This window comes from Danio rerio, chromosome 20 (assembly GCF_049306965.1).
Source record: "Danio rerio strain Tuebingen ecotype United States chromosome 20, GRCz12tu, whole genome shotgun sequence".
In the NCBI taxonomy this organism is placed as follows: domain Eukaryota; kingdom Metazoa; phylum Chordata; class Actinopteri; order Cypriniformes; family Danionidae; genus Danio; species Danio rerio.
The window spans coordinates 18,099,242-18,171,330 of record NC_133195.1 but is presented as its reverse complement, the minus strand read 5'-3'; the positions used below and the strand labels follow the sequence as shown (position 1 = coordinate 18,171,330).

The window sequence follows — 72,089 nt, the reverse complement described above, 5'->3', positions numbered from 1 at the left end:
TAGCAACTTGATAGCAACCGTATTTTTGAAAAAGAGTCGGAGGCGGCGCAAGATGGTGGCTTGATTAGACGCACATGCTTTGGCTCTGAAAATAAAAGCGGGTATCTTACAGATTTCGATGTAATTAATCAGTCACACTTTTTTTTAAGTTTTATATCAGTGGTTAGAACGTGTTTCAGTTGAGTAGTCATTTTTACATGTTTTTTTACTCGTATTGAAAACTCCTGAAAGTTACCATGGACTTGTCTGACTCCGTAAAGATGGACATTGAACTTCAGCGATCGACGGAAAAAAGGCTCATTAGTGAAACTCATTCATATAGTTGTCATGGCAAAGAAGGAGAAGAAAATGATTCTGCTCCGAGTACCCCATCCAAAGCACCTCCAACGAAAAGGGTGGCAAAAGGTGATGCAACGGATGACCTCACATTAAGCCAGGTACAGCAAAGTATCATTCAAATAATTCGACAGTCATCTGAAGAAATAAAAGACATGGTTAAAGAAAATTCGAATAGCATCAACTTATTGAAAGAAGCCCTAGAGGCGGTGCATTCAGAAATATTCGACATTCGGAAGGAGAACGAAGAGTTAAAAAACAAAAAATGAAGCTAATCTGAAGCGCATCTCTGAATTGGAGTACAGAATGAATGAGCAGGATCGTTACGGCCGGAGATGGAATCTTCGTTTGGAAGGGATGCCTGAGCGTCCAGATGAGAATGTCAAGGCGCGAATAATGGAAATTTGCAAAGAGGTGGTCGTCGAGCAAGAGCGTGATTTTGTAGCAAGTAATGTGGACATTGCTCATCGAGTTGGAAGATCCAGTGCAGACGGCGGCAAAGGAAAGAAACCAAGGCCAGTGATAATAAGATTCACTTCCAGAACAGCGCGAGACCTCACATGGAAAGGAGCCAAGGGAAATGACTTTCTCAAGAAGAACAAGATGTACTTCAAAGAAGACTTCACGATTAAAAACAGGGCTACGCGGAATCTCCTTTGGCCGTCAATCGACAAAGCCAGGAAAGAGGGAAAAAAGGCCTTCTTTGTTGGACTCAAGGCAATAGTTGATGGCAAAGAAATTAAGATATAAATTGCTCTAAATATAGGTTTTGGACACTGATTTTTTTGTAACACAAAAAGTTCTAGCTACATTAGAATGTAATTTTGTTAATGATGTGACCTCTTTATATAATTTATTTTCGTTTCTCTCTTTATATGTATACATATTTGCTACTGATAATTTCAATAACATTTTCCATAAAAAATAGTTACTTTGTTTTGTGGTACACAGAAGAAAAAAAAAAACAAAACAAAGGAGGTCATTTATTATTATTTTTTTTTAATCAAAGCGAAAAGGATTTCAGGACTAAGTTAACGTGACTGATTTTTCAAAAACGGAGGGAATTTTTTACCCGTTATACACTCTCAACACTCTTAAACCTTATTCGGTTGTTGTTCACTTGTTCACTTGATTGTTTTTTTTATAATTAAGGATTGTTTATTTTGTTTGAGTTATGTCAATAACATTATTTTCTGTTAATGCCAGGGGTATACGAGATTTGCTAAAAAGAAAGGCTTTGTTTCTGTTTTGTAAAAGTAAAAAGGCTGACTTTTGCTTTATTCAAGAAATTTATGCCTGCAAAGAAGATGTGTCTTTTTGGAAGAGTCAATGGGGTTGTGACATTTGGTTTTCTTTTGGCGCTTCAAATGGATCAGCAGGTGTCGCTGTTTTAAAGGATAAGTTTTTAGGGAAGACAATAACTCAAAAATCGGATGATAATGGCCATTGAGTCATTCTACTTGTTGAAATAAACCAGGTACAATTTATTATTGTAAATATTTATGCCACCAACAATAAAAAAATGGATTAATTTTTCAATATATTAAAGGTCATATTAATAACTTGCAATTAAAATCCCCTTCAGCTGAAGTTATTTGGGGTGGTGACTTTAACACTATTTTTGATGGACAACAAGATAGATTGCCCCCGAAAATTGACTATAATGCAAATGAATTAAGCAACATATGTTTAAGGTTAAATATAGTTGACATTTGGAGGTATAAGAATACAAATTCCTTAGCATATACTTGGTCTAATAAGGATGGATCTCTCCAATCGCGTATTGACTTTTGGCTTATATCAGAAAGTATGAAAGAAAAAGTAGAATATGTGAATATTGAACCATCTGTTTTAACTGATCACAAGGGCATATCAATAAAAATTTGTATTTCAGGCCATCAGTCAGACGTTAGGAGGGGATACTGGAAATTAAACAATAATTTGCTGAAAAGTAAAGAGTCAAATTAAAACCTTAATTATGAAATATTGGAAACAGGCATGTATGACCCAAATGTATGGAAAATACTGGGAACAAACTAAATTTGAAATAAGAAAACTCGCTATATCCTATGGAAAGTCTATTGCAAAGATAAAAAATGAAAATGAAAACAAGATAATTAGTGAAATTTATTCTATTATGGGCAGAAGTAACCAAGATATGTCAAGCAATGATGTATTAAAACTTACAGCATTGCAGAAAGATCTAGACAATATTTATGAAGAAAAAGCAAAAGGTGCATTTTTTAGGTCAAGAAAACAATGGATGGAAGCCGGAGAAAAGAATACTAAATATTTTTTTAGCTTAGAAAAAGGAATCGGGAAATTTCATCTGTTAACAAATTAATAATAAATAATTTTATCAATGAAAATCCTAAGGAGATTTTTGACTATGTATCTCAATTTTATAGTAAATTATATAGTTCCTTTAATCAACCCACTAATATAGAACTTTTCTTTAGCAGTTTATCAGAAAATACTAATAAAATTGACTCTGATTTTAGAAATTCATGTGATGAAGATTTAAATTTAGTAGAAGTAATAGATTGTATAAATAGTCTTAAAGAAAATAAATCTCCTGGTAGTGATGAGTTGACAGGGGAATTTTATAATACTTTTGGTAATATTCTTGCACCTTTTTTACTTGCTGTTTATAAAGAATCAGTTATAATTGGAGAGCTTCCAGCTTCAATAAAGCAAGGAGTAATTACACTAATACCAAAATCTAATAAAGACAAATTGTACTTAGAAAATTGGAGACCAATTAGTTTGTTAAACAATGATAACAAAATTTACTCTCTGATATTGGCCAAAAGAATTAAAAAATCTTTAAATATGATAATTGATCAAGAACAATCAGGCTTTCTGAAGGGACGGTTTATTGGAAATGACATTAGATTAATTCTTGATCTAATTGACTATAACCATTTTATACTAGAGGACAGTTTAATATTATTTATTGACTTTTATAAAGCGTTTGATACTATTGAACACTCTTTTATATTCAAAGTTATTGAATTTTTTGGCTTTGGCTTTTTTTTTCAAAATGCAATTCAAACTCTTTATAATGGTTGTAATAGCTCAGTCCAATTATCTCATGGGACTTGTCCAAGATTTAAAATGAGCCGTGGGATAAGGCAAGGTTGCCCTATATTGCCTTTTCCTTTTTTATTAGTTGCACAAGTAATGGCTACTCATATTAAAAAAGCAAATTTTCAAGGAATTTCAGTGTTTGACAAAGAAATAAAACTCAGTCAATTAGCTGATGACACTACAATTTTTGGAAAAAAATAGTAAAGAAGTGAAGAGTGTTATTAATTGTATTGAGGAATTTTCTGAAGTCTCTGGATTAAGGATGAATAAGATTAAATTTATTTTGTTTGCTCTTAAAGACTGTCCCTTAAAAGAAGTTAGTGGTATTCCAATAAAAGACACTGTCACATACCTCGGCGTAATAATAAGCAAGGATTTGAAACAAAGAAATGAATTAAATTTTAAACCCACCATTGAAAAGATCAAAAACAGATATAATATGTGTTTAATGAGAGATCTGTCCTTATATGGTCGTGTGTTGCTGTCTAAGGCAGAAGGAATTTCAAGGTCTGTATATATATTATTGTCAATGGAAACTTCAAAAAATGTTGTTAAGGAATTGGATAAAATTCTTTATGACTTTATTTGGCGTAAAAAGGCTCACTATTTAAAAAAAGATATTTTAAATAACAGCAAAGACTTTGGAGGCCTTGAAGTGTTAAATTTTACAGATCTCAATGAGGTATTTAAGATAAAATGGATAATTGAATACATTAAAAATAAAGAAACTTTGTGGCATATCTTTCCGAATTTTATATTTAACTCTTTGGGTGGCATAAATTTTCTTTTAAAATGTAATTTCTCTATTGATAAAATCCCTATTAAATTGGCAAGTTTTCATAAGCAGGCATTGTTGGCTTGGCAGTTGGTCTATAAACATATTTTTACACTTCATCTGTATTTTCTGTGGAATAATAAAGATATCTTGTACAAAAGGAAGTCTATATTTATTCAGTCATGGTATGACAATGGAATATGTACAGTCAGTCAATTACATGACGAACATGGATTGCTTTTTTCATACTCGGAATTCCTTAAAAAAATTAAAGTTCCTGTAAAACCAAAAGAATATGCTGTTATTTTTGATGCAATACCAAATAAAGTTGTATCACTGTTACGTAATTCAATATACAATGTGGACCAACAGCCAAAGACAAGTGATGATGTTTTATATATTGGTGATATTAACATTCTTAAAGATAAATGTAGTAATAGATATATTAGAAGTGTATTAAAAAAGAATCAAATACCATCTTCAACAGTCTTCTGGTCATCAAAATTTCGAAACATTGAGTGGAAAAAAGTATGGTTACTAACAAATAAGTTTTTTATAAGTAATAAAGTAAGACAGGTATCATTTAAAATTTTACACCAAATTTATCCTGTAAAAGAATTATTTGAACGATTTGGAGTTGATAGAGAAAACTTTTGCGATTTTTGTGGAATTATTAAAGAATCTGTTACTCATCTTTTTTTTCAATGTGTATACTCAAGATTATTTTGGATTGATGTTTCTAACTTTATTTCAAGGACATTTGGTACACTAATACAAATTGGGTTATATGATGTCATACTTGCTTTTGTACAAGATGGAATTGATTCAAAAACATGTTTTCTTATACAACTAATAATATTACTTGGAAAATACCATATCCATGTGAAGAAATGGGCCAAAGCTAAGCCAAATTGTGTTCATTTTATTAAGGAGATTAAACAATATGGTACTACATTATGTAACATAAAAAACAGAAAAGCTAAAAAAACATATGAGGCATTATGTAAATTTTATTTGAGTGAATAAGTTTTTTTTATATAATTATCATTATCTTACCTATTCTTTTTTCTACCCCTGGCATATTTATACATTGTATAACTGAAAGAATTTATTTCATTTTATTTTATTTATTTTTATTATGTTCATAACTGTTGTGAGATGTATTCTATTGTACTATGTTAGTAAATACTACAATAAAAAAATTTAAAAAAAATTAAAAACCAACCGTATTTTTAAGGAAGCATAACCGATTTAATAAAGCAAGAGTGTGCTGTAGCTGATGTGTTTTATGTCGTAGAATAAAACTTGAAAGTGTCTTGAGTTTGTAAGCCACGAACCTTATTTAAGTGATTTTACTGAAACCCCATTCAAAAAAGCCATTGACTTTCAAGAAATTGGCGTCATAGTTCCTCCACTCTATTGGAATTCCGCTGTGTTCTATTCATGGCAAGTTCTTCTCAACTTATTGGCTGAAAGGCTCTGTAATGACTCCATTAGAAAAAAAACAGGAAATGGCAGAGAAAAAAGATTTTTCTTCCTGCAACGATACCAAAGATATCATTGTTTCTGAAGTTCATTCACTTTATTACAGTCTATGAGCCAAAACAGATGAAATTGGGTGCATTTACCGTTATATACAAATGTTTCTCCAAAGAGCCAGCAGATGGCAACGTTAACTGTGTTTACTGTGTGGTGTCAGAAAGAGGCCAGCATAATAAATGCCGCTTAGCTTCACCTTTTTTTATGTTTTATATATGTATAAAATGTATAAAATACAGTATTAAGTCATTTTCAGAAACTGTCAAATTTAAAATTCCAACAACAGATTTGTCAGGGCAGAGATCAAAGTACATTAATGCTGTTGGTTTGCCAGAATGTTTTTTTTTTTTTTTTTTTTTTAATAGTAAAAAATATAAATTAATTCAATAAACCTGCAACCCATCACTGTCTGTGATGTTTAGTGATGATTAATATTGAATAAGTTTCTTTTATTGATTTATTGTTTTTAAAATGTACATTTCAAGCTATTTCTCATAAAACACTATAAGGGCCCAGGGGACTTTTAATTTAAAGCATAAGATTTCTATATACTTTGTGTGGTCATTTTGAGCTATTCTACATTTTTGAGCTATCATGTTCTACAACCCTCTACAATCCTCACCCTCTGTGTTTTTGTGTGGTTTGCTGTTTTCTCTATTTGTGTGGGGAACATGATTGGTGAGTCTTGCAGCATGCTGTCTTTAAAAGGGTAACATTCCTCTAGGTTAGTGAGCTCATCTTGCATCTGTTATGGCCTAATCTAAATAAGAAGAAAATATGTTCGAAAAAATGTTAAACTGATGTTAAAACGATCATAAAAGACAAATGTTTTACTGATGTTAACATTCACTTATGAACTAATGCAGGGATTTAGAAAGGCAAAATACGTAATAATGAAATTGATGCACAGAATATATGCAAATATACAGACCTTAATAAACAGATTTAATTTATCATTTAATTGGTCCTAATGTTAGGACAGTTGGGAACTACAGAGGAGAAATGTGATTAGACACATGATGTGTTGATGTTCTTCCTAAAAACACACACTCACACACATTTAAAGAACAACACTCATCATTGTCAAACATTATTTCACAAAGACAATCTAATCTCCAACAATTCACAAAATGTGTAAAAATGTAAATAAAAAATGTGTATTGTGAGATAAAATTTTTTTTAAAAATGTGGAAATTCATAACATAATATTTCTAAATTGGCCCCAAACAGAACTAAATTATGACTAAAAATTACTAAATTTAGTTCATGTAAACCACATACTCTCAGACATTACATAAGATGTAAAAGTTTCTGTTCAAGATGAAAGTAAAATAAAACACATTTCTTTTTCAGACATGTCTGAAAATCTATTCAGAAATGTATGCCGAAATCATGTCGCGCATACACAAAGTAAACCTCGGCAAACACTGCAATGAAGTCACAGTATCTGTGTGCGCTCAAGCGAACTAGTGAGCGCTTTGAGTATAAATCAGCCTTAAACTGAAAGCTGTTAATGCAAGCAGCAGAGCTTTTATTATGCCACAGTCCACCGTTTTTCTGCTCATGATCACATGCTGAAGTATCAGCGATGTTTGATTACAGTGAACACATTATACAGTTCTGTTTTAATGCTGCTCTGTGCAGTCTAATAAAACACAAAATATTAAAGCATTTGTGTGTGTTTCTCTGCTAAAACACACACAAAAAATTAAAATACAAAATAAAAGTCAAAAATGTGTCACTAGTAAAAATTGCCTATTTCTAAAACTATGGACTTGGACAATCTTTGAAACATTTGGATCAATATAAGTACGTAATCAGCAAATATAGATCCGTGTTCTAGTGGTTTTGGATATTTTCATGAAAACAAAATCGGCTTTAATGCCACAGATGAATTGGAGCTCACCATTTTTTTCAGTAAACACAAATGCATTTAATCCCCAGAATGCATCACATACCACAGTTCAGTAACTTCTAAAAATAGGTCACACACCACATCCTTGTGCCCTTTGCAAAACATTTGTTTCTAAACTAGCAGAGGGATTCTGGGTTATTTTTTACATCCGTCTAGACTCGTCACACACTAAATTGTTCACCTTTTCTGCCACAGCTTTGCGTCAGACAGCTGCAAAAAAGTGTGTGATACTGGGATTTTTTATTTTTTTTTTAAATAGACATGAATGAACGGTGCAGAGACTCCATGGCTTAAAATAGCTGTACACAAACATTAGCCCCAGCTGTGTGATTAGGAAAACTTCCTTTTATTACAATCCTGATCCTACACACACACTGATGTTTGGATTTTGTCCACATGATGCTGTAGGGTCCAGCCAGTTGGTCCAATGCCGGTGTCCACTGGTGGATGAAGGTTCAATGCCTGTTCGGTCTTTCCAGTGCACAATGTTAATTCATCTTTAAATATAACTCATATCTGACTCCAATTTTAGTATGAGGTGGTTTAGAATATTAATATATTTATCTTTGGTTTTATCTGACTCCAATCATAAAACATTAAGAAGATTATATAACTATATAATTTAGATAAATGTTTGAACCTTTTGTCTTCACTAGTAACTATCACATCCGTTCATTCGGGTGTTCATGTCGCTCAGAGTAATCGCCCCGGATGAAGGCGTCCCTCACGATTACACTCTGGTCAGTCTTGAATATTAAACAGAGGTAATTGACTAATACTTTTAGATGGCCGCTACTAGCATGCTCGTTCTAAAGTACTCTTAGTTAGTCCCGCTTAGATGTACACCCTTGAGTTAAGACAATATCATTACTAATTAGAGGTTAGGGCATTATTATAAATGTAAATGACTACTGTACTCTATAATAACTTTGGTTTTCACCAAGCCATGGTTTCCCATATTAACTTAATTTAGAATATGTAGAATATGTGGTGTGAGTGTGGGCCGTCGGGGGAGACTGGAGGGGGGACAAGCGTGCTTTGGCCCGGTTCGAGGCAACTGTACCTAGTGTGAGTACGGCCTTAGAACATTCAGACTTTGAAATGACCATATTGTGTGAGTTGGGGTGGTTGAAGATGAGTCATTATTGTTAGACGTTATTGTATAATGATGGTTTGTTCTGTAGACTATCGAAAAAAAATATAGCTTAAAGGGGCTTATAATTTTGACCTTTAAATGTTTTTTATTTTATTAAAAACTGCTTTTATTCTAGCCAAAATAAAAAATAAGACTTTCTCCAGAAGAAGAAAAGTATTACCAGACATACTGTGAACATTTCCTTGCTTTGTTAAACATCATTTGGGGGGCTAATAATTCTGACTTCAACTGTTTATATAATATATAATGTATCATTGCTAAAATCATTTTACACTAAACTTGTATTGTTAGGTTTTGTTTTGCTTTATTTGGATCATATAGTAATAAAAAAAGCTGTTTTATTTATTGTATGGCATACATACAATTAAATTCTTTCTACAAAGTGTGACTGAGTGCCATAATACTGTAAAAACATTCAGTGACTAGGAACATGTCTTAGACAAGAATATGTCTTAAGAGGCGCATTTGGTCCAACATGACACGCCTGTTACACTTGCTTAAGCAACAACTATTTCGTTTATTATTATTAACTATTTTGTTAAAATTGCTGATCATGATACATAACATGTTTTTTATTTTTTTACTTCTGCAAAACCTAATATTATTTTCACATGTGAAGTTTTATAATGAACTAATGTATTATGAACAAAAATTAGAATGTTTATAAACAAGCTAGATTGAAAATGTAGATTATTCCCCAATATCTATAACATAATTAAACGCTGGAAAAATTAGCTGTTTACAATACGTTTCTGTTATTTTACAGAATTATTTCTTTATATATTATTTCTTACACATTATATTATTTTAAACTACTAAAATGTCAATAAAATACTTTTATTAGTTTGTATTGTTGAGTTTGTAACATTATGAGTTGTAAGCAGAGATCAAGGTCCTGTAAAGCAGTGCACAAACAGAAACACATGTGAATCATAAAATACAGAACCTGTTAATTAACAGATAATTTTTACAGTGAAACATATTTTTAAAAAGTCTTGTGCTTATTTAAGCAAAGCCCATTAACCTTAATAACAATACTGTCTTTGCATGTAAATATAGATATTTTTTGTTTATGTCATGCATTAACTTTAAAATTAATTACTTATTGCTAATAATTAAATATATTTACTGTACTTTGTTCCACATTTAATACCACAGGAGCAAAAATGGCACTTTGTAAGCAACTGAAAATTAATCTGAAACTTTCCAAACAGCAGAAACCACAAAAACTGGTTTCTGCAAAAGACATCTTCACTGCTCCAGAAACGCAGTTGAATTCCTCAGCGAGTGTGCAGATCCTCTGCGACGGGGATTTCCACCACCCATCCTCCTTCCTGCTTCTTTGCCTGAAAAACCCAAAGCGCTACTTTCAGCACACCACAGACTTTTCCCAATCTTCTATAACTTCTCTGCAAATGCCAACTGGGTGTTCAAACAGGACAGATCAAATTCTACCATTTCACGATTGCTCAAATTTACTGGACTGGAATAAATAAATAAAAAATAACAATGACAAACATAAATAGTTATTTCATGAAGAACAAAAATGCAGAATCACTGCAACATCTACATGTACTGTAGGCTATGAAAGGCAAGAAACCAGTTCATATTTATTATTTCCAAATATACACTGAAATAAAGCATTTGGACTCAATAAGTTCACTTAGCATGATCCTATGAGGAAATATTTTACATTTTGTCAGTTTAGTGGCTAATTCGTATGAATTCAGACGAGTTCAGTCATGCGAAAATGTTAAAAAGAAGGCGTGGCATCCAGGGCTGGATTAAGAACACATTGGGCCCTGGGGCTTTGGCAAATCCAAGAGCTCTTTTTATTTTTGCCTCGCAAAAGTATATACATATAGTAGCTGCTATGATAATTATTATTATTAATAACAATTTACAAATTAGTATTGTTATATTACTTTTTTGTTATGTACATTTGGCTTATATTTGATTTTTATAAGTTTTTAATTTTATTTTATTAAAATAGGCCTGCAAGTAGACTATAAAAAAATTGTAATGGCGTAATATGAACTTTAAAGTTCAAACAGGAAACAAAAAACAGCTAAACAAAAACATTTCAATACTTCCTAAATTAGTGCTTTATAATTCTTTAAATAGGAGTTTACCTTTAAAACATTTCCTTAGAACTTTAGCTGACCATAAATCCCTAATGACTTGATATCTTTAAAATCCATACTTCTAATATCAAAAATAGTGTGGTCTTCTGATTTACAGAAAGCTAGTATCCTTATTTTATTTAATTTTATTTAATTGCATCAGATATATTACAATACAATACAATACAATACAATATTTATTTATAGAGCACATTTAAAAACAACCAAGGTTGACCAAAGTGCTGTACATAGGAGTGCTAAAAACAGAGAAGCAGAATATAAAAGAAACATTTAACAGATAAGAGCAATAAAACAGTGATCAAGGAGTAGTAAAAGCAAGAGAAAATAGATAGGTCTTTAAAACAGACTTAAACACAGAGATGGAGGGGGAAAGTCTAATGTGAATCGGTAGACTGTTCCAGAGTTTAGCAACAGCAAACGCTCGATCACCTCATTTTTTAAGGCGTGTTCTGGGCACGGTGAGTAAGTTGAGATCATAAGATCTTTATGATCGAGAGGGGGTATATGGACAAAGCAAGTCAGTAAGGTACTGAGGAGCAAGATTATTGACAACTTTGTAGACGAATAATAAAAATTTTAAAGTCAATTCTGTATTTAATGGGTAACTAGTGAAGTGCAGCTAAAATTCTGGGATAAAATGGCTTGACTTTAGCCAGTTGTCTGAGGTGGTAAAAGCCGTATTTAACAACAGTACTGATCTGTTTGTCAAATTTTAAGTTTTCATCAAACATAACACCTAGATTTCTTACACACTGGGTAATATGCGGGGTCAAGGATCCCACATTGACATATAACAGAGGATTTTGTACGGTGAATGCCAGCGTCATTATTTCATTTCATTGCTCCATTTTATTACAGTCGTTTTCATAAAAAACGCTAAGTAAACATTCATAAAAAAGTTTTCTTTCTAACTAGTTCAGTTAGACTTACTGTCTGTAAAACATAACAGAGTGTAGGCTATTCATGAGATAGATGCTTTGCAGAGATGGATATTTTGATAACTGCTTGTGTAGGCTATTTGAATTGTTCGCGCAAAGTCTCGGTTATATTGTGTGATAAATGGATTGTGCGGGCGCACGCTGGTTTATTGGGTCCAGTTTTAACCATAACGCAGCCAAGACTGCACTTCAGTTTTGAGTTAATTCACTATGATTCCAGCTTCTGTTACTACATGTAAAAGTTAATCAATCATGAGGACTGTTTGAATTTGAATTTTTGTTCTACGACGAGCTTGGTCAGCCTGGATGGTTCTCACGGTAGTGCTGAAATAAAGGACTGTCCTGGGAAAATTATTAAGACATCTGATCACCCTTATGTGCGACTAAAACAGGGCTATTTATTATTTTGATTGAGCTACAGCCACTCTATGCCCCAGTTTAGCACTGGCGTCACTCTTTTTGAACAGCAGTGAACCGCAGGAATACTTCACATTATTTACAAGAGAAAGCATAACGCAAAGAGGAGTTTCCCACGTCATAGTGCAAATTAATTCCTGAGCCAAGCAAGGGTCCCCTTCTTCCGTGGACCCTGGGGCTTCGGCCCCACCTAGCCCTTATGTTAATCCGGCCCTGGGCACCCAACCCCACCCCTAAACCCAACCTTTATTATGAGATATGCAAATCGTACTAAATTGTACAAATGTGATCATACGAATTCTTACAAATTAGTCACTAAATCAAAAAGTTACGAACTGTCATGAGATTGTGTTAGTTTGTTTTATGTGTAGGGGGATTAACAGAATAGTTTGCCCAAAATTGAAAACTATGACCTAATTTACTCAACCACAAACGATTCTTTGTGTATATTATATTTTTTTCTGTCAGACAAACATATAGTTTTCCATTTCATCCCGTCTTCTTGATGCTGTATAATGGTGTTGGATTTTGGCTTTTATTTTAATGCTTCTAAAATCGAATAAAGCCATCGCAACAATGATTAACTTTTTGCACTTAAAAACAGAAATGTGGGCCAAACTGAGATGAAATCAGGTGACATTTGGCAGCTCTATCAAGGGTTGCATGCAGTATGTGCTGCTATTGACTGGAAAGCAAATGTCAGGGCTCTGAGATAATCGCATTGTTAATTGTGTCCCACGTTACTTTCGTCTCCACTCCCCCATTTGTAATGTGTTATATGCTTAATGCAAGCCTATTTATAATAACCAAAATAACTAACATTAACTCACTGCATCAGCAACTAAACAACTTCTGTCATTAAATAAAACAATAACATCAGATTTTCTCTGTTCATCATTAGCTACGGTTCCATCCATATATTTTTATGCGAATTTTGTATATGCGCATAAAAAATGGTTGATGGAATCACCAAGATGCGCATAAACTTTGTATTCGATAAGAATACTATGGAGGAAACATGCACTTTTACCATACAAAATCCAGTATGCGCATTAAAACAAGTCATGTTATTTTGTTGTAAAAGCTTATGTGATGATAAAAATGTGTGTGAATGGACAAATAAGCAGGCTGCACATTGTAAAACATCTAAAATGTTGTTTTGGTCATTCTAAAACACCTTACCCTTTCCATATTAGTGTTATTATATTATTAATGAGCTCCAGAAAGAGCGTCTGTGCTCCGTGTCTCATGCCTTCAAGCGTCACCACACATTCACTGCGTGTCAGGATTGCCTTCTGAGGCGCAAGTCATTTATTAAATAAAGAAAAGACTGACACAGCTACTCCTACCGCAGCAAATTCCATTTTTACTGGTGATATTTGATCCCAGATAATCAGGAAATTACGATTTTGTTTTCTTTGACTCGTTGGATGGAAACGCTGCTTTATTTACATGTCTTTTATGCAATAATCCAGTTTTGCGCATAAAGTTACTTTGCATTTTTGGATGGAAACAGCTATTGTCTTAAACACTGGCTCTAATCTCGTCTATGAGGAGTAATGCATAAAAGTGACGGCAGAAATCTGACTCTGGTTTTACCGTTTTTTTTTTTTTAGATTTTACAGTAAATTACTGGTTGCCAGTACAGCATCTTTTACAGAGTTTAGAGTTTCAACAGCAACAACAAAAATCTACATTTATGTTATTCTTTGGAAAAAGGTCACCAAACTCTTAGATAGCCCAAAGTAAACAACATCCAATTATCATTTTGGGTGAACGATAATGTAAAGTCTTTTTCAGAAGTATGCTTTTGGTTCTAATTTTTTGGTTCGAAGACAGCACGGAAGATAAAACGCTGTTTATCCCTGAGCTCTGGAAAGTCCCCACCAGACACTGTCTGCTGTACAAGTGCAGAATAAAAGCTTCTGCAAAGGCAAGAGGTCAGAGCCACAGAGTAAACCACAGAGCTGAAAGAGTAGGCGAGCTCTAAAATAAATATGAAAAATACTCTTTAAAATAAAATGTTTTTTTCTAAAAGTGAATACTAAATAGGGATTTTTTTTGTTGTTGCTATTTTTTTCTTTGCTCTAATAAAAACAGTGGTGTGTAAAAGTTTTTGTCCCTTATTGATTTGCATGTGTCACACTTTAATGTTTAGATAATCAAACAAATGTATTTATTAATCAAAGAAAACACATCATGCAGTGTTAAAATGATTACATTTATGATTACAATGATTAGTTTTTATTACATTGAAAACTAAATACAAAACTACATAGCCTTGTGTAAAAAAAAAGAAGTGTTGAACTAATCCTAATAACTGGTTGGGTTGACCAAGAAGCTGCAATCAAGCATTTTTGTTAATATTTTTTTCTGTTTATTAGATAGCAAAATCCTTAAAGTAAAATGTACTAAGTTCAGTGAATCCCTCTCTGAATTGAGTAAAATGTACTCAACAGTAGAGTTAAAGTAAATGAGACAATGATGAGGTTAATTAAGTGATGATTGAGCACTGATGAAGAGAAGCAGCAGCAGCTTCGCTCACTGCTTACCTGTTTGAACTTATTTCTGTCAGATGTTCACAAAAGTCCACATGAGCTTAGAGAATTAACTGCTTTAGTTATTTACATTTTATAAAAAATAGAAAAAAACGTGTTTTTGGGGAGTCAAGTGAATACCTCAAGTAAGATGGCAGCTCCTTAGATAAGCTCTTATCCACTCGCTAATTATAGCATAATTTATGATAAAACAGTTGGCTTTTTGTTGGAAAAAAATTATCTAAGACAGTTTATGACTTGAACTTGAATGACAATCAAATTTTCAAATACATTATGATGGCAACAACATCCAAATATTTCAAGCAGCCAAACCACATGGCAACGAGACAGACGGGATGAGGGAGGATTGAGATTACCAAACCCTCGGCTTTACCACATATCTTTTGAAATGGCCAAACTAGCCAAGCATTGGAACAATAATACTGAGTCAGACTGGGGCCCTAGCATACACCCGGTGCAATGCGGCGCAAGGCGCAGCGCAAATGTTATTTGCTAGTTTCAGCTTGATGCAAGTGTTGTTTTGCTGTTTTGCACCTTATTGTTTAAATAGCAAATGCATTTGCGCTCATATGTGCGCCCAAAGGCGTTCTGGTCTAAAAAGGGAGGCGTTCTGAGGCGCACTGCTGGCGTTTTGCTATTTTGAGAAACTATAATAGATTTTTCATTAGACCAAAACAAACCCGGTCTAAACTCCTGCGCAGAGTTGCGCCTCGCTTATACACTGCTTAATAGCCTACACACAAGATGTAGAGCAATACGTAAATATCTTTACATATGAAAAATAATTAAAATATTAAGGATATAAATAAGAATAGATATAGGATATAAATATAAAGGATTAAAATATTACAAAACATATTATTTTCTAGCCTACATAAATATGAAAAATAACTGCTTTTATGTCTTCATCTCGGGAGGCTTTTTCAGTTCATTCATAACCATTTGCTTTTGTATAATGTTATTATTATTAGCAGTATTATTTATTACATCCATATTTATATTTGTTTTATTAAAAACAAGCTTAGATTTGCCCACCTGTCAGGTTTTAGACCATATGGGACACAGCATATGTTTTAGGATATAACTCAGGTTTTTGAACACACTTTGTTATTATTGTTCATTTATTCGTTTACTAGAAATTAGAACTGAATTTAGAAACAGTTTTAAAAACAAATATTTACGCTTAACAAACGAAATTAACTGTTTATAGGCTAATCAAGTCAGAGTCCAAGTAAAGCAATGGTTCTCCTCAATGGTGACAGCTTAAAACACAAAAAGTGGTGTTTTTTTCCCAGTGTTGTTGTATAAAATTACTTAGTTCTTAATCATACCACTGTTTGGAATTTTGTAGAGTGTGGTAGAAATAAGGCCAAACAGGTTGTTAATAAGTACACTGTAAAAAATCGCCGTGATTTCAACGGTAAAAAACTGTAAAAATGCTACAGTACAAATCCGGAACCTGGTTAACGGTGTGTTTCCTTAATATGCACGGCAAATAACCGTAAATTGACTTTCCCGGAATTCCCTGCATGGCACATCACTTTATATGCTTTTTGTTAACATTAATATGGATCTTTTTAGTTGTTTCCCCATAAGTTATGCACATTAGAGATTTATGTTACATCTAATGTTGATAAACAATGTTTATTTTATGACTTTAATTTTATGCATGTTACCATACTGGTGTTTATTAGCTGTGTGAATGACACTGAGCACCTTCTCTGTGCTGATACTCTTTTCTGCTTGTGGAGAAATTTAATTGTGATGAGCATTGGCTCATTATGTTACTTCCTCAACACCACCTGCATGTGGGATTTGCTAACTGTGTAACAAAATTTGTGTAGATGTTGATCATTCAAAATACAGACATATTACCTCTATAATTAAAGAAATACGGTAGATTACCGTAAAAAAAAAAGATATATTACTTTTATGGTTTGTACCGTGTTTTCTAACAGTAAAGTACTGGCAACCACAGCTGCTGGTTTCTTACCGTACATTTTACGGATTTTTTTTTTTACAGTGTAAATCTGCTGTTTGTGGAGTTGCTTAATGATCCTCTGCTGAAACTTTTGAGAGATTTATGTTTTTTTTAAGTTTATTTCATCTACAGCTGTGACTGAAGTCAGTCGTAGTTTTGTGTTTCTCTCCTCTGTTTCTGCTTATTAACAGCAGGAGTTCATCATCAGTACTCAATCATCACTTGATTAATTCCATCATTGTCTCGTTAACTTTAACTTACTGTTGAGTAAATTTTACTTAATTTAGAGAGGAACTAAATATTCTCTGAACGGAGTAAATTTTATTTTGATAGAGTCTAACTATCCGTTTATCTATTCTGCCATCCATAATACCAAAATATCAACCTTTTGTTTTTTACAAATACATTTGTAAGGCTTAATTGTGTACAAATAGTAGCAACAGCAGGTTTCCACTTTTTCTATGCAAAACTACTTTTTTTCTTTATTGGTATACATTTCACAATCAATGTCAAGAATTGCATTCATCAAAAACTCGAATACAGGGCGTTCCAGTTACTCCAGACATAAATGAGCTCACTCATACAGCACTGTTAGTCGGGGAAATTCTGGGAGATTCTGTCCAGCATTAAACGTAGAACCAGCCCTTTAAATAAGCATTTCCTCTTCCTGTCTAACCGGTTGCTTTCAACAGCACAGCAAAGCGTGTATGCATTATGAGAACAGGAAGGCTTTGGTTTTGTTTTGTTTTTTGTTTTTGTTTTTGTTTTGCTTTAATGTTTAAGCTTAAAGGTAAAGTTTATTATTTAATGATCAAACAGTTTGTCCCACCTTAGTATACTAAAGCTAAAAATAAGGTTGAGATGCATCATAAATGCAAATGCAGTATGCTGCTAACACAGTATTGTGTTTGTCTGAATGTCCTGACCAGCCCAACACAGATGTTTTTACTGTGTTTACATTTACTCTAATGACTTTGGTGTGGGAGTGACTGTTTATACAGTCACTAATAAATCATTATTTTTTGCTGATCTGCTGTTTATATTGGTTTGGAAATTACACAAATCTCTTTATGGTGGCGACAAATCATACATATTTATATAACTTCATACATATAACTTTAATGACATGGATTACAATGTAATTTTATAAAAGTAAAAAAATCTTGTAATAACACCAGTAAAAAAAAAAAAGAAAGAAAAAATCCTACAGTGGTGTAAAGTAACTAATTACAAATACTCAAATGACTGTAATTGAGTAGTTTTTCTTAGGAATTGTAATTTACTAAGTTGTTTTAAACATGTGCACTTTTACTTTCCTTTGAGTATATTTTTAGTGCTGTATTTGTACTTTTACTCCACTATTTTCCTTCAACCTGCAGTCACTACCTTATTATTTCCTGTCTATGGGGATTAAAAAATCAGTCCTGTGATTCCTGTCCAGTCAAATTGCGCTTAGAAGGTAAATCGAATCCAAATAATCTACCTCAAGACATTGGGTGATTTATAATTGTAGCGCAAACTGTTTGAAAGTAATTCAACCTAAAATCAATAAAATATCAACATTTAATGATGATGTTACAGATTGACGTTGAGTGAAAATTATCAATATGACGTCTATCAATACCTGATGAACAAATGTCAGTATTTGACGTTAATGTGATGTTGTTTAAAGATGTTGAATCGAGATTGGATTTTGATCACTTTCTAACACAACCCAAAATGACGTGTGCCTACAAGGCAATAACTGAATGCTCTACAGAATGTTATGTTTACACACATCCACAAATTACATGCATAGATGCATCAGGGTTTTTTTTTTTGTTTGTTTTTTTTTTTTACTCACTTCTCTTGAGTACTTTTGAAAGGGTTACTTTTTACACATACTTTAAGTAATATTTAAAACAAATACTTTTACTCTACTTGCACAAAATTTTTAGACAAGTAGCCTAATGGTACTTTAACTTGCATATGACTTTTCAGTAATCTTTCCACCACTGGTACCCTAAAGTTTTGAAATATAGGCTCATTTTACAAGTCAGAGTTAAACAGTTGAGTTATACCATCCATTGAGATAATGGGGGATACATGGCGATAGCATTTTTAGCTTAGCATATAATTGAATCATATAGAATCTCCAGATATTGCAACTACATAATAAAAATAGCCACTTTTCACTCTTAGTCAGTCTTATTACACGACGTACAGAAGAGTCAAGCTTAAATAGCACAATTATTGAAAATTGTTGGTCAATTTTGAGTGAGTAATATTCTAATCTAATTTAGTGATCTATATGCTAAGCTAGGTTCTTCTGCTAGACCAAGAGATTAGCTGAGTGGATTTAAAAATGGTTAATTCTTCCAAGATTGGCAGTGTTTTGGTCTAAAATATTCTATACTTTCGAAAGAGACTTAAGCATATCAGCCACTCCAAACCCTTTAACAGCACTATTCGGAATTGCTTTTGGGCCAAATTTGCTTTCAACAACAAAGAATGTTGTTGCTTTCAACACATTATTGAATAGGAGGCATATTCTCTTTAAGTGGAAACAAACAACTTTACCTTCAGTTTAAAGTTGGGGGAAAAAAAAGGTTTTTATTAAGAGGGTCTTTAAAGTCTTTTTACAAAATATGCAAACCTTTGTTGAATTATATTGACACTATTGATCTTGAAGCAGAAGAATAAAGTTTATTTTAATCTATTTATTACTTTTATAATTAGTTGTTTTGTTATTTATTTATTTAATTTTTTTTTTACATTTGTTATTTAATAACTATATTGCTTTTATAATCATTAGTTCTTAGTTGTTAAAAAAAAACAGAACAGTTTATTATTTATTTTTGCATGTGTATGATATTGTACCTGCACCGAATGTTAATAAGTATATTTGGCAAAAAAAAAAAAAATGGTTAAACTCAACTGTTTAACACGGGACTTTTTAAAATGAGCCTATTTAAAAAGAAATGGAGTGTTATTTTAAAAAAATGCAATCAAATTTTTTTTTGCAGTTGTTTAGCAATGTAATGTAATCAACGTGAAGAATTACAGAGACAAGGGCAAACTTACATACTATTCACTATTATTTACATGATTTGCTCCATTTTACTGCTCTTGGCTTATACTTCTATATAATACAACATTCATTTTAACTGCTTTGTATTTTGTTGCAAATACAAAATTGTCATGTAATTAAACTGGTAACACTTTATATTGATGGTCTATTTGAGTATAAGTAGACTGTCTGCTTAATATCTCTTGATATGCTTCTTCAACAGAAACTTACTTGAATTAGTTGGCATGTAGATGCAATGTAATTTAAATTCAACAAACGGACCATTAATATAAAGTGTGACCTTTTAATTTAGTCAGAATCACATCTAAAAATGCTCCACTTTCCAGCAAACAATAAAACACATGATATATTTGCATCGTTGAGTTGTAAACATGAACTAATGCAAATCCAAGTAAACCCATCCTACACATACGAGTTATAGTTTTTATTTTTAGTCCTGAAAGGAAAACATTGCACCATAATAATATAAACATATAATAACGAGCCATGGTCAACCCGAGCTTAAACAAACCATGCTGTCGTCTTGATGAACGGCCACAAATCAAGAAGAAAAGCAGAATCTACCCTTTGCCCTCTAAGGTAGTTGTTTACAAGGCAGTCTAAATCGTGAGCAGTTTTGCTTTCTCCCTTGCACTCGCTGTGCATCTATATTTGAAATAACAAACTTTGGAGCTGAAGATAAAAATATGCATCTGATTATTGAAGTGCTTCCGATATCTGATCCTTTCAGAAACGGACAAACGCAAGGGTGACACGCGAAAAAACAGAGAAGTTAGAAAAAACAAAGGAGAAAATGATTCTTTCAGCAACCTAAAACATGAACAAGCTGCCGTGTTTAACTATTATCATCAACTTTTGGACTATTATGAACTCAGAATGAAGGAATTACTCTTAAGGTTATGTGTGCAGGCAAAGATTGAAGAGACAGATGAGAGGTTTGTGTGTTGTTGTGTGGCTATGTTGTGTGTTGTTTTTGAACTCAAATAAGGACTAAATGGGTGCTGTGTGTAGTTTTACTGTAATTGGCATCATATCAGAGACTGTAAGGGTCTTTATTTGTTCATATATGTTGCATTTATTTATTTTATATAATTACATACGTTATATAGATTTATAGGCTACAGTAATTCACATCATTGATCTGCAGTTATAATTAAATCATGATTATAGAAAGGTTAGTGATAAACATTTATACACAAGTATTTATAAAGCATCTGTTTTTTTATGTGAGAAGTGCTTCTAATATGATATGTGAACGACCCGTACAGCTTTACTTTGACATTTTCCTGAGCATGAATGCCATCGACTAAAACTTTCTGTCGTACACCTTGCCCACCAAAAGAGGACCATTGGTGCCATTTTTGGCAGTGGAAAGGTGACCCGTACCATACTGTACCACTCTGTGGAAATAAGCCATAATGCACCTTTTAAGGCTAGGGGAATGGGGGTGGGGGGTGGAATGTATTCACTTTAATTCGCACAAATTCCTCTATTACATATCATCCCATCCGGTTTATGGCACCAATTCAAACACTTTAACTCTAGTTGCACTGCTTCAAGCAGAATTTAAAATAAACATTTGCCCAATAAAACCTACAATGTTTTCTTTCAAGCATATCAGTTCATACTAAAGTATTTGGTTATACTTATTGCTGACATTTTTTTTTCAAATGCCATGCGTTAGCGGTACTGTTTTTAACGTCCTACATTATGTGGAAGTGCATTTTTAAACAGCATCTGTTCACATGTCCTCCAACGTAATCTAAGGACGTCTTGAACTGCGTCATAACAGTCCATGCACAAATAGTCCATTATTGCATTCAGAGAATTGACTGTTCTTAATGTTTTAAGAAAGAAGTTGCTGAAAAGAAGTCACCTATCATTTAAAAAAAGCAAAGCAAGGAACTCCCCTTGTCTCTAATGTGGTATATGTGTGCTTGTATACTGCTGACGCCACTAAAAGAATACCTTTAAAAAGAGCCCCTATAGAGGCCCGGTTCCTCTTACATTGTGTCACATGTCGAACATAAAGAGTTTTGTTTCATGTCTGTCGGGAGGGGGGAGGGGGGTGGAAGATGTACCCACATCAAAGATTTGTGGTGAATGCTCTTGTGCTCTTGCTACATTGTGCACTGCATAAATCAAAAGCCCCGTTCCCATAACTCAAAAACCCAGTTTCACACATTGCAGAGCGTGGTGTAAGTTTTGCCGACTTGAATGCTTGTGAAAATACAAACTTCATACAGTTTTTCAGACATCAGTGTGAAGGTGTAACTGAAGTAGCAGATGTTGACTACAAAAAAAAAAAAACGTTTGCTCACTGTGGTTTGGATCATGTTATATTATATGCCTGCAGTCTTAAAAAGCAAATAGATACATGCGCGAGGGAATTCCCCAGAGTGGCTGAACAATTACAGATGTGTAAATCCCCACTCCATGTGCTCCGCAGATCTCTCCCTTTGACAGCAGCACAATGTCCTCGCTCTGCTTTGGGAAGCAGCTGGCAGCTGATCTGAAAAATGCTTCTCATTTTCACCGGTGATGTGTCAACAAGGTCTTGATCAATTCAGAGTCCTGTTTCGGCGATGTCATTGTTTATGCTGAAGCCATCAGCAGTCTTGAATGATGTTTTGGGATTGTGCATTATCACGCACCTGGATTAAACATGACAGGGAAACTTCAGGGGATTTTATAAAAGAGGAAATGTAACTATTTAGGAGGAAGCTGAATTTTATGAGTGAATGTTATTCACTGCGCATTTATAAACAATAACTTTGCCTTGCATAATGATTTGTGTGCGATTTATTTTTGCAGCATAGACTTATTTCAGAGGCGTCCTGATGGCTGACAGTGGGTGGCATAATGGCATCACAGCAAGGTCGCTGGATTGAGCCTTGACTGGGTTATTTGGCATTTCTGTGTGTAGTTTGCATGTTCAGTTATTATAGTTCAGTAAAACACTAACTGGGTACTTGCACTGACTAGATCATGAATTTATAGGTTGTTAACAATGCAAAAACAAGAGAAAATATATGCATATAGTATTTGGGGGCTTAAGCCCCTGATGTATCGTCACATGCCCCTGATTTTTGGAATATGTTGCACTTAAATAAAAACTGGTTGTTTAACATTTATTTTGTTATCTAAGTACCTAAAATGACCACATACATTACAGCATTCCACTTAACGCAGCATTTGTGTCAAATTAAAAGATTAATTAATTAATTAATTAATCTCTTTAATTAAAGAGTCAGCGGTTCAGCAGTACCTGTTTTCACCGGCAGGTGGGAGTGGCACTGTTGTCATTCATTCATTCATGTTCTTCTCGGCTTAGTCCCTTTATTAATCCAAGGTCGCCACAGTGGAATGAACCGCCAACTTATCCAGCACGTTTTTACGCAGTGGAGGCCTTTCCAGCCGCAAACCATCTCTGGGAAACACTGTTGTCCCATGGTGGAAAAAAAAATCCTGCCACTGCACTGTCATCATTCATTCATTATTTTGAGGAGCTAAAGGTAATGAGGTAATAATACAACAGTTTCGCTAAACTGATAAGTTCTAACTTCTGATGAGGCGTAATATTTGTTTTCACAGTATAAAATGTGTGTAGTTTTGGTGAAATAAAATAACTAATTTATTGAATAATTATTTATTGAATAATGTCAATAAAATGTGCATCATATCAACGTAAATACGTGCAAAATAGTCAGAAAACCGTAAATTGTACTAGCTTTCTAGATATGACATCTAGACATATTCATCTAAATATAAAATAGCCAGTCACGTGTCTTGTGATAGTTATCACAGTGAGTTCATGCATCTAGCATATTATTTTATAGCTGTATTCTACTGTAACATGCTATGTCACTTAGCATCGAATTATAAATTGACTTTCTTATGATAATACCTAAGATAGCTGGAAGAACACATATAAATCATTTATTGTCACAGTCGTGTAAATGATAAGGTAAAGCCTTTTTGTTTATTCAGATCTTAATTTATTTGGGGCTAAGCCCCTTATCCCTTTTGAACTTAGCAACGCATCTGATATAAACAACAGAGCCCCATATCTTCCTTCTTTCTCTTTACATAATGACCACACATTTATTTTTGGCACAATTCACGGTCGGTCAACTAAATTCCAGCTTCATTAATGACTTCATGTTGACTGTGTGAGGGGAATTTTGGCATATCCATGATTCACTTGCGGTGGCTTTAAGCGTAGCCATGTCATATTCACAACATGTCAGGACACATGTCCACTTTTTTTTCAAGGGCTTTCAGTTAACAGAAGTTGTCTCATACTTGACTCCACCAAAGAATAACATCATTTGTCATGTTTCATAAGTGAAATTCAAGATCATGTAATAGAGCAAAGACAGTCGCAATGTTTTGCTGGAATGGGAGAAACAAATCTTTGGAGAATAAAGGAAAGGCTTGATTTTGAAGGCTACATTAATCTAAGCTTAAACTAATGTGATCTTTTTGATAATTACCCTAATGTGGACAGGGGGTCTGTAACGTCTTTAAGGATGGATGGATAAATAAAATTGATTAAATTAAATTAAATTAAATTCACCTTTATTTGTATAGTGCTTTTACAATGTAGATTGTGTCAAAGCAGCTTCAAATAAAAGATCATAGTGAATTAAATCATTGTAGCTCAGTTTTCAAAGTTTAAGTTCAGTTCAGTTTAGCTCAGTTCAGTGTGGTTTAATAACTTCTACTGAGAATCCAAACACTGAAAAGCAATCCATCGATGCGCAGCTCTACAGATCCCGAACCATGCATGCTAGTGGTGACAGCGGTGAGGAAAAAACTTCACCAATTGATTAAAATTAAATGAAAAATGTAAAAAACTTTGAGAGAAACCAGGCTCAGTTGGGCATGACCATTTCTTTCACTGGCCAAACCTCTTGTTCAGAGCTGCAGTCTAGGCACCGGAGGCTGGAAGCTTGACCTCAGCAAAGACTTGGCTGTCTCATGCTCTCCACTCCTCCATGACCACCACTGTAACTGCTTAGGATACGGCCTGGTCTACGATATGGAAACCTTGGGATCATCTCTTCGCTGGTCTTGGATCAAATCAGTGGTGCAGCATAGTCTAAGGGTTTTGGGAGGAGTATCCCCAGGTGGAAATGGAGAATAAAGAGAATAATTAGCGTAGCTGCTGTTCATAGTATATATCAGGCATGTCCAAACTCGGTCCTAGAGGGTTGGTGTCCTGCAAAGTTTAGTTCCAACCCCTATCAGACACACCTGGGCTAGCTAATCAAGCTCTTACTAGGCTTTCTGGAAACATCCTTGCAGGTGTGTAGAGGCAAGTTGGTGCTAAAATCTGCAGGACACCGGCCCTCCAGGACCGAGTTTGGATACCCCTGGTGTAAATAAACAAGATGCAGAAACCTCCGTGGAGTACATTCATGTAACATACCGCTAAGTAATGCACTAAGTGTATAGTTTACTTAAAAGATAGGTCTTTAATCTAGTTTTGAATTGGGAGAGTGTGTCTGAGCCTCCAACATTGTCAGAAAGGCTATTCCAGAGTTTTGGAGCTATTAATGAGAAGGCTCGGCCTCTTTTACTCGACTTTGCTATTCTAGGTACTACCAGAAGCCCTGAGTTTTGAGATCTTTAAGAGCGGGTTGGATTATTTTAAGCAATATTTTAAATTCAATTTGAAACGTAACAGGCAGCCAGTGTAAGGAGGATAAAATTGGGTGATATGATAATATTTTCTAGACCTGGTAAGAACTCTGGCAGCTGCATTTTGTACTGGCTAAAGTTTGTTAATAGAGGATGCTGGGCAGCCAGCAAACAGAGCATTACAGTAATCCAGCCTAGAAATCATAAAAGCATGGATTAGCTTTTATGCTTCTGAGATGGAAATTAAGACGGATGGATGGATGGATGGATGGATGGATGGATGGATGGATGGATGGATGGATGGATAGATGGATGAAAGGGTTGATTGATATATGAACAGATTAATGGAATGGTAGAAAATGGATGGATGAATGAATGGAATTAAGGAATGAAAGGATAAATGGATGGATTTATAGATGGAAGTATAGACTATGAAAGATTGGACTGATGGACAACTGGAAAAATGGTAGAAAATGGATGGAATTAAGGATAGATGGATGAAAACGAAGGATGGATGGATGGATGGATGGATGGATGGATTGAAGGATAGATGAATGGATGTATGGAAGGATAAATGAATGGATGGATGGATGGATGGATGGATGGATGGATGGATGGATGGATGGATGGATGGATGGATGGATGAATGGATGGATGGATGGACGGATAGGGATAAGTTGATGAATTGGATAATGGATGGACAGATTGACTTAAGTATGGATGTAAGGATATATTAGATGGATGGATGGATGGATGGATGGATGGATGTATTGATGGATGGATAGATGAAGATAGATAATTGGATGGATAGATGGATGGATGGACTGAATGATAGATTATTGGATGTTTGGAGGGATAAAAGGTTTCTCTTGGAAAAAATAGCTTGCTCTAACAGAGTTCATTCACATTTTCATGACATTGATAAAATGGGAAGTACTGACAGGGACTTTTCCTTTAGGTGATTTCAAGTTGATTAAATGTTAAAAATGTCATTGATGTTTGATATATCCAGTTTTCACACTCCTACTAATAGTCATCAGTTTACATTTATAGCTGCTACATTTTGGACCGCGACTATTATGAGTGCTCTGGTTTTTTAGGCTTCCAGATTGACAGCACCACGCAAAAGCCAATGTGAGTTTGTGGTGCAACCTGTGGAGAGAGAGAGAGAGAGAAAGAACACACACTCCCACAGCTCAACTCTCCAAAACTAAAATGGGTCACAGGGGATTTCAGTGTGGTATGTGTTTCAGAAATGGCCTGTTTCTTATCAATTTCTGCACTTCAGATACTTTTTAAAATTGTTTTACCTCTCTGAGAGGTTTAAGAAAAATACTGCATTACTAATTAATTATTGGTTGCAAACCATTTGTATGGGCTAAATTTAAACAACCAAATTAAGCATTGAGCATTACTAAATTTAATTTATTTGCCTAAATTTAGCTCATACTGTATAAATTGTTCGCAACCACTCACTCTAAAAATAGTTAATCCAATGAATATTTTTTCATATTCTTCGAATACTACTACTAATAATAATAACAACAATAATAATTGTATTAATTTAAAAATCACACAGTAAAACATTTTAGTCTAATCTCCTAAAGCATGTGATTTCTATGCAGGAACGGTCTGCTTCTAAGAATCAAATACCAAGATATAAAGGAAGTGAGTCGAGATATGTCTGAAGCCTTTTCTCTGAAACTGAGCACGCTAATAGATAAGATAGAGAGCATTCGCAAGCGTGTGGTCAACATCTTCTGAAACACCAAGTCATGGCAGAGGTTTGGGGTCAAGATCATTCACCTCAAGTTCAGATAGGCTAAATAATCATTTACAAGAACCAATGTATGCAACCTACGAATGTCTGAGTATACGTTCATACATTTGATAAGTAGCCAAATGCTCTTTGTGTATTTGTGAAAATATGAAAGATAATTGGTAAAGCAACACATATTTATATGAGGTTTTTGGAGTTTTAAGTGTGTTTTGGTTTTAGTGGTTGAATGTTTTATAATGGGGCATTTTTATATGAATTAAAAAAGCCAGATGACTAAGGAAAAAGAAAGTAAACATATGAGACCACATTTTCTCTTTTAGCCAAAACCAATAATGCAATTTTTTTTACAGTCAAAATCTGATGTTTCATGTCATTTACTATAAAATGATGAGTAAACTGCACCAAGGTAGTTTTTTTTTTTTTTTTTACCTCAGTGCTGCTTTAATATAAAAAACATAATATTACAAAAAATTTTAAAAAGTGTACTTTAATGTGTTAAAAACATGGGCATAAAAGAGTACAAATACATATAAGAGGCCATTTATTTCATTAAGATTATCTTATTTTTAGACTTTTTTGCAGATATTCAAGGTTCATATACTGCATTTTCAAAAGTTCCCACTTAGATATACTTAGCGTTAATGTCACGATCACCCCCTGGTGAACTACAAACGTCCAGTTTAGGAACTACAAATGGTATCAGGCCATGTCACACACACCACCTGCTCATGGGTGATGAGACACACAGCTGAGACTTGTGATCACTGATCATTCAGACTATTTATACACCACACACACACACACACACCAGTTTAGCATGGCGTTTTTGATGTTGATGTACGTTTGTAGTCTTTGTTTTGCCTGGTTTTTGATCTTAGCCTTGTTTATTGTTTGATCCTGTTTGCCACCTATTTTGACTTTGTCAGTTTTTGACTACGTTTTCAGATTCTCCTTTTTGTACCAGCCACTTCTGTTTGTCCCTTTTTTGCTTAAATATAATCTTATTTTACCTGCACTTTAATCCTCGTCTATGTTGCTCCTTGCTCTGATCCCCACACGTGACAGAAAAAAGCCATCATTATGGATTCAGTAAAAAGTAAGATTATTCGCCTTTGTCAAGGTAATCGCTCCATTGAGGAGTATGTGAAGAAATTTTTAGCTTTTAGTTCATTTAACCAACATGGACGATTTATGTTTAATATTTTTTTTGGGGGGGGGAAGCACTTTCACAATTACTTCTTTCTGTTATGCCAATACACCGGCCACATTGGACTATTTTTCAGTTTTTTGAACTGGCTCTTTCATTGGGCTCTGCCTTCACCATCACTGTTGCCGTAGAGGAAAACCCTAATATTTGGGGGGGGGGGGGGGGGGGGGGGGGGGGGGTGGGGGTTGGCAATGGACAGCAAGACCAGCTGGCGATGGGGCCAAGTTCACAGCCAGAGCTTCCAGATTCCCCATCACAGCCAGAGCTTCCAGAGTTCCACGAAAGGCTGGAGCCGCCACCTGAGTTACATGAAAGGCTGCCAGAGCCTTGTGACTTCCCAGTACTGCCAGAGCCGTGTGACTTCCCAGTGCCGTCAGAGCTGCCACCTGAGTCCCACAAAAGGCCAGAGCCACCACCTGACTCCCACAAAAGGCCGGAGCTGCCACCTGAGTTACACGAATGGCTGTCAGAGCCTTTTGAATTCCCAGTGCTTCCAGAGCCGCCACCTGAGTCCCACAAAAGACCAGAACTGCCACCTGAGTCCCATGAAAGGTCAAAGTCACCACTTGAGTTCCTTGAATGGCTACCACAGCCGTGTGACTTCTCAGTGCTGCCAGAGCAGCCACTTGAGTCCCATGAAAGGCCCGAGGCACTACCTGAGTCCTACAAACTGCTGCCAGAGCCTCATAATATCCTAGTGCTGCCAGAGCCGTCCGATTACTTTAGACCTTCTGACCTTAAGCCTCCTGAACCACTGGGGTTATCTGAACCTCCAGTGCCCTCTGATCCAGTGCGTCCTGACCTACTGGTGCCACATGAACCGCTAGTGACTACTGATCCAGAGCCACCTGACTCAGTGTGGTTGTCTAAACTGCCAGTGCTTCCTGACCCACAGGGGTCGGAACCACCAGTCCCTCTTAATCCTATGCCTCCTGACCCAGTGTGGTTGTCTGAACTGCTAGTGCTTCCTGAATTAGAACCTCCTGACCCACTGGGATTGTGTCAGCCCCCGGTGCCTTCTGACATAGAGCCTCCTGACTCACTGGAGTTGTTTAATCCGCAAGTACCTTCTAAACCAGAACCTCTTGACCAACTTATCTTTCTTAAGTTGTCTGAGCCAACAGTACCTACTAAACCAGGCCCTCTGCAGCTCCACGCTCCAGGCCCGCCACAGCTTTTCAGCTCCACACTCCAGGCCCTCCGCTGCTCCATGCTCCAGGCCCTCCGCAGCTCCATGCTCCAGGCTTTCCGCAGTTCCAGGCTTTACACAGCTCTATGCTCCAGGCTCTCCGCAGTTCCAGGCCCTCTGCAGCTCCATGCTCCAGACCCTCCATCTCTCCCCCAATTCCGCCTCCGGAATACTCTTTTAAAGAAAGGGGTACTGTCACGATCACCAGCGATCCATTCCTGACAGTTAATACCAGGTTTGGCATGCTGTCCCGGGAGAGAACCCTGAGCTTAGACATACTTGAGCCCAAGGCTCCCAACCAGGTCAATAAGCATATAAGGGGATCAGGGATCAGGTAGGTCTCGAGAGCTCCCCTTAGAAAAGGGAGGTAAAGGAGAAGATGCGGTGGAAGGGGGGATTCTTCCAAAATACCTTTGGATCACTTTGATTGGATTAATACTTTAAGTATGAGCAGATGAGCAGCCAGTCATGCTCAAACATACCACGTGCTCCTCTCGAAATTAGTTTATAAAACTTCACGTATAGTGACATTTTAAAATACTAATTTGTGTAGGATTAGCATGTTGGATGGCTATCATTACCACACTTTTTAATGCAACTAAAATACTTTCTACATTTTTATTAAAGTGCTTTCTTTCATTCATTTTCTTGTAGGCTTAGTCCCTTTATTAATCCGGGGTCGCCACAGTGGAATGAACCGCCAACTTATCCAGCACATGCTTTTACGCAGCGGATGCCCTTCCAGCTGCAACCTATCTCTGTGAAACAGCCATACACACTCATTCACTCCGGACAATTAAGCTTACCCAATTCACCTGTACTGCATGTCTTTTGACTGTTGGGGAAACCAGAGAACCTGTGGAAAACCCATGCGCAGGGAGAACATGCAAACTCCACATAGAAATGCCAACTGACCCAGCCGAGGACGAACCAGCGACTTTCTTGATGTGAGGCGACAGCACTAATTACTGCGCCACTTTGTCGCCTAATAAAGTGCTTATCACGCTATTTTTTTTGTTTATTTACAAATGTACATTTAAACTGTGTGTTATGAGAAATGTTATGAGATTAAAATTTTAAAAATATGAAAAAAAAAAATACTTATTTTTAAATGCTAATTTATTATCAATGGTCAAAACCAAACAAACAACACAAAAAAATTTAGGAAACTGATAAAACTTGTTTTAAGATAAAAAAACTGTAGCCTATAGGCAAATAATAATCTGGGGTGCTTTTCCCAAACAACGACGTAACTCGTGGCTAAACTATCATACGATGCATCGTTAGGGAAAAGAACAATGTAGTGACGAGTACCCGTATTTGCTGTCGCAGATCCATCATTTTAACCATGTTAGTTATAATTTAAACATTCATAATGAGACCATTCATAATGACACCGGGGTGGAGTAACAACTTCTTTAGAGAAGAACCCTATAATTTCTTAGTGCAAATTATATTGTTTTACAAGCACTTGCATAAAAAAGAAATAATCCAATATTAGTTTTAGTAAAAGCATGCACTTGTTTTCCATATTAATTAAAATATATGTAAAACAGCACATATAGTGCCTATGTTTCCTTTACAAATATTTATGAGAACACTACATATTATACACTGTCAAAAAATTCAGTAAAATTTACGGAAAAATACTGGCAGCTATGGTTGCCAGAAGTTTTTTGTAAAAAATGCAGAATTTTTCTGTAAAATTCTTTTTACAGAAATATTTTGTATTTTTTACAAGAGAAAAAATGTATTCACTAACTGGTGCGATGATAATTTACAAATCTTTGAGATGCTACTATTCTCGACAATGGTGACACAAAAAGGTTTTAAAGCATTTTGCTGTTGTTTTTCTTGATTTTACAAAAAAAAAAAAAAAGGCACCTGTGGTTGCCAGTAATCTGCTGTTTTTAACATTTTACATTAACAAATTCAATCTACAGAATATTTCTGTTAAAATTACATTTACAGTCTGCATTTTTTCGTCAAACACATTTCACCCTTTAAATCGCAGAGCAAAATTTTCAGTAGGGTGCTGAATACTGAGTGTTGAACACTAGGCAGTGGTAAAGTTAATAATTAAGTGTCTAATTAAAGGAAGACTGAGAATTATTGATTAACAACTGCTAACAAGCAGAATCGCTGAAGAAAAGAAAAACAAGACCAAATAAAATTACAGCTAAAACCAAAGATGAAATCAACAAAAAATTTAACTCTAAATATCAGTAATAATTAATTAAAATCATTGCACAATAAAGATGTAATTTCTCAAGATCTCAGCAGAGGATCATTAAACAATTTTATAAATATCAGCAGCTTCACTTATTACTGATCTTTGACTTTCTGTCACATGAACAAAAGCTCTTAATAAAAAAATTGTATTGTTCATTTGAAGTCACAATGATGTTCATGTTGTCTTGTTTAAAATCTAGTTTTTATTTTGATTGCTATAATTAATTGTGTTGAGAGTTGATCACACTATTTGTATAGCATGAAAAGCCAAAAGAAAATATAAGAATTAGTCTGATGAGATCAACTATGATATCAAAGCCCCCCTTGCGTTCTTGTGTACTTGTTGAGTATACTAAAAGATAAAATCACTTAAAAAAGCTAACACGTATTTTAATATCACCTATAATTCATATAAAATAATATATAAAGAGGCTATTTATTAAGAAATTAAATGTATTATTCATTTATTAAATGAATAAAAATCATACTTTATTAATAATAATAGTTTTAATAATGAGTATTATTATTATTATTATGTAGGATATAGTTTATTTATTTATTTTTTAAGTTTACTTGAACAATTTAACACATTCAAACCACTACAGGAATCTTCTCATCAACAGGCCCATGTCATATACAGTTCAGTTACTTAATAAATAACCCACTATAAATGAAAAGCATTTACATATGCTGTTTTTTTTTCAAAAGCTTTGGAGCCGTGACATCAATTCCGTTTTTAAATAATAGGTCACTTATAGCTTTCATCTTGAGCCTGTGAAAACTGAACTGTGAAAATATTTTAAAAACAAATTACACCTAAAAGTCATGACTTTAATGTTTTTCTTTTTAAATCATTCCAAGTTTAAATGTTAAAATTTTCTAAATAAATAGAGCATGGGGGGATAACTGGGAATAGAACACAGCCAGGAATAATGCTTCTAACTACAGCTCTGGTGTAGTTGATGGGTTTGGGAAACGCCAAATCAACAAACAGTGTTTGTAATCACATAGTTAGCTAACGATGGTTTTCGGAAACTCACCCCTGGTCTGCTCATTTCTTCGGTCAGAATTTGTCCATTAAAATAATAAAAGCCTTCTTTTATTGGTTATTCTTCTCAAAGCCTTCTTTTATGGGTTATCTTCACAATTTATGATGGCATACTGTCATAAATAGGACAAATTAGCCAATATAGTGGCCAAATTCTGGACTTTGTCAGAAACCACCAAAACCCCCCTGGCTACAGGCCTGGACACAATTTCATTCAAAATAAAGGATAGTAAAAAATTTTTAAAAATAGTTCAAAATGAAAAACAAACAGACAGACTAGGTGAAGGGTGAACTCATGTACACAACATTTAAAGAATTCCGAAAACTTAACAGACATTACAAATTTAACACATTTTAACTGATGGACAAAAACTTAATTAAAACCCTACTCACTGATGAGGCCCTTTCATTTCCCTACATCTTTCTTTGTCGTGCCTGACATGTTTTGTAAAAAAAAAAGTGTCTCACTATCTTTCAAAATCGTTAAAAAAACAATCCAACGGACCATTTGCATTTTCAGACATTCCTGCACTAGAATGGTACCCACACCCACGTAAATTACGCTGGTCCAATCCTTTCAAAAAAACATGTTATTAAAACATTTAAATATGTCTGTGCCAATATCCTAGTGGTTAAGTGCACAGATAGCACCATGGTGCTCAGGGTGATCTGAGTTCGATTCCCGGCTCGAGGTCCTATGCCCATCCTTAACCTCTCTCTTCTCCCAATGCTTTCCTGTTTGTCCTGAACTATCCTATCTCAATGAAAGCTGAAAAACCCCTTAAAAAAAAAAAAAAAAAAAAACATTTAATATGACACGCAATAGGGTATATGCCGAGCTAATGCTGTTCCCATGCTGATACACTTCCGGTGACATGTTATTGTGAACTTTTTCCCATTTTATACGGTTCATTATACAGCATCGATGTCGTAATGTCATTAAAATACATTCAGTTAAATAAACTTTAGCATTTATTTATTTGCTCAAGCGTAAAACGAGACAAAAAGCTGTTTACTCACACGCGCCTGTCAGAATCAGCAAGCTAACGCAGAACCTCCATTAAACATACTGGGGTAAAATAAATGCTCATATTATAAAGAGATGGCGGGGGAAATGTAATTTAATGCAGTGCTTCTTGTACAATCTGAGACCCACTTTAAATCGGATATCACTCAGCTAGTGGAGATTGCTGATTTTTAAAAAATACAGACCTTAAACGCACCGGATTTTGCATTGGAATTCAATTCGCCGGAAGCGCTTAACCCAGGTTAATGGCAAATTAAAAGACCTATTAGCATGCTTCGGCATATACCCCATTGCAATTTACTTTTAAAAAGTACTAATAGAACACCAAAAGCCTTATTTGTGTACATTAATTCAGCAATTAAAATAACACTTTTGATGAAAGCACAACCCATTTTATGCAATTACATTGTTTTATACTTAAATGTTGTAAATATATACTTCACGTCTAAATCTGCACGCTATATGCAAATTCATTCATACGTAAGCGTTAACAAATCCTTTGTTTTTCCCCTTTTCTTTTTGTATTTAGGTCAGCAGTAAGTATAACTTAAAAACGTACACATTATTAAACATTACACAACACTTTACGCAACAATCATGCATTTTAAAGCTGTTTCGTTTAAAATAAATAAATACAAATAATTTGTTTTGCGTTTGATGTTGACCCGGAAACACAATCGCTGCTGTCTGAAGATTGCTTCCGGTTCATTCGTTCTGCATGTTGCTGTTCAGTCAAGCCTATAATACTTTTACTTTTCTACGTTTAATACATTTGTTATAAAGATGTCCCGGGGCTCTAGCGCGGGGTTTGATCGTCACATCACTATCTTTTCTCCGGAGGGAAGACTGTATCAAGTAGGTGAGTACGGCTGACTTTACAGGACTTAAATAACACCTAGTAAGTGCACAGTCATGTTGACTACAGTAAGCTCCTATTCACTGTCCGATACTTAAGCTTTTATTGTCAGCTGAAATTATCCTTTTGCCTTATAAAGCATATTTAAATTAAATGTGAGTTGGATTTTTATGTATTTTATAAACATTCTTATTTAGTGTAGCAGCTAAACAGTTAGCACTAGCAGACATTGAATAGTAGAGAACAGGTTCGGTAATGTTTTATGCCATAATGTTTTTTCGACACATCTACAGATATATTTATATGAATGTATGTATGTATGTATGTGTGTGTAAATGTGCGTGTATGTAAATATAAATGTGTATGTGTATGTTTATATATATATATATATATATATATATATATATATATATATATATATATATATATATATGTATATATGTATATATATATATTTATTTATATATATATATATATATATATATATATATATATATATATATATATATATATATATCTTGTAAAGAATTTTATGTATAATTTTAGATCTATTTATTTGGATTATTCTGTAGTGGAGCGTATCTGCATAAAATATCATTTAAAAAAGACAAGCATAGTTAAATACAACAGACAAAAGATGCAAATAAACAATAATTTATAATTTTCTGAGGAATTAAATAATCACTGGATAATAATAAGGATAATAATAATGACAATAATAATAATAATAATAATAATAATAATAATAACTATTATTTTACTATAGTTCAAAAATATCTAATGTTTAATTAATCTTTGAGCTACTAATGTTTTTTTTTTTTGTGCCCAAATGGCTCAGATTGGCTGCAAATCTGACAGTCTGGCCTTAAAAACTCATGTAAATATTAAGTGTTTACTCTAAGGTTAAAATGTAAAATCACTCCACTATGTTGTTAACTGTCATGTCTGGTCAACTATAATGCCAACTGCATTGCAGATCCTAGCGATGTGACTATTGCGGACTCGCACATGGCTATATTGATGCTGAAACGATATATTTTGCATCCTAAAATCTGTATTTATTTAAAGTTGTAATTGATCTGTTGCAGCGGTAATCAGAATTAATGAATCTATTGGTTAATTAGATTTCATAACTAACATGTTCCACCTAATTTGCATAGGTTTTTTTTTTGTTGATTTAAAAAGTAAAATTAGTGTTATTAAAAGTACTATACCAGCAGTATGTCTATGCAGTAGCAACTACTGGTCAATAATGGAAAAAAATAATAAATTAATTAAAATAAACAATTAAAGAAAATAATAGAATTTTCTTATATATTACTTTAATATATATATATATATATATATATATATATATATATATATATATATATATATATATATTTAAGTAATATATAAGAAAATTCTATTATTTTTTATATATATATATATATATATATATATATATATATATATATATATATATATTATATATATATATATATATATATATATATATATATATATATATATATATATATATATATAATGTTTATATTTATATATGAGCAATTTCATGCAAATGTCAGCCTTGTTTTGAAAATTAGTTTTTTTCCAAAATATTAAAACCCTTTATAATTTTTTTTGTATGCTTGTATTTTACATGACTGTAAAAATACTCACAAATGTCTTTGTCAATTTTATCAAACAGTTATATTTGAATTGTCAAATATAAGTGGCAATTTCACATCTGTCACATCCATAACAGAGAGATGTCACATGCATAACAAAGCTTTTTTCCTAATAAATACAAAAATGTGAAGTAAAATAAAATAAAAATCAATCATTTTTGTTCTGTAGTGAGCCAGCTCTTATCCTTTTGATTGGCATTATTTTCAGGGGCGTTGTGCAGTTTAATTTACAGAATTTCTACAATGTAAGTTGTATACTGTAAACTTGCAGACTTGTTTGGTCACATCCAAAGCACTTGTTTATTTTCCTCATTAAAGTATAACAATGTTTACAGATTGATATTTTTCTCATCCCATAACTCTGTGGTTAGTTGTTTTGGAAAATATAAGCAGATGTCCCAATAAGATGTTAATATTTACTAACTCTGTAAAAAAAAAATTCAGTTTTTACTGGAAATGTCACATTCATAACACTGAAATAGCTTTTATATATATTTCATTCTTTCATTTTCTTCTCGGCTTAGTCCCTTTATTAATCTGGGGTCGCCACAGCGAAATGAACCGCCAACTTATTCATTTTTTTATTTTATTTTTTTTACGCAGCCGATGCCCTTCTGTGAGAAATATGGGAAACCCATCACTGGGAAATATTTTTGAAGTAATATTAAAGTATAATATATATATTTAGGGCTATTTATAGGATAAAGACAGTGTCAATATTTATAAACCCATATAAAATACATTCTACCATGATTGTTTTTGACCGTGAAAGCACTATGGTAAAATAAATTTAAATAGCCATTTCTATTTGAAGTTTTTTTCATCCATCTTTATTTTTTATTTTTTTGACATCAATTTAAGTAAAAATAATTGTTGTTTGACTTATTATTTTGATGGTGAAAATCTATTTGTCTCTCTGTTTGTTTATCTCTACCTGTTCTATATATATGTTTATAAATGAATTTGTGGTGGTTATGTCATCTTATTTGTTCACTTTGTTGATATATTACAATGATCACATTTACAACTTAATAAAAATTAAATTTTTACAGAATATGCATTCAAGGCCATAAACCAGGGTGGTCTGACATCAGTTGCTGTTCGAGGAAAAGACTGTGCGATTGTTGTAACACAGAAAAAAGTCCCAGTAAGTCTGCTGCACACATACCATTATTCACCAAAAACTGATCTAACGGAGAGTTGGCTTTGGACAATGAACAGTTTCAAGGTTTACAGCAGTTTTAAAACTGCTCAAATGTTCAGTTAAAGCGTTTCTACGGTATAAGTAAGGTTTTTTTTAATGTGTTTTTTATGTGTTGTAAAGAAATCTGTAGTTTTGAAACTAGCAAGGAAGAGGGAGTCAGTGATTTATTTTGAATTATTAAGCCTGAAATGTTTACTGTTCCAAAATATTATAAATGTTTCCTAAAATAAAATGTCCGATAAAATGTTCAATGGGGGAAAAGTGTTTTTGTTTTTTTAACGCAGACATTTAAAAATAACTTATTTTAGAGCAGTAATCAGAATACCATGACATTGTGAAACTGTGATACTTTTATTCAAGGTAATCATACCGTCAGAAACTTATCAGCCTTCATCTCCACACTAAAAAAATGAACAATGCCACAAAAAATAAATAGCAATAGTTTAACAGTCATTCAATAATTTTACTGTGGTTTAAATGCACGGAATGATCCCAGATCAGTCTTTTGATGGATCTTAGCTCATTGTTATTGGTGACTTCTTGTAGTGCTGCTGAAATAAGAGGGAATCTGAAGTGTTCTCACATGCACGTTCTTAACCTGATTATGCTTCATAAGCTGACAGTGCACATGGTCGTGTAAACTAGTTAAGTTTCCTTTATTGGAGGCCATTAAATTTATTGTTGTTATTAATATAAGGCTATAAATAGCATAAACTGATCATCACTAGATTTTTGCCTCTAAAATGGCATGGAATGTGTGAACCTGCTTTCTGCTGGTGTATTGAAGAGCATTTGTGGGTATCTGTCTGTCTGTCTATTTATTTATTTATTTATTATATATTCACTGTGCAATTCTGAATCACTGTAATTGCTGAGTATGGTTTTAAGCTAAAAATAACAGTAGATATTTATTAATGAATGGACGGACAGACAGACGCATACATACATACATACATACATACATACATACATACATACATACATACACATATATATATATATATATATATATATATATATATATATATATATATATATATATATATATATATATATATATATATATATATATATATATATATACATATATATATATATATATATATATACACACACACACACACACACACATAAACACTATACAGCCTAAAAAGAATGATGAGTGACCATGCATGCTTGCTGAAGTGCAGTAGTTGTGTAACACCATGTCCTAACTATACATGACAAGATTCCAGCGATAAGCAGTTTGGCTGTCTGCACTAAACATGATGCAACACAACAGTAACATTTAAATAAAAGCCATGCATTTAAAAATCAGCTACTGCACTCCCAACGAAGTTGTAAGGGTTATAATCTAATTATTTCATGGTAAACCTATTTACCATGAACAAAAGTACATTGGCTGAGTGACTGGTGTTCTGACTTTTAATTTTCAAAATTGCCTTTAGTAGTTTGACAGTAAATATCACATAAACAGTGTTGGTAGCATTTAATACTGAACAAAGCACATAATTAATACATGAGGTGATAATTATCATTGTAGTTTATACTGTTGTTTTGCCATGATGTTGCTGAAATACAAACTATTTCTAAAATAGAAATTTGTACTTTTTTTTTTGCACATGCTTTTCCAGGACAAGTTGCTGGATTCATCAACCGTCACGCACTTATTCAGAATTACAGAGAACATTGGCTGTGTGATGTCCGGGATGACAGGTACAGATAAATAGTGTGATTAATGTCATGATGTCTACTGCAGTTAATGTGCTCATTAATGTCTTTTGTGTTATTATGTTCAGCTGACAGCCGGTCTCAAGTACAGCGAGCTCGATATGAGGCCGCCAACTGGAAGTACAAGTACGGCTATGAAATTCCTGTTGACATGCTTTGTAAAAGGATCGCTGACATCTCTCAGGTTTATACACAAAATGCGGAGATGAGGCCACTCGGCTGCTGTAAGTGGACGATTTTGCTAAATTATTTAAACACACACACATACACACACACACACTTAATAAAGTGGTAAAGCAGTTTATTATTAAATTAATGACAAATTTATATCAATTTTGTATATTTCAGGGTATTAAAGATGTTTTTTCCTCTTGCTTTTTCCTCTTTCTGTTGGGTCAAAATTTACCTGAACAAGTTAATATTAGGGCTGTCATATGATTAAAAAAATTAACGTAATTAATCACACTTTTTTTGTAATTAATCATGATTATAGAAATAAAAACACAAGCATTTAAGTGCCATTTGAATTTCAAAACAATCAATGCCAACAACAAGCAAAAATGATTTCCATGTTGGATTCTAAGTGGACTAGAAACACACACACACACACACAGCGAGAGAGAGAGACAATGCGCGCAGTACTGTGTCTTTGACAGCTTGCAACTTCAGCTGCCACTTTCACTACAGTACATTTACATGGACACCAATACTCCGCTTTTATGATTAAGATAATACTGAATAAGACTCTACAATGTAAGCAGCGATTTTTGATTACCTTAAAGGATCACTCGAGTCCCGAAATTCGGAGGTTTTTCTTTCCGTTTGCCATGAGGTAGCAAATTCCATTAAAACATTCTGAATGAAAGTATTTAACCCTCTGGGGTCGAAGACCACGTATACGCGTTTTGACCTGTGGTGTCGTCAAACTGTTGAAATGAACTTAAATTACACTTTCAGTTTTGATCGTACAGATAAGAACAATACATCAATTTAATCTGTTATGTGTCTACTTTTTGTTGTGTACACTCACAACAACAACAAACGTGTGTGCTTTTGCAAAATAAGGAAAACAAACAGTGTAGGCATTCTGTCTTTTCTCTCTCCGTGAACTGCTTTTAGAAACGCGTTGGTAAAATGCGCTGAAACCCCGCGAATACAAAACGCACACAGATGAAATGTATTTCTAGAAAGCTTAAAGTGTCTACTTTTAAACGCAACTATGCATGTTGAAAACAAACATTGCTTGATAAAGTAATCGGTATGAAACCAACGCTATGTCTAGTTTCTCAGTCTGATCTCATTAGTTTTAATGCGACCACACCCACAAGGCATTGTTATTACAAGCGTCTGTGGCGCGAGCAGACTGTGGTCAGAAAAACACGTCACTAAAAGGAAAGGAAACTCGGCAAATAGTCAACAAAGATGATGGTTTCTGATATCGATATAAAGCTTGATATGTCTACTTTTGCATTAACCAATTCAAGTCGAAAACAAATTATCTCTTTTTATGTAATCCGTATAAAAGTAAGGACTGTACGGATTCTCCTATATCGCCTCATTACAGCAGCGTGGTCACGCCTCTCAGTAAGCGCGCTTCATATGTAAATCCAGATGTGAAAACAACGAAGGTAAAGGACCAGTGGCAGAGAGAGCTTAAGTAGACAAGAAGTGCTTTGAGTTTGGTCAGTATAATGCGAGTAATGATGGTCTGTGTTATGCCGACAAACTGTTAGATGAAGATGTATCCTTCAACTTCTCAAAAATGTATAAAAACGCTACAAAAGTAGACCAGGATCAAATAATCCTGCGTCTGTGAGTCTCCGCTGATGTCAAGACGAAGGCCAGTTGTTAGAGTGAAAAACTGCCTTTTTCCTGCGCCCCTCCTCATCACAAGATACCTGTCTGCAAGACTACATTTCTAAGTGTCCTTTGTAAGTTTATTCTTTAAATAATTACTGTGAATACTGAAATTTGCTTAGTTATTTTTGTTAATATGGATAAATCATCATTCTTTAAAATAACATTGCTCTAATATGAGATTACAAAACTTACTCAGAATCTTATTATTATAATTCAAACTTTGTATATACTATTCCATATATTTATGATGTATTGTTTTTTTAAACAATTTAAGATTTTTGACATCATTAAGATAATATGTTGCATTTTGGCATGTTTTTTGACTTATTTATAAACTATTTATAGACAAAGTTAAATAAAAAATATACTGGATTTGAAAAATATTGTGTTCCTGGACTTCACTGAGCGTAATAGTTTAATGTATAAAATTGTAAATGAGCTTGACTTTTGATGTCTTAAATAATAATCACAAAAAAACAACATTTCTCAAAATGGATAAATCTTATTTTGCAACTAAACTCTTCATTTACAAAAAACAAAACAAAAAAAGAGGATTTGCTATGTGTAAGTTTAAAAGTTTGCAGAGTTTTATAGAGTGTACTGACTCTCACTAAAGTATCTCAAGTTATTTTGTGTGATTTAATATATTTTAAATAAACTGCAAAGAAAAAAGTAAATAAATTTTCCTCTGATTCCTTCTTGAAACTCTTCCCTCCTAGTCACATACTGTACCTGTCTGATGGCTCATTATGCAGCTCATTATGCAGGTCTTTGTCTTCTCAGGTGTGACTCACTGCATAGTAATGATAGTTCACACCTTCCCGCATAAACCAATTTCACTTAAAAAGTGACTTAGAATTTTTAATTCATTTCATTGTTTTCTGTGAGCAAGTTAACAAGATGATTCTCACATCATTTTGAAGCAAAAACACTAGACTACCAGATCCAGTTCTCAAAAGTCTTGTGCACAAATGTTCTCCTTGTGTTTCATGGTCTTGTTTCAGTGACTTCAAAATTTTAGTTTTTCACTAACCACGCATAAACGTTTCTTTTTCAAAAACACAAACACATACAAACATGCTGCTTGGGTATTATTGTAGCCCAACTTGTGCTGTTTACAGTGTTATCACACTTTAGCCATTCATATGTTTTTAAGATACTGAAAACAACACAAATGTCAGTGCATGTCAAAACTTCTCCAGAGCCCCAAAACACCCACAGACCCCAGAGGGTTAACTGCTGAACTGCAGTTAAAGTATAAAGATAAAAAATAAAACACCGGAAATTGCATGAAACTCTAGAGGAAACGCAGCATAGCCAAATTATGAGACATTAATTGTTTTATACTGAAACTTTTATTCTAAAAGCGGGTCCATGGTCCTATAATAATAATAATAATAATTGCTTACATTTATATAGCACTTTTCTGGGCGCTCAAAGCGCTTTACACATTGGGGGAATCTCCTCATCCACCACCAGTGTGAAGCATCCACCTGGATGACGGGACGGTAGCCATATTGCGCCAGACCGCACCGCACACACACACTAATTGGGTAGAGGAGAAAGAGTGATTAGGCCAATTATGGTATGGGTATTGTTAGGAGGCCATGATGGACAGAGGCCAGTGGGCAGATTTGGCCAGGATGCCGAGGTTAAACCCCCACTCTTTTTCGAAGGACATCCTGGGATTTTTAACGACCACAAAAAGTCAGGACCTCGGTTTAACGTCTCATCTAAAAGAAGGCGCTCACAGAGCAGTATAGAGTCCCTGTCACTATACTGGGGCATTAGGACCCACACAGACCACAGGTTTGGCACCCCCTTCTGGCCTCATTAACAACACTTCCGGCAGCAACCTAGCTTTCCCATGTGGTCTCCCATTCAGGTACTGACCGGGCGCAGCCCTGCTTGGTTTCAGTGGGCGACCATTTGAGAGTTGCAGAGAGTTAACTGCCGGCAAACCAGTTATCCAAATTTCTTTGCACGTTAAACACACGCAGTGCTGGAGCAAGCTGAACTGGCGCTTTAGGTCGCCTTTATGCACTCGTTGTCCCTGAACACACGTCGGACACAATAGGAAATAAATAAAAAAAACTGCAACTGCGTTATTTTTTTTAAGCGTTAAATAATTAAAATTAATCACTTGCGTTACCATGCTAATTTTGACAGCCCTAGTTAATATTTTAAAAAATTTAACACCAATTTTCATAATTTAACTTTTTGTGTGATGGAAATTCAAACATTGTTGGCTGTGTGATGTATCATGTCAATATTGTGAAAAATCTGGTTTGTAAAAATACTGATTTGGTACTGTCAAACTGTGGCAGTGATTTAGTTAAATATATTAATTACTGGTTTAATAACGAAGCAATTTCAGACTGCAAGCATGTAAACAAACTCACAGTTCCCTGTAATAAAAGCTTTTTACAGCTTAAAGTTTAAGAAATCCTTAAAGGTTTAATTAAAGTCCTTGAATTTGGTATGAAATAATAATTTTTAATATTCATTTATTTAGTTCATCATACAGTATTACAGCATATTGGTAATTTATTTTAACGTGTGTTTGTATTAATAATCATAAAAAAATATATTTTAATGTTTATTTTATATATGATTATTAAAATTATTAAATTACAATAAGTTGGTCAAAAAGAGGGATAAGATGGCCTATAAATAGAATAAAATACATACATTAAAATGATATTGACATATAATCTTATCTAAGAATGTTCTGTAGGCTTTCTCAAAGATATTTAAGTTCATTCTTGGAAATGCACATGTACTTTCTCCCAAAAACCTCACCCACTCAATCCACAGTGACTCAGTATTTACAAATATATCTATTCAAGTCATCTGATGAATATTCCTATGTTTCTTCATATTTCTATACTGTATTAAAGAACAAATTATTGCAATATGTGATTTTTTTTTCTTTCCCAGTATCTTGTGTGAGTGTCTGATTTGTGTTTGTGTTTGTCTTCAGGCATGATTGTGATTGGTCTAGATGAGGAGCTCGGCCCGCAAGTGTATAAATGTGATCCTGCAGGCTATTACTGTGGCTTTAAGGCCACGGCTGCAGGTGTAAAGCAGACAGAGGCCACAAGCTTCCTGGAGAAAAAAGTCAAGAAGAAGCTTGACTGGACATTTGAGCAGGCAGTCGAGGTACAGTCCATTAGATAAAGCAGAACACTCAAAATTCAGACATTTCTCTTCACCATTATCTACTGATCTGTGATGCGTTGTGTGAATTAGCATTTTTAAAGCATGTGGTCACACCAGTGTGATCAGTCCAGGCTACTTCCTGAATCGTACAATCACACATGTTAATAATTATTTAATAATTTTAACAATAATTTTTCTAATTAAAATCTAGATGGCACTAAGCCAGAGAAAGACATGCACATGGCTTGTTTTAAATAACCATCAAAACTATATAACATTAATGTTATCATTCATTCATTTTCTTGTCGGCTTAGTCCCTTTATTAATCAGGGGCCTCCACAACGGAATGAACCGCCAACTTATCCAGCAAGTTTTTATGCAGCGGATGCCCTTCCGGCCGCAACCCATCTCTGGGAAACATCCACACACACACATTCACACACACCCTTATACACTCATACACTACGGACAATTTAGCCTACTCTGTTCACATGTACCGCATGTCTTTGGACTGTGGGGGAAACCAGAGCACCCGGAGGAAACCCACGCGAACCCAGGGAGAACATGCAAACTCCATAGAGAAACGTCAACTGAGCCGAGGCTCGACCCAGCGACCTTCTTGCTGTGAGGCGACAGCACTACCTACTGCGCCACTGCTTCTCCCCATTTATGTTATATTTCAGACATTTATTTACACACAAGTACTAGCAAAACATAACATTTACAGTTGGTAACAATCTGTTGTGCTTTATTCACATCAGATAAACACTTTTTAGGTAACAAGAACATATACTCTATCCATCTCCCAGCAGCTTTAGTCGCTTTCATTCATAGATCAAATAAAATAATCATTATTAAGCTCTTTAAATGACAAAATATATGTTTTTACAAATATTTACGATTCTAAAATGTCAAATATCAAAAGTATACACAATACACAAAAGAGCAGATATGCATGTGATACCAATGAAATGCATATTTTTGACCTAGAGAGTTTTTAAACCTGGGGTGCCCAAACTTTTTTTAAATAAAGGCCCAAACACCAAACTTGATAGAGAGATGTGGGCCAATTATATAGCAAACCGAACATATCATATTGAATATTATTAAATTTGCCATGAGTAATTTTCTTATTTATTCGCTAATAGTTAAAAATAACAAGAAAACGTTGCTCTAAATCATATTCACGCCGTATAATTTGTAACATTTTATAATGAACTTATAAGGGTCCATCTGTTAATCCTATGACGGAACTAGCAGTTTGGGTAAGGGTTAAATGCTCATAAGCCTTTTGAACACTTGTGAAAAGAAATATTTTTATTTGTTAAAATTATTTTAGCTTGTTTCCAACTCCGAATTTAATCTGACTTCATTTTATAATGATTTAAGTTTAGTTTCATCCAATTCAAGCTGATCACCTTATAGGTTGTGATTTGGTCTTATTTAGATCGATTAACCTAATAAATCCTTATTTTCAGTTACTGGTTCATCATTTACCCGAAGGCGCTTAGAGCCAGTATGCTGGCCTGTTCCCTCTGCTCATGGACACATTTGATTTAGCCACTAGATTATGTCATACTAAGGGTGCTTTCACACCTACACTTTTGTTTCGGAACGTATCTTGTTTGCCCAGTTAGCGCGGTTCGTTTGGCATATGTGAACAGGGCAATCGCACTTTGTTCCGCGCCAAAGTAATTGCTCCGAGATCGCTTAAATGAGGTGGTCTCGGCTCGATTGAAACGAACCCTGGAGCGGTTCGATTACAGTGAGAAAGCGATCCGATCCGAGCGCGGTTATATCACAGTGTTTTAAGGATACGTAATAGGCATACGGCTATATGAAGAGAGAATTATGATTATGGTGGGAAGTTTCGCAAATCTCCGGATGCCCGCAAATGAGTGATGATCTCCCGGTAATCTCGCGTCTCCCTCCCGGTCCTCAAATAGGCACCGTCGCGCACCCTTCTCACCCCTCCCCACCGCATCTCTCCTCAGACACATCGCGCGCACACCCTGTCAATCACCATCAAACCACCACCTCTCCTGACAGCTTAGCGGGACGCTGCAAAATAAACCCTGACACGCTGACCAATGTAAGGAGAGTTTACTCGCACTTGACTCAGATTAGAAACTTTGCCGTGTAAAAGCGAACCGCTCCAAGAGCAACAATGTAACAATTGTAATCTTTGTTTCGGAACAACTGAATCGATTCACAGGTGTGAAAGCACCCTAAGTCCATGATTGTCAGAAATCAGCAGGTCTCTAATGCGGTGCCTATGCTCCATCCATTGAGCCTGAATGTATGACTAATCCTGGTCGTAGGCCAGGGAAACATCAGCCTAAAACAGTCTACTAGATTTAATTGATTTCAGGAGATAATAGAAACAAGAATTTTACATTTATTTGTCAGGCAAAGATATTCCATTCTAATTCACATACTTAAACAAAATAAGCCAATTCAGATTGTACAACATCAATTACTCAAAGATACATTTAAGTGTTAGAGATTAATACCTGATCATGTAGAAATACATTGTAGCATATACCTCCTGATGCAGAACTCAGACTTATACACTGCAACGGGGTATCCTGGGTACAGAATCCCCAGACACTGCTGCGCCTAAATACTCAAATCACCATAAATTCAAGGAAATAAAAGCTTCGCCAAGAGCCTTGCCTGGTCATGAGTTCATGCGAAGACCATCTTACCTGGAGTGGAGTATCTAGAAAAGATATCATCGAAGTCAAAACCCAAATTAACTGACATAAGGAAGATTGTAAAATATTACAGTGAAAGACCACTTTACCAATCACACAGAGACATTTAAAATGACACAAAACATGAATATAGAGCCACAAGATACATCATATTAACAACTTTGACGTTTTATTTGGAGCTGCTTTGGTGGAAAAGGTAAAGTCCAGGGCAAAGAGGGGGGCTCAGGATGCATGATTGAGACAACCTGAACAACTGGTATTCTAGCTGATCTTCATCTCAGATTAGAAAATGTATTGTTTTAGTGCCTGACAATTCTCTTGTCTCGTGTGGAGTTCCATAACAGTTTTCAAAGTTTAAAATTCTGTAGAGATATAGACATCCTTACAAACTTATTATTACAGTAAAAATATAAACAATCAAATTTTTACCACAATGGAGTTAAATGCTAAAAACATTAGTCGACCTGCGGCTGTCATTTGCAATGCTTTTTGTTATGTGACTTTTTATTTTTATTTTAAAAGGCTGATTCATTTACCAACATTTAATTGAAACATTTAATTTCATTGGAATTTTTTAGCTTAGCAATTAAAAGAATTTAAAAAAGGGTTATTTTTTAATATAAATAATTGATTATCTCTGTCAAAGGCATTTTAGGTTTAGATTTTTAGACTTCTTGGTAATTGCTATTTGTTGTAAACCTTTTTTATTTTAGAAAGTTTATAACATTTTTGCAAATTGTATATGTTTTTGCCATGAAATAGCCAGAGAAGCTGAAATGACTTCTGTGATTCCAATGTCACGGTAAAATACCATGCATAATGTTATTTTCATAATGAATAAAAATAAAGCACAGAACCAAGTGTACCTCTTACTCAATTTTGCCTATTTATAGGGACTATTTGTAAGCCAGCCTTATTGCTTAATATATTTTATTTGGAATAGAGTTTTCTAGATTGGAAAAGCAGCCTATAATTTTGTAATGCAGAAGATATGGAAAAAAGTTGTATGGCGTCAACTGTTAAATTAGCTCAAAATGGGGTTCAAAATTCATTTAAAGGTGGCTTTGAATAGAACCAACTCTTTTCAACCAAACAAACGAGTCTTCCAGCGCTCATTTTAACTGCTGTCTCCACATGGTTGCTTTCCAAAATATAATAAAAACCCTTTAGGCAGGGTAACAAGATCTAGTTTAAGGCAGCAAATTAATAAAATATACTGGCCACCTTTCTTTAAATACAAACTTATTAACAGTTTAATAACTGTCCTAAAACGGAAATGAACACAAAACTCACACATGTGCATTCATACAAGTTGCAGAGAGAAATAAAGGAAGGAAAAGACGAGAAGAGTGAGATGATGTAAAAACACAAAACAAACTTGACTGTATTTGTCATCGGTATACATGGACCGAACTGCAATGTTTGTATCGTGACAGTTCAGGATGAATAAATGTACCATTACACCCTTACTGCACAGTGTTTAGTTTCGAAATGCACAATAGTCACATCTCAATGCAGTGTTTTAGGTTTGTCTCATAAACCAACAATCAATCAATCAATAAATAAATGAATAAAGGTTCTTCCTGAGGCTGCGCTGATACTCCTCTTTTGTTCTTTTTTGCCCTTGGCTGATTTATCAGATCAAATACCTGGTAAATGTAGAATCAACATGGTTTTTCACTCTTAGCCTACATTACACACACACATATATCCGAGGATGGCCACTGTAATTTGATGCACAACTAAACCAAGATATTTGCATTTGTACTCTGCGTCAAAAAATACATTTGAAAGAACCATTGTGTTTTTAATGTGTCTCACTTTCCTCAGAACTAATTTTGTTATCATATTCAACCAAATAGTCACATGGTGGTTTTAGTAGATCTTTGTTGTGTCAGTGTAGAACTAATTCTTTGGAATGGAAAATCAACTTCCTCTTTGCACAATAATGTAGTTAATGAAATTACAGAAGTGTATTGCACATCTGTTCATTTCAAAATCTTTGAAACAAATACAGTTTATATAAGCAGTCTGTTATTTAGAATACTTGCATTTACATTAAAAACATTTAATATCAGATCATTTTGAATAAAATCAACTTTTTGTTGCATTTTACATGTGTTCATCACATTATTTTTGCATTATACATGTTGTGTATAAAGGTCAGAAGAGTGAGGTTTACCTGCATAGCACTTCGCTAGCAGGCCTGTTACTCTGCTGCACATGTTCTGGACATGTCCAAAGCTTTACATGTAACGCATTAGTATTTTGAGACCTTTTCTGAGGCATTTGGGGTGGAAATTGAGACATCACCATTTACACGTTGTTTGGGGTTGCCCCTGAGAGCGCTTCTCCCAACACAAGACAAATTAAAATGTTAGCCTTTGGTACTCTTCCGGCTAGAAGACTGATATTGTTTAAATGGAAAGACCTAATTCAACCAACACACAATCACTGGATAAGAGAAGTGATGTCTCATCTTATGTTGGAGAAAACAAGGCATGCTATCAGAGGGTTTAGACATTTTATAAGGTCTGGCAACCTTTAAACTCTTGCGATGGAAATAGATGCACACAACATGACAATGTGAGAAAAAGAATCGTGTCATATTTCCATGTCATGTTTTCATATTTTATTTCTTATTTCTATTTTGTTATATGTTGTTCTTAGATCTGTTTTTTTTCTTCTTCTTCTTTTTTTTTTGCTCTGTATAACATGAAAAACAAATAAAATAAACTTGAACAAAAATAAAATATTGTTATTTTGAACTAGTTTTCTCCTACAGAAAATGTAATTTGGTCAAAATACCAAATGTTTAAATGGTTTTGATTGGCAGGTGTTATTCCACCAAATACTGATTTCTTAACTCTTCTGCCATCAAATAGTATTATTTATTGTCAATAATATTGTGAGAAAATGAATATAATTGTATCTCAAAAATGTCGCCTTTTGTTATTTTGTGCTGAAAAAAATCTTTTATCTTGAATTTTGAAGAAATGGCATCAAAAGTCTACAGAATAAAACTAAAGTAGTGCTTAAAATCACAAAACTATAAATCTTGAGCTCATAACTTGCAAAGTACTAATAATTAATAATTTTTTAACTTGCCAAACCTAATTGCAAAGTGTAACCAGAACTTGCTCTTTTTTATATTTACCATAAAGCAGATTTGCACTAATAAAATCTTTTCATCCCCTAGACGGCGATCACTTGTTTAACAACTGTTCTGTCGATTGATTTCAAGCCATCGGAGCTGGAAATAGGCGTCATTACAGCAGAGGATCCGAAATTCAGGTGGGCAGCAAAAAACATTTTTCATCATCCAGAAAATCAAATCTAGAAGAGCAGCGGATTACTGCAGTTTTGATATTCATCAGTGATGCAACACTCCTCATAACACACACTGATCACATAGAGTCATCCCTAAAATCATTCAGATGTTTCTCTTTAGCACAGTTTTTTTGCTGACACTACATGACCCTAACTCATCTTGATGACATCAGATCACTTTGATAGAAAGGTGCAGTATGTAATTGATTACAGTCCATGGTTTCCGCTTCCATTGTGGGGCGCTACGCCAAAATTGATCCCGCCACGGCTACATTATAGCTTTTTATTCAAAACATTCAGTCGTGTTTCTTTTATATAGCAGGTAATAATTGCACCAAAATGTATTAAAAGGTAAGCGAATTGTAACAGAGCAAACTTTTCTGTAACCGTAGTAGTGCTGTGTGTTATTTGTTTAACCCTTTAAGGCTACGTGCTGACTGGCTGACTGACAGGTGCATGATGTGTGAGGCCAGCAAACACGACGTATAGCCGTTTGACTTTACTACAGGACACATTAATACCGCTTTGTAGGTCTATTAGAGACATTATTAAATATTCCTAGCAAATCTCATACATGTTTTAGACATACTGGTTACATAAATGCACTAAATCGCACTTCATCGTTTATTTGAGAGCGCACAAGAAGATCTGCGCTTGAGCATCGTATATTTAAGGGGGCGTGCAAGAAGTTTTGTGCACTAGCAGAGGAAATCAGCGCACAAGCAAAGAGATCCGTGTGCTCGTAGGCTATTACATAAATGCTATCTCAACTTCTAATACTGCGCTCACGATATTTGTCATTAAAATAACGGCACAGGAAGTTGTTGGATCTGCCGCCACAGCTGGAAAAAATCCTAGAGGAAACACTGCAGTCATTACAGTTACGATGGCTGTGTCCAAAATCACCTTCCACTCAGTATGTACTGCATTTGAATTTGAATGTATTATTCGACAGTTAGAAAAGTACGTTCTGTACAGTATGAATATTAGTAGTATTAATGCAACTCGGACGTACAACATTTACCATTTTGCCATGATCACATTACTAGTGGCGTAGCAGATGTGACCGGGGGCCCCGCGTCAATCCCCCGATCAATCTGTTTCAGATCGCATCACCACCCTGTTGTTTTTTAGTCCAATGTTTAATATGTTACTTTATAGTTTAGTTAAGAGATTTTTTTTATTACTCTCGCATGTGTGCAATTGTTTTGTGTTTGAGCCTGAGATTCACTGACCAGTCGAGTGTTTGAAATAGCTAATTTTTGTAACCAGGCATGGTTTAATATCACAGAATGAAGAATAAATCTTGGCCATTCTTTATGGCAGATTTTCACGGGGCTTCAGCATCAATGCTTCCCATTCAAATCGGTGATGTGAAGCACAAGCGCCAATGAAAGTGTCAGCCAATCAGATTGCTTTATGAAAATATTCCAGCTCCGACAGTAGCTGGTTGTGGATTAAATTCATTGGCCAAAGCTACTATGACGATCCTCCGCCCCACTTCCTGAAATGGCGTTTCATCTAGCATTTCTGAAAAGATCACCGTCCACACTATACTGCTAAAATTGATCATCACGTGACCGACCACCCCCATACACACATAGGCATGCGAAGCAGCATATGCGCACGTCTAAGCTCCAGGCAGTCAGCGGGTGCTTTAATCACAAAACCCCAGAGACCAGTGCATGTCGGACAACTTATCAAGGATGTACCACTGGATCGTGTCTCATTATAGTTGTTAAATGTGATATTTAATTAATCTTGTCTCTATCTAATTACTCTTCTGTCTTTTGAATCTATCAGGTAACGTGTCACAGCTTCAGTACACTACTTCATTCTATTGCTTTCACACTTAGGAATTTTAGTGGAAACCTCAGAAACTGTTGGTTGTGCACCTTTTTTATCTACCAAGTTTGTCAACGCCATTATAACGACACTTACTCTACCAATTCATGCCAGAGTTCCACAGAAAAAGTGATTGACTGGTGGTAATTTGTGTGTAACTTATCTTTGTTTATTTATGATTTGGTTATGGGTAAAACAAAGACCATGCGGGTGAGGCTACAAATAATTAATTTGTGATGAATGAATTATTTATAAATAATTTATTCCACTGCCACCTACGGCATTGATGCCATCGTCCATCTTGATATTTCACATTAGACATCGAAAGATACCAAATTGGTTGACATAGCCCCACCCTTTAAAATACCTAATGACAGCTTGAAGAACACATAATCCATACACAAACACATTTGTTAATGTGTGAAGCCGCTGAAATGAGTGCTTGTCTTTCAGGATCCTATCAGAGTCAGAGGTGGACACTCATCTGGTGTCTCTGTCCGAGAGGGACTGAAGTCTCCTGCTGTTTTCTTGTAAATTTCCTGTTCCATTAAAGACATTTGAAAAAAAAAAAAGACATGTGCTTTCTCTTTTTTTCATATATGTTAATGTTAGCGTGGGAAACCCCAGTTTATGTCTTTCATTTTCACTAAGTTCTGAGCTTTTCGTAGGTTTGATAACTGGAAAATTGTTAACAAACCTGCTTTTGGTTTCGTAGAATTTTTGTGAACTTTGAGCATCTTTATGTGTTGTGCAAGGTAAATATTGTGGACTATGATTGTGTTTATTCACACTCATGTCGATTGGACTCTCTTATACTCAGCAAATTTGCAGTGTGATTTAAATTAAGACAAAACTTTTTGTTTAGCCATTACTATGGAATGGTGGAAACATTTTCTATGGGAAATTCGAGGACATTCTTTGGCAATGCTTTACGGATAATCAGGAAATAACAATAAACAATATATTAAAAGGATATTTTAAGCATAATGAAATGTACTCGCCATTTCCTCATACTCCACTTGTTCTAAACATGTTTGAGTTTTGTGGTAAAGAATAAAAACTGCAGCTATGCAATTTATTATTTTCACTATGGATGCTTATGGATGCTTTCCCCCCACATTCTTCATTTTCCTTGTTTTGAGTTTAGTGGTTGAAAGAAATTCATAAATATTTTCAACCACTTTAGTGAGAGTATTATCTTTTTTTTATTATCTTTTTGAGTGAACTGTGCTTTTAACATACAACCTGGTCTGGAAGATGTTGAGTTCTGAGTTTACTGACATCCTGATGCCTTTATCTGTAAAGCAAAGGTTTATCAGATCAGGATTATCACGTTCTGATAAATGCTTTGACTAAGTTTTATCGCCTTTAGAAAATGTTTCCAGGATCATATGACTTTTTTTCCAAAGAAAAATAGTTTTTTAGATTAATGTTTTGTTTTTGTATGAAATAGAAAAATGGTGTCATGTTTTTAGTAATTATTTTTTAGAACATACTAATGTTGTAACTAAGAAATCGGTTTGATGGAATGAAACCTCAGCATTATCATTTTTTGAAAAAAGAAATGACTATGCCTTTTTGTAAGAAATGTTAACAGAACTTTCTTAATGTTAATATAAAACAAACATTAATATTTTAACCGTACATGTTTTTTTTTTATCAAATTCAAAAAAACGCAGAGCTTATATATACAGTGAGAGTAAAAAGTATTTGATCCCTTGCTGATTTTGTTGGTTTGCCCACTAATAAAGACATGATCATTCTGTCCTTTTAATGGTAAATGTATTCTAACATGGAGAGACAGAATATCAAAAAGAAAATCCAGAAAATAACTTTAAAGAAAATATTTTAATTCATTTGTATTTCATTGAAGGAAATAAGTATTTGATCCCTCTAGCCAAAAGCACCTAATACTTGGTGGCACAGCCTTTGTTTGCAAGCACAGAGGACAGACGTTTGTTGTACTTAACCACAAGGTTAGCACACATATCAGGGGGAATTTTGGCCCACTCTTCTTTGCAGATCCTCTCTAAATCTTTAAGGTTGGTGGGCTGTCGCTTGGCAACTCGGACCTTCAGATCCCTCCATAGATTTTCGATTGGAGACTGGCTGGGCCACTCCATGACCTTAATGTGGTTCTTCTTGAGCCACTCCTTTGTTGCCTTTGCTGTATGCTTCGGGTCGTTGTCATGTTGGAAGACCCAACCACGGCCCATTTTCAACTTCCTGGCAGAGGGGAGGAGGTTGTCCCTTAGGACTGCACAGTACATGGCTCCATCCATCTTCCCACTGATTCCCTTGGCAGAGAAACAACCCCAAAACATAATGCTTCCACCTCCATGCTTGCTGGTGGGTACAGTGTTCCTGGGGTCATAGGCAGTATTTTTCTTCCTCCACACATGATGAGTAGAGTTTAGGCCAAATAGTTCAATTTTGGTCTCGTCTGACCACAGAACCTTCTCCCAATCACTTTGTACATCTTTGAGGTGATCATTGGCATACTTTAGGCGGGCCTTCACATGTGCCTTCTTAAGCAGGGGTACCTTTCGGGCACTGCAGGATTTTAATCCATTGCGGCGCAAAGTGTTGGTAATTGTTTTCCTGGTGACTGTGGTCCCAGCTGCCTTGAGGTCATTCACTAACTCCCGCTGTGTGGTTGCAGGCCGATTTCTCACAGTTCTCATGATCATTGCCACCCCACGAGGTGAAATCTTCTGTGGGGCACCAGACCGAGGTCTATTGATGGTCAGGTTATACTTCTTAAATTTTCTCACAACTGCACCAATGGTTGTTACTTTAATACCCAGCATCTTGCTAATGTTTTTGTAGCCCATTCCAGATTTGTGCAGGTCAACAATCTTGTCTCTGAGGTCCCGAGAGAGTTCTTTGGTCTTACCCATGTTGGAGAGTTTGGAATCTGTCTGATTGTCTGATTCTGTGAACAGGTGTCTTTCACACAGGTGATTAGTTAGAACAGGTCTCTTTAATTCAGGTAACAAGTTAATTGGGAGTGTCTAACTGGTCTGTGAAAGCCAGAACTCCTAATGCATACTAGGGGATCAAATACTTATTTGCCCCAATGAAATACAAATCAATTAATATATATTCTTTAAAGTTATTTTCTGGATTTTCTTTTTGATATTCTGTCTCTCCATGCTAGAATACATCTACCATTAAAAGTATAGAATGATCATGTCTTTATTAGTGGGCAAACCAACAAAATCAGCAAGGGATCAAATACTTTTTACTCTCACTATATATATATATATATATATATATATATATATATATATATATATATATATATATTTTTTTTTTATTTATATATATATATATATATATATATATATATATATATATATATATATATATATATATATATATATATATATATATTTATTTATATATATATATATATATATATTTATTTATTTATTTATATATATATATATATATATATATATTTATTTATTTATATATATATATATATATATATATATATATATATATATATATATATATATATATATATATATATTTATTTATTTATATATATATATATATATATATATATATATATATATATATATATTTATTTATATATATATATATATATATATATATATATATATATATATATATATATATATATATATTTATTTATTTATTTATATATATTTAGGACGTTTTAATCCTAACGGGATTAGGAAGTTTTAATGCCTTTAAAGGGCATTAATTTTCTCATGATTTATCAACTTTTAATACCCCATGCACACACTGATTATATTTTACTAGTTATTTAATAAGATGCTATTATTCAGTTTAAAGTGCAATTAAAAGACTTAACTAGGTGAGTTATCTTAATTAGGCATTAAACAATGTTTTGTTCTGTACCCAATCAGAAAAAAAAAACTTCAGGGAAAATACGATTAAAAGAAATACAATTTTCCACATAAGAAAAAATATAGGGGAAACAACTATGAAGTTTTTCCTTCATCACTTGGGAAATATTTAAATATATATATATATTGTACAAGAAAGCCAATAACTATTTCTTCAGATGTACGTATACATGTTGGAATTCACCAAGTCATCATGTGACCAATAATGAGGATGATCATCATACACATGCATGTGATACAGATTTTGTTTCCCAGTAGTTTAAATAGCCTGTTAGTCATTGTCAAGAGAACAAAGAGATGGAATTTCCCTACGATTCACAAATCCTGCTTTATTCATCATGATTAATACTTTTAAAACAATGCGAGCGATGACTTAAAATCTGAATAATCGATTTGAATGATCCATAAATTACTCTGAGCCCCTTTACAGATGATCACATTATAATCACACCGTCAGCGGTGGTCTACTCATTTCTCTCAATTTGTGGGGAACTTTCTATACTGAGTCAGTTCTTCATGACTCCACTTTAGCAGACCCAAGGAATTTTACTCAAACTACAGTGACGCATCAGCCTGACTCACGCTTTCCAGAAAGGAAATGATGGCTTTTACTGTACACATGTAGGACTTTTTTTTTACTGACTGAACCAACATCACAACCTTCTGCTGCTTTTCCACCCCTTCAGGGCTTTTTTGCGCGAGTTTCACAATTCTGTAGATTTCCAGGAAATCAGTCAACACAAGAAACACTCAAAGCCTCAGAATTCACTTCTCATCTTTTAGTTTTTAATGTTAACAAAACAAATTTTCACTGTGCAATATATATTTATATAGAGACTATACACATTATTAACAAGTGTTCTTCATTGGACATATTTACACATATAAAAATAGATATCTCTGGTTATTTACAAAATATACACATTTTCACAACTCTTTGGTAAAGTCTTTTTTTTTGGTCCATGCAGTTCATCCGTGTTTAACAGTACCACCGCTGTCGGCCCCAGGACGAGGCAGCATGTATCCATCTCTTGGAGCTCCAAAAATGGATTGGCGTCCCAGGACTCGACACAGGCATTGAGCACCTACAGCTGCTTTACATTGTGGGCAATGTAGTCTTAATTTCCAAACTATCTCCCACAGAGCCGGATGTCATCATAAATCTATATTTAAAAACAGAACAGAATTATTAATTAAATGATGCACTTTCCTCAGTTAGTAAAACAAATATCAAACACAAAGTATGTTTTTTTTGTAATATGATAAAACTTACACAATCGTCCTCAGACATGAGCTCATCTTCGCTCTCCTCCGATTCGCTCTCTGGCATGACTGTGAATTTAAGGGCTGTCCGGCTGTAAAGCTGCCTCTGGATCTCGCTGTTGTGTCTGCCGAAGGTCAGGTGGTACGCTGTGTATCCGCCGTAGGTTAAACTATTGGCATCGGCTCCCAGAGCTATGAGTGTGTGCACCAGATCCAGGTTCTGCAGGTCTACGGCCAAATGGAGCGACGTACGGCCACTACACTGCTCCTGAACACATAGAAAACAACGTCAGTTAGAAGTGTTTAATGAAGCTTAATAACAAGCTCGTACATATATTTAAAAAAATTTAATGGAAATGAACTCATTTGAAAGTTAATCAACTGCGAACTAGATTGTCAAAAAATTTAACAGTATTTTATTTATTAAGTTTCAAAAGTTTTCCTAAATTAAAGTGTTAACAAATTGTCAAATATACCGTACCTTTGCGTCTACATCTGCCCCAAGCTGGACCAGACTCTCCACCATGGACAGGTAATTATTAATGGCTGCTATATGAAGGCACGTGTGTCCTGTGATAAAAAAAAAGGAACATAAAATACATCAAAACCTGCACTTTAAAACTGCAAACTCAAATATTCTGACTTTCAGATGTGACTGAACTCACCGCTGTAGTTAGGGAAGGTAAGAATGGAACGCAGGTGCTGGGTCTGAATCTGAGTGAGGACTGAGAAACACGCCAGCGAGCCTTGTTTGCAGGCGAGGTGCAGGGCTGTGTTTCCGCTCTGATCAACAAGCTGAGGGTCGCAGCCGGCTTTCAGGAGTCTTTCCACCATTTGTGGCTGTTCTGTGACAACGGCCAGATGCAGAGCAGTCTGAGGACAGAAAAGTGGACTTTTGTTGGTCAGGTCTTAGGGGTGAGTGTGACATTTAACTTTTGGTAGCACTTTACATTATATTCTTGTTTAATTTGTGCAGTATTGTAGTCATTACATAAACCAGGTATGTAGTAAGTATTATCCCGAAATATACTCAGTGTATGCATATAATCACCCTGTTATAATGCAGTACTTATTATGTACCATTATGAACACTAACAACAATTGTATTTTATTAAAAGTGTAGTGAATATTTTGTTTGTGGCACATTGACTACTAATAGTGAATTGTACTTTTATTTTTCATTGATTTACCTGTCTCTGGTTGTTCTGTCTGTTCAGGTACGGGTCGTTCTGGCACTGTTTGATGATCTGCACGGCATAATCCTCTGCCTCGTGAATGATGGCAAGGTGCAGATACCTGGAAAATCATGTAGGAGGCAGAGAATATTTTAAGATCACACTCAGAGGATGTGGTTGAGCAGACACACAGTACACGCAGGCGGCGTTTCGCAAGAATGGAGTTTTGAAGGTTATTTCCAGCCAGTGTGGCTCCACACATCTGATACAGTATCTGCGCCTGGCCGCGCGCCAGGGACTTTCCTGCCTGCGCACTTTGTTTTCTTAAACTCCGCCCAGTTTGGGTGCGTTCCAAATCTTGTTTGTTTACTTCCGCACTTTATACTTTGTAAGTTTTAGAAAAAGTTTCGTAACTTAGATAAGTAATTGATTCTTTTTAGCTGTTAAAAGTTAAAGTTAGTATGCTAATGTTAAAAACATTTAAAATATCTTGCTTTTTAAATCAGAAATTAACTTTGTTGCATTTAATGAAGTTAAAAATGCAAGGCAACTCCCAAAACTGCATCAAGGCAAGCAAGACACTGCAGGCAAATACAGAATAGGCTGTTTTGCAATGCATTGATTGCATTTTTGTATTGCAAGTTTTTAAAATATGATGCTTAAATATGCAAGTACAAAATATTTAATTATAAATGCACAAATTATAGTACAAATAATTAAGTTGACATAAATATACAAAATAAATACAAGTTTACATATTTGCTTTTTAATATGTTGAACTACATTAAAGCTGCATGAAAAAAACTGGTTTTGCGTCACCTCGAATTGACAAACTGAAATACTTGCAAAATTGCATTGCATATTTTAAAATCTTAAAATAATAATAATAAAACTTACGTGTCTCCGTCCTCGGTGACTACTTTAGCCCAAGGCTCGCATATTGTCTCCTTCAGGCTTGCTATAGTCAATTTCTCCATCTCCTCCGAAATCTCCCGCGTCTCATATTCCTCTTCTTTTAGCGAGTCCACGCCGCTGTCGACGCGATCCTCGCACTGCTGCGTTTTCCTGTTTTTCGTGTCCATTTCATCAACATTACAATCCACAAAGTTCAGCATTGCGGCTCTGTGTAAATCCATGTTCTCTCTTCGGTTGTCAGTGAACAAGTGAAGCCCGAGAGAGGCGGGACTCGCTTTATATCTGCGCCTGCGGTTACGCGGGGGATTTCCGAATACTTTTTATATCTTAACTCTAGCCCTAAAGGGGAACTCATCGCGGGCTTTTATTTAGAGAATTTCCCTCAAGATGACTCCGCGAAGTAAGAATGAAAATCTGTATTTTCCTATTACACATGTACGAATGTACCCAGGAGTCCACAGTCAGGTGTAAAATGAATGACAGTAGCTGTGGAGTGGCTTATGAATGAGACGCACGAGAAGGGCACTATTAATAATGCGGGAAACATTTTTGCGTTCACCTAGAAATAGCACTTGATGTCAGATTGTTTATTTATTCATTTTTTATTCATTTTTGGCATGATGACTAAAAATAAATGAGTATTTTTAGAAAATAGTCAATTGTGATTAATAAAAAAATACATCAATATAACATTTTAAAAAGGCAAAGCATTTTGCAAGATGTGAAAGATACAAGTGGAGATTTGGTGATGGGCTAATAAAGTGGAACATGTAGTTTATGAACTGATACTCTAGTTGGTGTTGTGTGGGAATTTACTGGGGAATTGACTGTATTTATCCACCGAAAATCACCTTGACACACATTTTGTGTTTGAGAGCACTGCTGGACTTTCTTGAGCAGATGAAAGGAATGCAGATTTTTAGATCAAGGTGGTGCTTGGAGATCAGTTTCCTCCATGCATGTAGTTTAATAAAGTTATTTATTACTTTTTTGTAATCTTCAAACCATTTTCTGAGCTGTTAAATGTAAACTCTTTATGTGTGAGATAAAATAATGATTTTGAGATATTGTTTTTGATATTTTGCAATTGGGACTTATTTCTAGGAATTTTGGGTTTTACATTTTGGAATATTTTTCCTAATTTATTTATTTATTTTTATTATTTTTTATTTTTATTTATTTATTTATTTATTTTTATTTTTTTTTAATTTTAAATTTACATCTTGAAATTCTCCCTTTTCCTCAGTTTATAAATTGCAAGAATCAGGGATGAGAAAAATACATTGATATGTATTTTAAATTAAAATACCAAATACATCAATGTTAGATTTATCAAAATAAAATACAGCAGCCACAACATGTTTCCAAATAAAATACTGTATTTTGAAAATTCTATAAAATACTTTTACATGAGAGTATAACATTTCTTTGCAAAATCAGTATTCAATCAATCTCTTGACCATTTAAATGACTTGGTGAAGTAAACAATGCTTGATAACAACAGTATGTTTTAGTCACTAAACTTATTTTATGTTGTTTGTCTTATTTTCTTGGCATCTACATCAGCAAATCATCCAAAACGTCTATTATATGTGCAGTTTATGCATTCTCCCAAGATTTTTTTTAGTTCTCTTTTAACTGAAAAAGTCTCAGTTTACCCCTTTAGGGAACACCAGTACTCCATCTTTAGGTGTTTTATTATTCGAAAGTTTATTTGAATTTTCACATGCAGGACTGGGACTGAGAATGATTAAGTGCTAAAGGCTCCATATCCTGCCGTTAAAGAATTTTATTCCATCTCATTTCTTGAGCAAAGATGCATAATTTCCATCCATACAAACAATGTCCACCTTTGTAATCAATTTTCTCTTCTGACCTCAAGCTTAGGCAAATAACTGAGAAAGCATCAGTCTGAGGCTGCATTTTATGATGTGATCATGTAGACTTTTTGAATAAAAAAAAAAATGCATAAACCTATTTAATACAAATAAAAAAGTTTATTCTGTATTTAAAATACATTGTAGAAAAAATCCATAATTTAACATTTTTTATTTCTGGCATGTGGAGTGCTGTAAAAAAACGTAAATTAACGGACGTTGAATTGCGGAAATTTACCAGAAATTTAAATTTAAAGAAATTTCTGTAATTTAATGTCTGTTATTTTACTGTAAATTTCTGTAATTTAACAGCCGTTATTTTACTTTTTTTCTTCCGACACCCCAACTGCCAGAATAAAATTGTAAAGTTATGTTTTTTTTATTTTATTTATTTATTTATTTTTTTGTATTTGAAAAACTTGTTTCATAAATACTGCCCAACCCTGCCAGGAGTCACAATTGCAAAGTTTAAAATAAAAATAGCCATAATTGTGAAATAAAAAAAATACTTTACGTTTTTACTTTTTTTTTTTTTTTGTCGGAAACAAATAGATTTTTTCACGATTTGAACATTTAAATCCTGCCTTTTCAAACACATGCTTGAATCTAATTCCCCCAAAAATTCTAATTTCTGAGATCTTATGAATAGGAACGGGGTAAAACTGGCTGAGTCAGTTCAATGTGACTGAAGTGAAACGTCCCACATGGAAGCCCCCACATTGTTCCGCAAGTTTAGGGGGGATCCACAATATTGCCCTGCACTTTTGAACAGGAGTCCCCCTTAAAATATGAAATTTTTCACAATTTTTTTTTTTTTTTTTTTTTTTTACAATTTCCATAACACCTCTCTTTACTCGCACTTAATTCAATTCATGTTTATTTCTATACTAAAACTGCTTTTACTATGTAGATTGTGTCAAAGCAGCCTAAGAACTTTTAGTAAATTAAAACTGCTTCAGTCCAGTTTTTAGAGTTGAAGATCAGCTTACTTCAGTTGTGTGGTCTAATTTTCACTGCTAAAAATTCAAACACTGAAGAGCAAATCCATCGATTCACAGCTCAAGTCACAAACCAAGCAAGCCATTGGCGACAGTGGCGTGGAACAAACTTCACCAATTGCTTCTAAACCAGAGATGCCCAAACTCCCATACAATTAATTTGGCCCCCCATGTCATCTGAGCAGGCCCGGATGGGCTAATCAGGAGGACTGGGAGACTTCCCGGTGTCCTTAGCTGCTTGCACTCTCAGCAGTTGCACTTCCTTCCTTCCTTCCTTCCTTCCTTCCTTCCTTCCTTCCTTCCTTCCTTCATTCATTCATTCATTCATTCATTCATTCATTCATTCATTCATTTGCAGCAGCTCCACTCTTTTTATTTATTTTTTTCGCAGCCCAGTGAGCAAAATGCAGCCAGTAGGTTAATAATGACGTAACTATCATTCGACCCCAAACAGCGGTACTTTGGAGAATATAAGAATTCAAATAACAAACATTGATGAGTATTACACCTGTTCAATTAAAATCAGATGATTCGCTACATTAATAAAGATCAGAAATCTAAGAAAAAAAGATTAAGCAATCAATAGAAAGTATTACTGTAGTTAAGAGTCTTGCAGATAACAGTGCAAAACATTTTTTTTATTCCAAGCACACCAGGATAACAGTGCCATTGTGGTCCAGTGGTCAGCACGTTGGGTCATGAGGTTTGAACCTCACCTGAGTCATTTTTTATTAGATTTTTTTTTTGTGTGTGTGTCATATAATATTGTTTGGGTTACCTATATAGGTTTACATGTTTTATTTCTTTTCGTGTGACCACCATTACAGGACTAGATATCATTAAAGAATTTTGCACAGAATATTTAATGTAGGAAAGGACATTGTGATGTTTTAAAGAATATAGTGTTGGAGATTTAGCTACCCTTTACTGTTCTCATATTTATAAAAAAAAAACAAAAAAAAAAACATTTGAAATTCTAAAGCAGCTGTTTCCTTGAAAAGGACGTGATAGTGTCATTAGAAACTAAATTGGAAATGATGTTATTTTATTATAGTCAGTCGTGAACTGAGGTGGGCCATTCTAAGGCTTGAAACTCCAGGGCTGAAAAGGAGTCCCACTATGGCCCTGCATCTGAGAATGGTTTAGAGATTGTAAATTCAAATCTAATGTAAACTTATACTTGTTTTATAGTGAAGCTATCTGAAATTAAATGCTTTGATGTAAATGGTGTAAACTAATCAGATTTAGTTTAAAATGTACATACAATGAAGAGAGCACAATGCAGAGACTTTATTGAGCGAACCAAGCCAGATTCTGCTTGACTAGTGTATTCAGCATTGAACGCCACTGTGTTATAAATGTGATTGTTTTTATTGCAGTAAGTTGAGTTATAAAAGTTATACTGCATTAATACGATTCAAAGTAATGTCTTCTATGTATTTTTTTAATATTATGACAATAATTAGGAAATTACTTATGGCGATTTATTGTTAAATTGTTTGTTATATTTATCTTTGGCCCACGGATATCAGTGATATTTAGTTTATGGCCCATCATATGAAAAAGTTTGGGCACCGCTGAACACAAAACAAGATTTTCTGATCCCTTGGTGCTCCCAGTACTCTGGAAAAAAAAACAATTAGATGTTACTTTACTTTAAAAAAATTAAATAAATTTTATCTTAAATTGATCAAGTAAATGAACAATGTGCCAAATTTAAAAATTAAGTTAAGTGTACTTAAAGAAATTTTTTTATTTTTTCAAGTAAAATCCACTTGTCTCTTTTAAGTCAATGGGTTTATTCACATTTTAAGTGTAATTGCTTTTTACAGTTTCGGAGCAAAACATGGAAGTCCAGGGTTGTTTTCTCCAACATTCTTCAGAATATCTTCCTTCGTATTTACCAGAAGAAACTCAAACAGGTTTGGAAAAAGTGGAGGATGACTAAATGATGACAGAATTTTCAGTTTTGGGTGAACTACACCTTTAAACAGCCTATAATGCAACTCAAAGCAAAGAAAAAAAACATGCAACCAATCAACTGAAACTAATTTTGCATGCTAGCAAATATGCATTCAGAAGACTTGTTTGCATGGTTTCATATCCACCCCTTCAACCCAAGCAAGTCAGGTGGACGGGTCATGTAATTAAAGAAATGATGGAAACTCCAAAAATATAACATTTAACTTGTGTGATACCTTCTACAACACCTTCCCTCACCTGAAATTTGCACTGCTTCTGTTTGCATAAAGGAGGAGCCAAAACAATAGCAACCGTTTCTACCAACAGCTATTATGTCACAACAGCGATACCAACTCTGTGCGTCAAAAAGTGTGTCAAAGACTTGCCTTGAACCAACATGCATGCTTTGTCATGTACTCGAAATGCCTCACTGAAACAAAAATGCTCATGAATTCCACACATTGTTTTGAGTTCTGTGAAAAAAGAAAAAAGCACAAGAACATTCCTCGGATTGTTGCTCAGCATTTGAGCTCGAAAGCACATTATGTTCCAGCTGGAAGGTTGGGCTAGGGTTTCTCTTTAGATCTGGCTGGAGTTGTTCAACTGAATGAGTGTTTTCCCGCGCATGCGGAAGATTCAGTTCTGTTCTGAATGGAGGGAGTTTTGGGAGGTCCAGGTTTGAATCTCTCTGTGGGACGACACTTTTGACCCACTGTTCTTAGTCTGAGAGGGTTTAGAGATCAGCGTGGGCTGTGTGTTCATCTGGGGTAGACCTGTTCTCAACCTGAACTGTGAGTCACGACCAGGCTTCTATTCAGGGGTGTCTTCGAGACTCTGAATTGCGCAAGTCCTCCAGTAAACAAAGAGCAGTTCTTCTGGTGTTGTAAGAAGAACGCGCATACCAGGAAAACCCTCCAACCACTTGTTCCAGAAGCTGAAGTGTGAAATCCACCCACTTCTCGGTTTCTCTTCCCTACAACCAGCCAACCTGGGCTTCTGGTGTGGTATTGTGTTGCTATGGGCAACAAATGCTGTCACATTGTAGTAGTACTTTTAGTGGACTGCAGCATGTTAAGGTACTTGTTAAGGTAACACTTTTTGGTTTGGCCAAATAATGATCAAAGAAATAGGGTTAGACAAACTATTTGTTTTTTACTTACAACACACAAGCCTCTACTACAAATGAGCCCTGGTTGTATAATCGCCGGACCTATGGTTTCTATGCAGTATTGGCAAAAGTGTGAGGATTATAAATGTTACCCCACCTGTGGGGCAAGTTGTAACAGACGGTTAGTTGTAACACATGCTTAAAAAGGCAGAATTCACACAGTAATTTAATTTGTGTTTACTTTAAATAGTAGCTATTTCCCCAGTACTTAGCTCAATTAATTTTTTATTCTACATAGCACTGTATGTTTGTTTATTTATTTGTTTATTGGATAAACTCATTTGGATTTATTTGAATTATTATATATTATTATGCAATGCATTCATTTGCTTTATTAGAAATAAATTATATTTTCAATCAATTTTTATATATACACATATATATATGTGTGTGTGTGTGTGTGTGTGTGTGTGTGTGTGTGTGTGTGTATATATATATATATATATATATATATATATATATATATATATATATAAAACTAAGAATGTCACTCAAAATTCAAACCGTATTTTATAAGTTTAATTGGTGTCCAACAGTGTGTGGCTAAATTGTAAAACTGAATTGGCTTAATTGTTTTAATTGTAACAACTAACCCTGCTGTGTCGTGTTTTTCTCAAAACTGGCTAGCAGCCACTGTGTGTTTTTTTACTTCTTTAATAATGATTCCATCTTTTAGCCTACAAGACGGTGATTACAGCAATAAAAGATTTTACGTTTCACAGATTTTTTAAAAATAAAAATATATGGTCTATGATAAAAAAATACTTTTATGCTGCAAAAATGGTTTCTCCTGTGTTTCTCATCCAAATTTTGCTGAAATGTTACAATAATTGGCTGGAAAACGTCTGCCGACACTGGTGAAAACCTCAGAAGCATGCCATGGTTAACCCTGAGCAAATACCTTGAAACTCTGTGTTACATTTAAATTGGCGTTACTTTGTATAAACATACACACACACGCACACACAAACACTACTGGTCAGAAGTTTGGGGTCGGTGAGATTTTTAAAATTAGCCTATCCTGATAACAAAGGCTGCATTTATTTCATCAAAAATACAAATTGTAAACTTGTAAAATGTTATTGCACTATTAAATAACTGTTCAAAAGTAGTATCATTTAATTTAAACATTTATTTCAATGATTTTAAAGATTCGTTATGTTGGTTATGTTGGCTTGAGAAAGCCAACATACTGTTATACTACTCTGTCCTTGAAAACAAACGTATCTCCTCCTAGGCCGTTCATGCCACAAGGCCCAAATGTGGTCAAAATGTGCCTTCTGCATTCAAGATTGTTGCTATATCTCCTCATGCCTGTAAGACTTGTAATTCTTTTTATAAAAAAGGTTAAATATAAAAATTTTTATAATCCGGGCATATAAAAAAATTATACAAGCCCCAAATTTGGCCAAAAGCTGTATTAAGATGCAGTATATTTTGTTGCTATATCTTTAAGGTTTATCAGACTTATAGTTTTCCAATAAATAATTTTTAAGCATTATTTTTCTCAAAATATGGCAAGCCATTTTTGACTTAAACTCCATATTTTTTACTGATATGGCAAGCCATTTTTGCATGTATCACCTTCACACTTATTAAGCATTGTATTTTCAAAAAAATATAGCAAGCCATTTTTACATAATGTTCATTCTCTTAGTCCCTTTATTAATCAGGGGTCGCCACAATGGAATGAAATGCCAACTTATCCAGCATTTGTTTTACACAGCGAATGCCCTTCCAGCCGCAAACCAACACCAGGAATACATAATGTTCAAGTCCAGTTTTTGACACTCATAAAGACTGTCATAGAGACATCGAGGTTGATTTAGATCACTCATATTGCCAAGAAGCTTTGATGTATCATCACTAACCTGTCAAATGTCCCCATAGCAATAAAACAGTATAACTTAGCAACCATTTAAAAATAGCAATATCTCTACATCAAAACATCGTAGGGACCTGGGCATTGGCTTGTTTGACTCATGCGAGCAAATGGGACTTCCTGTGTACTATGCATGGTAAAAATGATAATGGAAGCCAAGTGCTAATAACGATTAGCTACATGCTATGAATGATTATCTAAATGCAATAACATATGCTAGAAATGCCTACTAAGTATTAGCATTTGATCAAACATGTACACGAGCATTGCCATTTAGCAACTGCTTAGCAACCACCTAACAATGCCATAAACGTTTGACTTTCTCAAGCCAACATCAAAGTTTATCAATAAACTTTAGTTTCTAGTTTTCAGCTTCATTGCTCCAGTCTGCAGTCACATGATCCTTTAGAAATCACACTACATACAATAAGTGTGTTAAATATATAATGTATGTTTATGTCTGTGTATATGTGTGGGTGCATACACAAAGTCATGCATATACACTTATTTTCACTTTTCACAGCTATTTGGGCTATTTATACTTTTATTTATGTTTTAAATCTGGTATTTATTTATGGATTTATTAATTTTAAATTATTTATTGTTTGTTATGGTGGCTTGAGAAAGCCAACATACTGTTTTACTACATAATTGTTCTTCCGTCTTCTTTTTTTTAGACTATTTTAAGAACGCATCTCCTCATAGACCGTTCATACTACAATCACCAAACTTACTCTAAACCTCCAAACTATACTGAATTAGGTTGCTATTTTCCAAATGATCCGACTTACAGTTTTTCAAAAACTGACCCGGGAAACATTGACTTAACATTGTACCAAACTTTATGACTTCATAACTTTGTGCCAGACTATCATACAGACTTATGGTTACACTCATTTAACTCAGACTATACCAATCTGCCAATCACTGATGAACTTTCAACTTACTAGCCACACCCTAGCAACCACTTATGACACCTTAGCTACTGTGTCATAGACTTCCATTATAAAAAATCTGCCATAAGCTGCGTCCCAAATCGCATACTTATGCTCTATTCTACGCCATTTTGTAGTATAAATAGTGTAAGTAGTGTGTTCACACTGAAAACTCTTAAAATAATAAGTGCACTTTAATTACCCGGATGATGCACTCATTCAGCCGCTAAAATGAAGTGTGTAAAGATGGACACTTCACGCACTCAACGACCGCAGGTTTGCATACGTAGCGGAAGGGGCGGAGCTATCGGACGCACATGTTGGATAACTTTATTTATTTTGGATGGAGAAAGCAAAATTCTCCTACGAGAGTGATTATAGCGCCTCCCGATGGTGAATGCGGTAATACTCACTGCAGGTATTATTTGATAATTCGGTCGTTTATTTCACTGATTTGGCAACCGTCAAACGTCATCAGGGAAATGGTTTGAATTTCCGTTTAGTAAAAAAAACATTAGTGTGCCATTTGGGACAACACTACATACATGTACTATCCTGTTGAGTGTGTAAGTGCATAAGTACATAGTGCATGAGTGCATAGTGTATAGTGTGCCATTTGGGACGCAGCTATTGACTTTACATTGGACATACTAGCAACATACCAATTAATACTAGAAACATATTAACGACATACCAATCCATACTAGTAACATAATTACAAACATACTAATTCTAGAAACATGCTAACTATACACCAACTCATACTAACTTTATATCAATCCATACTAACAGTATACCAATCCATACTAGAAACGTACTAATGGCATGCTAATCATACTAGCAAAATGCTAATTCTTACTAAATTCATGCTAACAACATTCTAGTTCATACTACAAACATGCTAGCAACGTGCAAATTCGTACTAGAACCATTCAGCAACTGGCTATATATAACTGTTTCAAACTTCCTAAAACTACTTCAATGATTTAAACTTTTAAACTACTTCAAACTTTAATACAAAAGTGTCTTAAGCCACTATAAAGTTAGTTACGAACTGTACTTTAGTTTTATTTATGGTTTAATTCAAAACTAAAATTGCCAGGAAAAAATGGGGTTTTCTTGGTGACACAGAAGAAGAATCTATTTGCTTTTATTTATTCATTAATTAATTATTTTTATGATCTTATTTCAGCTTTTGGTAACATTTTATAATAACTACACACTAAGAATCCTTTATTAAACATTAGCAAATAATGAATTCATTATCTGTTAAGCATGAACTCTACATTAAAAAAAAAATTGTTTCATTCATTCTCTTGTCGGCTTAGTCCCTTTATTAATCCGGGGTCGCCACAGCAGAATGAACCACCAACTTATCCAGCAAGTTTTTCAGCAGATGCCCTTCCAGCCACATCCTATCTCTGGGAATCATCCACATACACTACGGACAATTAAGCCAACCCAATTCACCTGTACCACATGTCTTTGGACTGTGGGGGAAACCAGAGCACCCGGAGGAAACCCACGCGAAGACAGGGAGAACATGCAAACTCCACACAGAAACGCCAACTGAGCCGAGGTTCGAACCAGCGACCTTCTTGCTGTAAGACGAACGTGCTACCCACTGCGTCACTGTTTTCATACTTTGTGAGTGATTCGTTTTTCATTACTAAATTATCACAGTTTTTACAAATCAGTTGTATTTAAGAGTAGTTAGGTGACAGCAATACTGCGCCACTGTGTCACCATTTACAACAATGTTTTGTTTTGTTTTCCTTAAATTATCCACCTAGACATTCTGTTCAGACTTGTTTTTTTGTTCCTCGTTGTAAAAAATCTATTGTTAAAAGAGCTTTTATGTTTAAGGGTCCAACAGATTGGAATAAATTACCTGCTAACATTTAATCCATTACATCATTTAAGGTCTTTAAGCAAACTTTATAATATTTTACTTTTCCTGAGAGTGTTGTTATTTATTTGGTGATTACATTTTTATGCTGTTGATGACAACAATTTCCAGTAAATATGGTTTGATGATGCAAAATTGACTGAAACACATCAATGACGTTGTGATCTGATCTGTTTTTGAACAGCAGGGCATGACATAACAAAACCCAGTGGCCTTTTCCACACTTTGCGCCTGCTATGTTTGAGTCAGCAGATCAGATCTTATGATTCATGTATCATGCCATGTAAAGTGCCTTATATCTGTCAGGTATTGTGATGAATATAAGGGAAAGAGCATAAAGCGAGGTGTTGTGGAGCAAATGTCAAGAATGCTCACTGCATCTCAAAGGATTAATGAAGGGTTAGAAGGTTATTAATTAGTCACCCTCATGTTGTTTCAATCTGATTATAGCTTTGTTCATCTTCTGAACAAAAATTGAAATTTTTTTATGAAATCTGAGCGCTCGTCCATGGATCACAATGGTCCAAAATCCAGAAAAAGAACCAAAAACATTTTTAAAAGCTAAATGTTTCTTCAACTGTATTAATAAAAGTATCTAAGTACACTTTTGTGTCCAAAAAATTAATTAGTTAAAGTCGTAATTATTAGCCCCCCTGAACTATTAGCCCCCCTGTTTATTTTTCCCCCAATTTACTGTTTGACAGAGAGAATATTTTTATCAACACATTTCTAAACATAATAGTTTTAATAACTTATCTCTAATAACTAATTTATTTTATCTTTGCCATGATAACAGTAAATAATATTTGACTAGTCATTTTTCAAGACACTTCTATACAGCTTGAAGTGACATTTAACGGCTTAACTAAGTTAATTAGGTTAACCAGGCAGGTTAGGATAATAAGCCAATTATTGTATAACGATGGTTGGTTCTGTAGACTATAAAAAAAAAGCTTAATAATTTTGTCCTTAAAATGTTTTTTAGAAAATTTAAAACTGCTTTTATTCTAGCCGAAATAAAACAAATAAGACTTTCTCCAGAAGAAAAATATTATCAGACATGCTATGAAAATGTCCTTGCTCTGTTAAACATCATTTGGGAAATATTTAAAAAAGAAAGAAAATTCAAAGAGGGCTAATAATTCTAACTTCAACTGCATCTTCTCTCCTCCAACAGGTCAGGGTGCACATTTACTAAAGGCATTACAACTTATTTTTGTTTGTGTCAGCAGTGCAAAACAAGCACAATAATGTCCATATTAAATGTGCATAATGTTCTGATGTGGAAGAAATAGGTTAACAAAGTTTATATTTTGATTAAAATAAAATAGTTTTTCATCAACTAGATATGAATGTTGATTTCAAAGTGAATTTCATAAGTTTTCATTCATTCATTCATTTTCTTTGCGGCTTAGTCTTTTTATTAATCTGGGGTTGCCACAGCAGAATGAACCACCATCTCATCCAACATATGTTCTTAGCAGTGGATGCCCTTCCAGCTGAAAATTATCTCTGGGAATCATCCATACACACTCATTCACTACGGACAATTTAGCTTACCCAATTCACCAATAGCGCATGTCTTTGGACTTGTGGGGGAAAACGGATCACCCGGAGCAAACACATATGAACATGGGGAGAACAAGCAAACTCCACGCAGAAATGCCAACTGACCCAGCC

At 34.5% G+C, this 72,089-nt stretch overlaps 2 protein-coding genes across 2 annotated transcripts; one reads left to right on the top strand and one right to left on the bottom strand.

The window, feature by feature from the left end:
• The first annotated feature begins 34,741 nt into the window (after positions 1-34,741).
• psma6b (proteasome 20S subunit alpha 6b) lies at positions 34,742-52,995 on the top strand. The gene is given in 7 exon segments (NM_001002589.1): positions 34,742-34,907; positions 37,627-37,721; positions 39,413-39,494; positions 39,578-39,733; positions 44,353-44,531; positions 50,448-50,542; positions 52,877-52,995. Coding segments are annotated over 7 exon segments (741 nt in total). The 5' UTR covers positions 34,742-34,831; the 3' UTR covers positions 52,935-52,995.
• A 4,094-nt stretch (positions 52,996-57,089) lies between these two features.
• Positions 57,090-59,938, bottom strand: nfkbiaa (nuclear factor of kappa light polypeptide gene enhancer in B-cells inhibitor, alpha a). Its single transcript, NM_213184.2, has 6 exons — positions 59,661-59,938; positions 58,779-58,884; positions 58,254-58,461; positions 58,070-58,158; positions 57,599-57,856; positions 57,090-57,488 (listed from the first exon to the last, which is right to left on the bottom strand). Exons 1-6 carry the CDS (start codon positions 59,897-59,899, stop codon positions 57,456-57,458), a joined length of 933 nt encoding a protein of 310 aa, NP_998349.2. The 5' UTR covers positions 59,900-59,938; the 3' UTR covers positions 57,090-57,455.
• Positions 59,939-72,089: the final 12,151 nt, after the last annotated feature.

Excerpts from the sequence above, each read along its gene's own strand:
- nfkbiaa (NM_213184.2), bottom strand. The coding sequence starts at position 59,899 with ATGGATTTACACAGAGCCGCAATGCTGAACTTTGTGGATTGTAATGTT. Across the intron at positions 57,857-58,069 it reads GGGCAGATGTAGACGCAAAG|GAGCAGTGTAGTGGCCGTAC; the intron begins GTACGGTATATT and ends CTATGTGTTCAG. Across the intron at positions 57,489-57,598 it reads TCATGTCTGAGGACGATTGT|ATTTATGATGACATCCGGCT; the intron begins GTAAGTTTTATC and ends TTTTAAATATAG.